The sequence below is a fragment of the Thermobia domestica genome, chromosome 4 (genome assembly GCF_964235325.1).
Source record: "Thermobia domestica chromosome 4, izTheDome1.hap1.1, whole genome shotgun sequence".
In the NCBI taxonomy this organism is placed as follows: domain Eukaryota; kingdom Metazoa; phylum Arthropoda; class Insecta; order Zygentoma; family Lepismatidae; genus Thermobia; species Thermobia domestica.
The window spans coordinates 294,827,824-294,895,268 of NC_137457.1; the positions used below are offsets into that span (position 1 = coordinate 294,827,824).

Below are 67,445 nucleotides of genomic sequence, written 5' to 3' on the forward strand. Positions count from 1 at the left end.
ATTTGAAGGTCTATAGGGTGGTGAACATAACAAGAATATGAATTTTTGCGTTTGATGGCGTCAGCTGATGATCCACATACGGGGACCTTGGTTCTTAAGTCGTGCTAAAACTGCTTATGTGATATTATATGTTTAATTTATTATGTTTTCATTTAATACGATAAGTAGGGGAGAGGGGGGTATTGAACAGGGGGTACCTTTGAACATTTAAGATAACAGGCTAGAAATAGTAGCATATCTGGTGGTTTCAAAATTTTTAGTTTGGCAAAACTGCGTTGCGTGACGGTCAACTGTTATCTGCCATTTTACTGTAACTGTTGATGAACAGCAGTATTTTGTTACATTTGTGGGGTGGAAAGTTGGAATTTTTGTGAAGTTTTGTAAGATTTTTGACAGAAGCCTGTGTTTTGATATTATCTGCCATTCATTGCAGAAGCAAGTACATTAATTTACTTATCTAATGTTGCCCTTTGTATTTCACAATAGTTTGTACTATCTGGGTATTACCAAATTCCGCTTGGTCATGCCGGTTGGGGCAGTTTTGAACAAAAATTAGGGGGCACATTTGAACATTGTTCTACCTCTACTTTTCTGAAACTTATTAGTACCACCAACATGTTTGTGTTCTCAGACAAAAAAGAGAAATGTTCAGTGCAAACTACTGATATTGTGTGTAGACTTTCTAATCCCACAACTTCTGGAGAGACAAAGCGTACTGCAAAAATTCTGACATTTCATATTGATTTGCAGAATTTTAGGGTAGAATAAATTTTGTGTCCAGTACCCGGTTAGTGGTGAAAAAAAAAAATGTAATTTCTTAGATCTCTTAGATTGCTAGTAGTAATAGGTTTTCCATTAAGCCTATCAGGTATGACGAGCTAAATTAAAAAGTGAATCATAATCATATTTTCACAGATATGCTACGATGATCGTATTCTTTTAAATTTTTCTTCAGATCACATCTACGCCTATAGATATGTTGTCCACATATCCTTTTGTGTGTGTGTGTGTGTGTAACGTATAAGTACAGCATATATGCAGGCCCGTATTTAGGTAACTACTATTCTGTGCTCGAACACAGGACGTCACAATTTAGGGGGCGGCAAAATTTTGGATTTTTTTTTTTAAAAAGATTCACAATAAAATTATATTTAATACTATCACACTCAGAGTCCCGCGCAAGAGCGAGAAAATGTTTAATTCTTTCTAGTTACAGTAGTTATTAATTAGCTAGCTTATCTGATTATTTTTAAAAAAGTCATTCTCTCCTACTCCCACCCCAAGGGGTGAGGATGAACTTGAACATCATGAAAACTGATACCCTTAAACTCAGCGACCTCGAAAACAATGAATTCAACACTAATATCTGTCGTTTTCGATTACTTTTAAACTCTCGCCCGCCTCACTCGGGAGTTGAGTATGACCTTGAAGTTGAATTGGATTAAAACTGTCACTATTCATCTCAGTGACCCCAAAAACTATGAATTCAACTCAATTCAGATGTGTTTCCGAAGGGGAGGCAAATTATTTAGAGCACAGAGGCGCACAATATACAAATACGGGCCTGCATATATGTTTCAGCAATTATTACTATTATTATTATTTCCTTGCCATACGCGATTGGTTAATTCTTGTGCCTTAAACCATTACATTAGCCTTGTTGTTCGTAAACGAATTCATCCTGAAAATAACGATTATTCTAGTAAAATAATGGTTTGTTCAAAACTGCCCCACGTATGTTCAAATCTACCCCATGCTTGTTTAAATCTACCCCCCAAGGGGGTACATTTGAACGACACCCCCTGCGCCCTTGCACAGAATGACAAGATCAAACAAAGTACTCTATTTTATGGCAAATATAATGTATATTATATTTAGTTTTTGCTACAGTTCTAGGAGGAAATTTACTGAGTGTTTGGAAGCAAAAACGAATATTCGAAAACAGATGTTCAAATGTATCCCCCTCTCCCCTACATGCTGGTGAATGTAATGAAAACTCAGCCCATGCAAATACAAATTGGTTTTGTCAATTGAAAGGAAAAAAACGGTTATTGCAGTAAAATAAAAGTACATCGGTGTTCCCAAACTATTACTTGGGGCCCAGAAAATATAGTGTTGATTTACTCTACATACATGAAGAAGCGCGTTGTCATAGTTAGTACTGGAAAACTCTTTTGCATTTGACATAAAACCGATTAGGTCACTGTTTGTACTTTCAGAAGGTTCTTTATTTCACGATCACCGAGCAGCTTCACAACTGAAATAAGAAACAATAGAATTTATTCATATAACTAGAAAGAAATACTAATGATTGTTATTGCAACACTGACAGCCAGAAGCGGTACGGGGCAGGGGGTGTTGAGGCTGAAGTCCCCAAATTCCCGGTGTTTCTAAAATAATAATAATAATAATAATAATAATAATAATAATAATAATAATTATATAGTCATGACTATCATAATAAGCCTCAAGCGCTAAGTTTAAAAAATTTCGGAATTTCTGAGAAAAAGGAAGTATTCCTACGCAAAGACCCTTCCAAAAATATTTTCTAAATGTGCCACTGTTAGAAATTACACACAACTCAGAAATCGAGGAGAACAATTACGGTAAGATAGAAATTCTGATTTAGTCTAATGCAACATATTTAAGCGACGACATGATTTTAAAAATCTAAATTGAAATATAGCACAATATGACCCCAACTGGTTTGTTTGTAACCAGCTAGCTAAACAGGAAACGGAAATGACATTTTCTTCACCAGCGTGTTAGCTTGTTTAGCTTATACGTAAATGCGGCACTGCACATGAACGAGCAAATTATCCATTTCTTCCCAGTAAATTGTCAAATTTTTTGCTAGAAACGGACAACCAACTTTGGAACTTAAACCCTATTGTGGTTGGCTCTTCCTTTAATACAGCTAAATTAATTTTATCACATAATTTATTAATTCTATCATATTAATTGGGCACTCAACGAACTCGGAAAAAACTGAAGAAAACGGGAAAATTTTGTGTTAATCGAGGGAAATTTTCTTAAAGAAATCTTTGATCACTGTAAGTGATGAAGAAGAAGAAGTTCTGGCTATTGTCATAATTGTATACAGTGCTTAGAAGAAGAAGAAGACGTGACAACAAGATAGATAAGTGCAAAGGTAACATGGAGTATGCAGGTAATATTATGTTCAACTTGGAAAGGGTAATATAAACGGAAGTGTATTGCGCAGTACTGTCTTATGGACCAATTCAAAACAACTCTGAGAAATTTATAGTTTACAGAGATTAGTGAATAAGTTTGTTCATTGGCTTAGAATGATCTGTGTGTAGGGAATGTTCAGTGCAAGGGTAAAGCTGTTTTACGAAAGTTACTTTGATATCTCTAAAATTAAGTTTACAAGACCAACTTCTCATCTTCTGTGCACATGGATATTTCTTACTGTTGCACTACGTACAGAAATAATTCTATACCATGTAAAAGTTGTAATGGTACACACAACAAACCCAGATCATGAGCTGTTCACACTTCTAACATGGAGTGTGAATACAGCGTTATATGCGTTTGTTGTGTTCTATCACTACTTGTACATCAAATAGAATCATTTTTGTAGGTAGTACAACAGTAAGAAGTATCCACGTGCACGGAACATGCGATATGCGTTCAATTCCCCCCCACACAGTCATAAATTAAGTAAAGGGCACTAGAGAGAGACGCATTAAGTACAAGGGCAAATTTCAGGAATGAAACGAAAAAGAGAATAAGGACCAGGAAGCATTCATTTTCACATACCTCAAATGGTTGAAGGAAATATTCGAGCTACTTCCAAGAGAAAGTTGTGAAACTGCGTTGTGAGGGGATACTTTTTTTTGAAAAGAAAGGAGGCTAGATGTCCGACGAAATGGTGTCTTCTTTCCATATCTCGGAATGCTATCCTTTGCGTCTTGCCACAACCGCTCGATAGTTTGCGTATGAGCGCCAGTAACGGGATCTACGAAATTCAGGCTATGATTCACTGTGAAGTGCTGAAATCCCACCTCAGCCAACCTATCATATAACTTCAGCAGTCGCAATGAATGGTTGTACCAGGTTCCACCCACTGTTCAAGAACGCCTAACAGCTCTTCAGCACTTCTGTTCTTCACGACACACATGAATACATTGCCAGAACCAACCTCGTAACCTCCAAAAACCCACGTGATCCTACGACCGCAGTGATTTTTCCGTTTCCCGAACTTGGATTCATCTGTCTGAACTGTTATCCCTGGACCCTCAAGTTTAGTAGAGGAATCCATAGCCCAGCAGACGAAAACCTCACGATAAAAACTAAACCAATCGACACATGTTTTTTCTGTAAATATTCAGATTCATAGTAGCATTACTGATGTTTGCACGACTATTCAAAAACCAGCAACCCATAAGGTGTATCACCGTTAAGAAATCGAGTTTAGCTCTAGAAAAAAACGTTCCCTTGAAAAGCGACGAGGTAAAACAGCACTTCGTCTTCCTCCTCGAATTTCCAACGAAACGTGTTTTCTGGCAGCGAAACACATTCCTACAAAAAACCGCGTCCCTACAACAATTGGAACACAACTTACCCAATAGAAGCACACCATGTTCCTGAAAAACGTATACTCTCTTCTTTTCTTGCGTTTATCATTAATTCCACTACACCACATTCAGATATGCTGCATTCGTTACAGGGCGGCATAACCATTACCACCCCACCCGCCATGTTGTGTATCTTCTTCTTTTCCTTCTTCCTGAGTACCCACTCGCCACCTACATTAATCTGCGCAGACGTAGTTGCATTCACTGACGTGGCGTCAAACATTTGATAAGCCCCACTCGTCAAAACAAACAAACGGGCGAAAACAAACACGAGAGCTGAATACAGGTGCGTTTTGTTTTCTTGTTCAATGACTCATTAACAAAATCAAAGTCGCTTTGTTACCTACTTTTTAACATCCTAGATAGTCAATGAATAATTCCTAAAAAGTATGGCGTTCTGTGATTAGGTTTCTGTTGGCAAGTTGAAACACTGAGAAAGTTAAGGCGCGCGATTCAAAACAAGCGCCGGGAAAAACTTAGCGCGAAGGTATTGTTTTATATAAATATATATATATAACAACGCACGTCCACACACGGCCAAGCGTACCCGAGAGCTCTTGGATGGTTTTGGATGGGAGGTGTTCGATCGCCTATCATACAGCCTGGATTTGACGCCGAGAGAGACTACCACTTCTCCCTAGCAATGAAGACCTGGCTCGCTACACAACGCTTTGATACTGACTCCCAACTGCATGCCGATGTAATGCCAGTGGTTGCAATCGCAGGCGGCAGATTTCTACCACGACGGTATTGAACTTTGTACCACGGTATGATAAATGCGTTAATTTGCATAGCGATTATGTGGAAAAATAGCTTAAGAGTGTACCTTTCAAATGTATATAATACAATTTGGTTTGTTCATTATGTTACTTTTTTTTTTTTTTTATTTTATTTCCGAACGTCTGTAACTGTCTGGACAGCCCACCTATCCCATAGACATGTTACAGGAATGTCGATTTAGTTAAAATTACCTACTTTCGTTCCATGTAGAGAAAAATATATTGACTAGTGTAACTGAAACTTTTATATCCCTTTAAAAATTACATTGTACTTTTTTATAATCTCCTGTTTCATAGAGTATACAACTTTTTTGTTCGATATGCTCTCTGTATGTGTTGACCTGATGCTTTATATTTTATTCTTATAGCAGAAAGCGTCCAGTGTACGAAGTCGTAGAAATTACATGAATACAACTTTCGAATTTTGCACACGTCGTGATGGGGAGTAAAGAAACAGACATTTGTGACGAATCTCACGATTCGACGGATGAAATAGACGTTGATGGTGTGTGTGAAAATGATGAGAATCCAAAATCTTCTGAAGATGGAGAACAAGGGAACAGAGAATCACAGAAGAACGAATCACAGAATTCTGATAATGGAGAATTAAGCACTGAATCGGAAAGACCATTCCAGACGATTCTTGGTCAATGCAATACCAGGGACGAACGTAGTGAAGAGTCGTCAGAATTTTATTTTGAATCGGATCATTTAGCTCTCAAAGGCAATAAAGAGTACAGAAGTATGTTAAGGGCGATTGTGATGCTAGAATCGCAACGCATGAAAGCAGTCCAGGTAATAATTTCGCTTATAATTACTTATCTATATTATAAAAGAGAACGTACAAATCCTTTGTTCCCTCATCACGCTAATACGGCTGAACCAATTTCTTTTATTTTTGGGGGGTTATTAGGATTTGGACCCTAGATGGTTTTTATCATATCACTTTAATTTTTAATTACCAGTGTCTTGAGATAATTGACCATTCAAGTGTCCATAACGTACAAATCCTTTGTTAGTTCATCATAGGTATAAAAATAAACGTATTTATATGCAACCCGCATGACCGTGTCACTCGGCGGGTTAACATAAATGACAGGCGCTATAATGTTAACATTTACTGCAATTTGAAAGCGAAAAAGTAAAAATTATCTAAGTAACAAAGTTTATTGCGTTCCGGGGTGACCGCAGCGAAGCGGGGTGAACGCTGCTAGTACGACATAGTTAGTTTATTTAAATTAACTTCACTTACCTCCTTTTCATGTAGTAGTTGAATATTTAGAAGCTACCAATTATTTAGAAGCAACTATAAGGAAGATGTAGATGAGTAAAGTTAATTTAAATAATTTGATAACGCACAAAGAGTGAAAAAGTGGCCGACTGGACGGAGACTCGAACCCGGGACCTCCGGCATGCCGTGCGGATGCATTAACCATTACGCCATCCAGTCCACTTCCCAAAACAGCCTCTCACTTTCGATATCGGTGCTCTCCTCTCAGACCACGTGCGTTGTACCGCAGACCCTTGCTGTGATTGGACAATCCCTGTGTCCGTATATTGAGCAGCTATGACCGAGAGTAAGTGGCTGTTTTGGGAAGTGGACTGGATGGCGTAGTGGTTAACAAATCGACGCGGTATGCTGGAGGTCCCGGGTTCGAGTCCTGGTTCAGTCGGTTACACTCTCACTCTGTGCGTTATTGAATTCACATCTAAAAAAAAAAAAACGGTTGTTTCTTCTTTCATTAATATCTATATTAAATGATTTGGCTTACTAACACTCACTTGGCTCTTTGTGCATTACATTTTATATCCAATTTTCGAGATTTTTCTAAATTCTTCTCTTTTCTTACTTAAATTTTAACGAGTAGGATTGAATTTACTGGTAAACAGTTTAAATATGAAAAAAAAATTACAAATTTACTCCGAAATAGAGTTAGTGGAATTTTGAGTCATATTTTATAAAGAAGTGTTTTCTTTTTAAAAATTTATTTAAGGATATGAACTTATGTATATATATATACTGCGTCTAATATTTAGTGTACTACGAGGTGCGTACCAAAAGTAAATACCATTGATGTATTCCGGTCATATTCAATATCTAATGAAACCTTTGTTTCGCGTTTCAACGTAATCTTCATCCATCTCACAGTGTCACAATCTGTGTATCTACTTTTCAAACGCTTCTGCGGAGACTAGTTTGGGATGTATGTTTGAGACATCGGTGTACTGGAACTTATGGATGAAAAATGTGAGACCTGCACTGCCGTGTCGTGACAAAACGCTGTAACTTTGGCGGAGCAGTTTTGCGAAAAAGAGCCGTAAAGATTTCATCCGAAAATGTGATCTGTATCGTGTAGAACCAGTGTATCTTGACTTTGGAAACACGTGGTTACATGTAATGTTACGTAAATGCATGTTGTGTGATTAAATTTGGTGAAAATTGATTGGTTGACCACTATTGCCTAGTTACACTGGTTCTTCACGATACAGATCACATTTTCGGATGAAATCTTTACGGCTTTTTTTCGCAAAACTGCTGCGCCAAAGTTACAGCGTTTTGTCACGACACGGCAGTGCAAGAAAGTCTTGAGCTTGAGAAACGGCCAAAAGTTACTGGGAACAAGAGCTGGGGAATAGATAAGATGTGGGAGAGATTTGACATTTTTGTGCTGCAAGAAGTTAAGGACAATGCTAGCTCTATAAGACGATGCACTGTCCTAATACAGGAGAAACCCTGAACTTGCGAGTTGTTGATTTTCTTGAAGTGCAGGAAGCGATCTCTTTTCTAAAAGTTGCACACAGTTACTGCCCACTGATAATATGTCCTTTTGGTATAGGATCAGGAAGAATCACTCTTTTATCCCAGAATATAGTGTAGCGAATGTTACAGACTTTGTTTTACGCAAATTTTACTATATAAATAAAATTTAAATTATTAGCTTTTATTTTAACCGAATTTTCGACCACTATACCTCTCTTGTGGTCTTCCTCAGAGTATGTACTTTTTACGAAGGGAGAGCGAATCTTTCAGATATTCCTAATTCATCTTCTTTCATGTTACGCTAATGAGTAATTTGTGTGCATAACATCAAAGAACTAAAAACCCACGTCGTTTCATTTGCTAGTCCATTATTATGTTAGAAGAAAATAAAACTCCTCTCCACCTTATATCTATATTTTCAAAATGTCACGAAGTTAAAACAATTTTTAAAGTAACGAAAAACTTTACTTATTTCTCTTAAGAAAGGAGACACCGCGGAAAGAAAGAAAGTTACCATTCTAGCAGTGCGGTTCGTGACATTGATAAAGTTGTCAGAGAGCAGCAAAACCACATATTGGATAAACCCTGGTTACTTATCCCAGTGGAATTTATTCACAATGAAACTCTGCCACTGGGAAATGAGATGGTTGATCAGTTTACGCCTGGTTCCCCCTCCCTGATTTAATGTATAGTAAGACAGATCGGATGGAACTATTGCCATCATCCCGCCGAACGGGCGGTCACGTGTGAATGATGGTAATCCTTATTACAAGCAAGCATGATAATGGAATACGCCCATCACACAACCAGATGGAGTCCTGGGTGTCACTAAGTTATATCTACTGATCAGCAGAAGTCCTCAAGCGAACAAGGAATCTAGCGTCATAAGCAGTGTTAACTCTTAGCATTATAAGGTAAGCTAACCTCCCCCTTGGAATAATCTCCAAGTGTCCGAATTCTACGGTCTGACCAGGCCGTCAGAGACCAACCCAACCTGGGAACCTCTGGAAACCAGAGGGGTCTTACGTTCCAGCCTTGCCTACCTTATGACTTTCAACCTTGTGAAAAGGTCTTGCGGAGATGTTGAAACACTCTTATGCCTTTTCGCGAACCCAATAACATGTGTCAAATCACCATTTGGGATTGAGACCGCTTCATCGTTGCCTAGTGATGACAGATCATCACTAGAGTCTCATGAGTTAGGGATCAAGAAATTATTCACATAACAAATTCGCATTTATTCTACAAGATGTTTACAATACTATAAAGATGTATATTATTGGCAATTCAAAACAAACTAGAAATCTTGTATGTTGATTAATGGAAACCATTAAGTTTTCCGGAATATCCAGAAAAAAACAAATCATACGTCTGGAATACCCTGAAGCACAGAGATAAGTAAGTTTCATTTAAATAAGTGTTCCTTGCGTTAAGTAAATTTAAAATTATGTGTACTACAGCTGAAATATGGTGGAAAATAATGTATACTACTATTTTCTTTTCTTTTGCATAGGATGTTGACAAAATATTATCTATTCAAAAAGAAGCCTTGTCAGACCCAATAGCATTTGTTGAAAAGTTGCAGCGAAATGAAGACCTAGAAATACCTCCTCCACAGACTATATACGAGGTAAAAATTGTGGTTCTTATCATATGTTAGGTATTTAAATAAGTTATTCATCCATTGCTTGTATCTAGAAAACATGATGAGACAAAAAGTAACTTAGAGAGTAAGTAAACTGCAATAGCCGCATTTTATATAAACAATTAAAACTTGCCTCTTCTGATAATTAATTTGAATTGAGTTGATTTTGAGTTTAACGTGCCTTTCAGCAGTAAGGCTATATGAGACGTGGACCTACTGATTAACGTGAAATCCAAGCCACATGAGCTCCCGCCGGGAATCGAACCCGGATCTCCCACGCCAAAGATAATTAGTTTCGTAGGCCAAATTGTTACTTTCTACAAAATGTAGTAGCTGTTAACTAAGGTATCCTATAAAATCTGTCACAACTAGTTTAGTTATAAATTCGTTTATTGATAAAAAATTTATTGAAAATCTAAATGATAACCTATTATTACCCATTTGTATCCTAGACTCTTTAAGTTAATATCTGCCAGTTTTAACCGGAAATATTTAAGTGAACTCAGTAGTATAAACATAAGTCATATTTACTGTGTAATAGAGTGAGATTTATTTCTATTAGTATTATTATTTGACGTTCAATAGATTCAGTAATAAGTTTGAACCAAAAATTTATACGAAACCAGCGTCCAGCGATTATTACATACATAAAAAATCGATACAACCCAATATTTTCATATCTAGTAAATGATTGAGCTTCTTTTTAGAAACCAGAAATTGGTGTTTTCAGTACCAGATCTCAAGAATGAAATGAATTGAATGATATATATATATATATATATATACAGAGTAAAATAAAATGAACGACTGGGTCGAGAATCGAACCTGTGTCTTGAGCTTACCGTACCAGTGCGTTAATCCTTACGCTTTACAGTCTGTTCCTTGAATATATCCGTATATTCATCACTCTTGTGCAGGTCCTCATCCGATGTCTTGTTTTCTTCATTGCTAGAAGCTATTTCGGAATCAGAATATTCAAATGGATCATGGTGACGTGTACTGATCACTCATAACTCAACTGAAAGAAATCATGTGAGTCATAGCCCTTGGTAGCCTGAACACCAGTGAGTTTTAGTTTAAAATATCAGTTAACCTATTTCTAAAGTACATTATTTCATTTGATTCACAGAAGACAATTTCTGAGAAGAATTGTAAGAAGCGCTTCAAAAATTAGTCGGATTAATTGTTCTGCGAGAGAAATTAGTTTGGCATTGAAACCTCATTATAGAGTTCTACAGTGTTTCCAAATAGAAAGCGACTTCCTGGTGTAAACTGCTTATTTGTGCTTTCAGAATCTCTGTAATAATTCCTTTACTTGGTTTCAATCTACCTACGAGAGTCATTTGAAAAGTTTTCGGAATAACATAGAAAATTTCGATTTTTTCTCGAAAACTGTGTATTTTTCAACCTAGTTTCCCTTCGCACTAATACGTTTTCTGCAACGATGTTTCAAGTCTTTACGCCATCACGAAAACCATATTGTTGCAGGTCGAAAATGTACTCCTCCACTGATGTTTTTAAGCCGAAAGAAAATCGAAGTGTTCCAAGATATATTTTCTGCTTGGGAAAGTTGTGAACGTCTTATGCAGTCAAATCTTGTGAATAAGGTGGATATGACAACAAATCATACCCCAACGTATTGATTTTGGCTGTTGGAACGACACCCTGTATGGGGACGAGCATGATTATGATGCAAAAGAAGGTTCTTATTCAACAAATCTGGCCTTTCTATTCGTTATTTTTTCTTGTAGTGGTTTCAATAGTTTTAATTTGTTTAGCGGTGACTGTTTTATCAGGTGGAAGATAGTTAATTGGAAGGATACCTGTCGAAAAACCTGAAGCCAAATCTTTCCGACAGATTACACACACTAGGACTTCTTTGAAGGTGAATAATTAGTGTGTTCCCACTATTATGATTGCTGTTTCGTTTCTAGAGTGGAGCAGTGTACCCATATTTCATCAGTGGATATGAATGGACGTATTAAATCACTTGAATTTTTCATAAAACGGGCTGAGTTGTCTTTAGGGATTTGCATTCTCATTCGGTTTTGGTTAAATATGAACATCTGAGATCTTGTGAACATTTTGCAAGAAGTTTGATTTGCCAAGAAGAAGAAGAAAAAAAGGCTTATACAGGGTGTTAATGAACTATACCGACAAACTGAAGGAGGTGATCCCTCACATCAAAATAAGAAAAAAAGTTCATATGGACCTATGGCGAAAAGTGCATAGTTTCAGAGCTAGAGCTGTCCAAACTCGCGAAAAAGCCAAATTTCCAGACGCCCTACTTCGAATTTCATAAGCTGTAGATGGTGGTCTTTATCAGCGTAAAGGAAGTCACGCATACACAATCCAAAAGTGTATATTTCATCCATTTCCAATAGGTATATAGGGTATTCCCCATAAGATGTAATTCTCAGATATGCTGTCAATAGAGTTTTCAGATATAGCCATAGCCTGATTTCAGGGAGGGTCCAAAGTAGGCAGGAGGTAAGCCTTAACAACAATGGACATCAGTTCTTCGGAGGGAAGTCGGAACTGTTAGGAACCGTCAGCTCCATGTATTTTCGTATTCGAAGTAATGTGTGCTACCATGAATTTCATCACGATATGTTTCACGTTTTCTTCACTAATAAGCGTGAAAGAAAACATTCCATCATGCGTTTTCCCGAGTACAAGGCACCGTGCTGCTGATGATCCTTAATACTTCCGACATCCCGCCAAAGGATTCCGTGTTCATTGCTGTCAAGGCTTATTATTGGCATACTTTGGGCCAATCATAAAGTCAGAGCATATCTCAAATTTAGGTTGATGTCATGTCTAGAAATTTCACCCTTTAGAGAATACTCTGTACACCCATTGAACATTAATGAAATATGCATTTTTGGATTGGGCATGCGTGACTTCCTGTACGCAGATAAGGACCACCATCCATAGTTTCTGTGAATTCGAACTAGGTCCTCTTGAAATTTGGCTTTTTCGCGATTTTGGACAGCCCTAGCTCTGAAACTATGCAGTTTTAGCCACAGATCCATATGAACTTTTTTCCTTATTTTGATGTGAGGAATCATCTCTTACAGCTTGTCGGTATAGTACATTAACACCCTGTATATATACAGGGTGGCCCTAAAGTAGGTATACAGTCCCGTGTTGATCAACTCATTGCTTTTTATATCATTTCTTATTGTTATCCACCAGGTAGACTTAGTTTCTTTATTATTTGTTCTTAATGTCTTTTTACTTATATCTTAAGCTCGGAACAGCCGAAGCAAATAAACCTATAAGCTAGAATGTTATACATGATCAATGCAGGGATGTATACCTACTTTTGGGCCACTCTGTGTATTTGCCCTGTCTGTCGGTGTATCCATTCGTCCGAAAAAAAAAAAAAAGTTTGTTCGTGTCTGTTCGCCCGAAAAAAAAAATGAAGAGCTACTTGATGGACCACCATCAATTTTGGCCAGGATAGAAGATTATTAGCTAGGAATCGAGTTCGTTCTTCGCGGTGATCCATCAACCGGAAGTCATATATCTATATCTATCTATCTATCTATCTATCTATCTATCTATCTATATATATATATATATATATATATATATATATATATATATATATATATATATATATATATATATATATATATATATATATATATATATATATATATAATTACATTACCTGGACAAGAAATAGTGTATTTAACGTCTTCTGTAATTTAAAGTTTCTTTTACAATATATATTTTAAATGTATGTATATATTTATTTACTTTTAATTTCTTTTCAGCTGCCCAAAATTGATTGGTCGAAGTACGACATCTCCTTTTCATCAGTCCCGACTCGTCCGACTACAAGAACTAGTGCTTTTAAGACAACTACAACAAGTGGTGGTGAGAGTAGTGAGTCCGAACAAAACATAAAGAAGACAGACGGCAAGATTTTAGTGAGAGGTCGTGTGTATGATGAAAGTAAACCAGAAACCTTTAATCAGGTAAAAAATACAATACAATAGCATTTTTCTTTTTCTTTTTTTTTCGATTGTAATGTCTGTACGTAGAAGTGCTTATTTGTAATTTATTTTTAATTAAATACCTTGAAGATGAACAGTATCACAGCTTTCACTTAGGATTTTTTTTTCTTAATAATAATAAACACAGTTTGTTGTATTATTTATTGCCTTCTATAAATCGTACAAAACTATGGTTGCCAGATATCTAAAATCAAAGAGAAAGTGTCTGTATTTATTTACAGTAACTATATTGTGAAGTTCTGCTTGTGTAGGTATAGGTAGAGCAAATTACAGTCCGGAATCGTTTTCCCATTACTGCGTTTTATTACAAAATTCACTATAACCAGTATATCAGAAATGTTACTATAAAGTAAATTCTCTAATACTGGATAAAGAGAGGTGACCCAAGGTCCAAATAGCCTAGGACAGGATATTCACAGAGCTCCGAAGCAAGCTGGGTGACTGAGATTAGGAGTCCCAACAAAGCTCCGAGCAAGCTGAGTGGGAAGAAGGAAGCCTAGAATTCCGAAACAAACTAGAGGCTTTGGGTTAGATATCTCCTAGAGCTCCAGAGCAAGCCAAAGGATGAGTGACTAGTCGCAGACTGATGCTTCTCATTGAAACCTCTCGGTTACATAGGTACTTCAGGTAAGGCGGTGGTGCTGTTGTTCCAACGTTATACATGACCACTGGTGTCGGTGCTGTCCCTATCTTCTGCAGCCATAGTAATCGATAGTAAGACACACATGATTGCTGTTTGTAAATAGAAGCACATGTTGGGTGTTTGTAAACACAACCACGCGCGATATTACAATTGTATTATAAAAAAGAAACTTTTCTTTTTAAGAATATTAAAATTAATACAAAGAAAAATCTGAATATACTTATAACTAATAGAAGGAATCAGGTTTTGTGGTACTTCTTATCACCTTGAACTGCTTTGATTTGAGTCTTACGGCTTAAAAACTTGTTATACATTGTAGCATTTGAGATTCACTAGCACCATTTTCTGTAATTTAAGCAACCCTGCTTTCAGTGTATCAACGTTGGTTCTATTTCTAGTATCTCTCCAGAAAGATTTCATTTTTGAAGACACACTTTCACATTCAGCATTGCAGTTGAATGTGGAGAAAATGTAAGAGTTTATTACAGTAAAACCTGTCTTTAGCGGAATTAAACAGGACTTACAAAGAAGTCCGTTAGAGACAGGATTCCGTTTGACAGAGGTAAACCTATGCAAAAAAAAAAAAAAAAAAAAAAAAAAAAAGTGCATGCATATAATGAAAATGTAAAACAAAATACTATACGGCCCTTATTAAATTTACAATATTTATTTTTACTACGAATTAATACACGTAAAAAAAATCTACACACATTAATTTATGTTTTCTAATAGTCAAGGAGGAGTTTCTGTACACGTCTCTTGTTGGCTGCTCAACTTTCCACAAACACTTTAGCCTGAGAAACTACATTAAGCATTAAGTGTCATTTCGACGTAAGGCAAATTGTTGCAGTTCTTTACACTTTTGACAGCATCCTGATAAATCTTAGGCTACTGTTTTTTCAATTAAATGCCATAGTTCTCTTCTCCCTCTCTACTTCTCCTTTTCGACTTTCTGTGTAATTCTCTTTTAAAGCACGTGTATCCGTTGTATCTGTTTCGGTTTGCATATTACTGTGTTTTGCTGACAACGTAGTGTATATTATACTTACATCTAACCTTTCATAGGATCTCTAAAATTTTTCTAAATGCTGCTCTGTGGAACTGTAAATTTTCCGTTAAGAGGCTTACTTTGATTCCTGGTGTCCGCATAATACTGTTTCCGTTTAATCAAGGCCGTTTAACACAAGTTTCCGTTTAATAAAGGGTCCGTTGAAGACAGATTTTACTATATTTTGTAGTTTTTCAAGTTTGTAGAACATTCCTTGTAAATGAGTCTATACTTTTCTTCGTCTGATGTAACTACCTTTAGCTTCTCGAAGGACAAAACCAAACAGTATTCTTCATAGAATTGATCCATGTTAAGATTCTCATTTTTTAACCAGAATTTTATTCAAATTATAAAAAGGAGTCAAAACGCTACCGGCTTACCAACGAAGAGGCATGAATTTTGCTTCTTCAGAACTGAACGGTTCGGCTAAAACTTATACAAAACTACTTAGTACAAATGTATTGATGTTATTTAACAATTACAGAGGGTTCAGTAGCCACATAAGCTAATAGTCAACTTTGTCTCGTTTTTATCTTTCTTCGTCTCCCCACGCTCAGTATGTATTGGAAGGTTAGCACATCTTTTTTACAACTTCCAGTATGTGCATTTTGCTAGATAATTATGTAATTCCAGCTAGTTTGATTACATAAATTTTAAACGAAATACATAGGAAACTTAAGTGCCACATTGGTTACACTGGCGCAAATCCCGGGGAGTGAGGAGAACATGTCACCCTAATCTTGGAACTGGGGGGTTTGCCCCCCCCCCTAATTATCCGATTTGAAATGTGTTCTTTGGGGAGAAATGTGATGATTTATGTGTGACTGCCACAAAGGAAGGTGAGATGAAATTGATGTCCCTTGGCTTGTTTCATTTAAAAAAAATCATATTCTTTAATATTTCAAACTGAACTTTATGCCCTGTCGCATTTAGGTCACTGGGGTCCCTGGTTCGATCCCAGCTCGAGTCGTGTGGACTATGTGGTGGGGAAACACCGTGCTCGTGGGTTTTCTCGGGGTTCTCCCGTTTCCTCCCACTTTCTTCATTCCACCATTTCACTCATCTCTCATCATCACCGTCTTCTTTAGCCTAACCGGCATAACCGTGGGACGTAAAACTTAAAAGATTTCATTTCATTTTCATTTAGGTGACATCAATCTGTATTGGTTCCGCTTCCGCTACTTGGACACAAATTGCAATAAGTGGCACAGAAGGGTATATCCCTCTCCTCATGCTGGAAAATTTTCTCAGCTGTAGATACGGGCACGTATCCCCGGAAAATAGGGAGACATTTCCCCCCAATATTGGAACTGAGGGACTCTCTCCAATAATCCGATTTTAAAAGTTTTTTTTTTTTTTTTTTTTTGTATTAATATGTACCACTACTTCATCTACATCGCCTGATATATAATATATAACAGGTTTACCTCAGAAATTAGATTCATCTACCGGAATATAAATCTTCACCCCCCCCCCACCCCCCACCCATCCTGCCCAGAATAATCCTCAAATCTGTCCGCCTCCCAATGTTGATGACAACTCTGCTCCCCTGATCCTCCACAGCATTGTTTTTCAACTTCATAAATATGTTAAACATATCTTTAAAAAAGAAAAAAAGAAAAAGCACGGTCCTTCTCCCCGCCAATGTAGAGGACCGATTTGCACCGCTAATTGGTTATGAACTTTACTAGTATTTTTAATATAGGGCTTCCCAAAATATAAGTATGCTTTTATCATAATTGAAGAGCAAGAAAGGAGTCAATATGAGAGAAACTTCGCCAGTTTTTAATAGATAAATTTCTCTTTCAGTCATAGAAGTTGTCAATAAAAAAAAAAAAAAAAAAAAAGTGCTCAAATCATAGTGAATATACCTCTGTATCTTGGGTGCAAAAATAAAATTTTGGTGTCTTCTAATTTTAAACTTTTTTTAAATAACATATATCTTTTCTATAATTAAACTTGTGATTTATTCGCCATCAGATCTCCGAACACAGTTAGTCCTAGAATTTTGATATTTTGTACAGATATTTTCTCTGATCCTATGCTGTGGGTAAGACGGCTTTTGCGAAATTTGCCTCTGTGAGTTGGGGGAATGGTGTTTAAGTTGTTTTTTTTTTCACTAGATTTCAGAAATTGTTTAGAAACTTGATTTATCTTTTATTTTATTTATTTATTTATTTAACTGGCTGGTATTGTTAAACAATCTGTCGTTACACTAGTAGTCTTGTGACTTGTCTGTCGTATCGTACTCAGGGCATAGATCTTATGCATTATCCAAAAGAAGAAACGTAGAACGCAATACTCAAATCGAGAATACCTAGAAGTGTTCTCCTTCAATGGTCTTAAATGAGAAGTGGGATAAAACTTCTTATGTTCAAAATCACACCTTATATCTTATATTTCAGGTCTTCATTTTGTTATTTTTTTTTATTAGAGCTAAGTTCCAATTATTATGAAAAATCAATTATTCTACTTGTGCCTTTCCATTTGTGGAGAGGGTTACTGTGGCTGAGTGGTAGAGCGCTTACTTCTGGCGCGTTGGGTCCCTGGTTCGATCTCCGGCCAAGTAATTTTGTGGTGGACGTCGTGTCTGTTGGTTTTCTCGGTATACTCTCACATTCTCATTCCACCAAGTTGAGTTGATTTTAGTTTAGCGTCCCATCCAGCAGCGAGGCTATATGAGACGTGGACCTACTGATTAACGTACAATCCGAACCACATGAGCTCCCACCGGGAATCGAACCCGAGCCTCCCACGCCAAAGGCACGTACGCTAACCGCTTAGCCACGAAGGAGCTCTGCTTATTCCACCAAATCTTCCAGTATCGTTCACTTGTGTTAATCATCCATCTCCTTAGCCTACAGAGCATAACCGTGGTACGTTAAACTGAAAGATTTCATTTCTTTTTTTTTTTTCAGTTGTGGACAGTAGAAGAACAAAGACGATTAGAAGAGCTGTTACTGGAATATCCTCCAGAAGAAGTTGAGATGTCCAGGTGGAAGAAGATCGCTAAAGCTTTAGGTAAACTATTCAGTGATAAAATAGAACTATACAGAGCAGAGAAGAAATTAAAAATATGTTTTTATCCCTCAGCGAAATTTAAAGCCTTTATTATTTTAATTATTCTGTTACAGTGTTAGTTGCTTAATTCCAGCAACGTTTTGATAATCCTTCAAAATTGCTTTTGGTCTTTGTAGTTGAATGGATGAAAGGTATATACTTTAATTTGACTATTGCAGGTGAAGAAATAAGACGGAGAGATAATTCTGAGTGTTGTTACTGGATTGATGCATAGCTTCGTGTTAATTTCTTTCTACAATAATATAAGGGTTACATCGTTAACTGAATCTATTTATAGATTTCATTGTGTACAGTTAATAGTTATCCCTTTAGATCGGTGAAGCGCAATTTATAATACACTGTGGACCAGGTCAAAATAAGAACCAAACGTGGGAACTAGGGAAAATTAAAAATTAAACTATAACGATTGGAACTTAAGTGTTAGGAATTAAATTCTTGGGCTTTCGGCATCTATGGCCATGTTAGCTCGCCACGTAGAGGGGTGACGTTCCTTGGCGATTACACTACTCGGTGAATTTGGGAGAAAAGAAGTAAACCGCCTAGGACCATTATGTTAGAGATACCACCTCGGCATTTGCCCGATGGGAATGAGGAATACTGTAGTCAGGATAGCTAACTAAAAAAAAAAAAAAAATCTGTAACACTTTTTTCAACCGAGTGTCCCAACCGGGAACCGAATTCGGGACCGCTTGCATCAAAGGCAAGAACGTTAGCGACTACGCCTACGCAAGGTCACGATTGCAATTGAAGAACCTATTATATTCGTATTTTGTTCTGTGGGTGTTTGTTCTATTCTCCGTATCCTGTTTCTTGTTTTATGTGCCCAAACTAGGCCAATTAGGCCCGAGCTACGAACATTTGAAAGTAACTATATGAAATATGCATTTCTCTAAAAATCGTCTCGATATCAACCACCAATGTTTGTGCGTTACCCTTTTAAACTACCTTGTAGAGTAAGCTAGGTAATTAAAAGGTTAAGGAAAATATTTACGTCCAGGTCTCGATTCAGGTATATTTTGATGGACACCTACACCCTTCCAGTTACTCACGGAGTTTTAAAAAACGAATAATTCGTACATTTTTATTCGCAAGCCGGATAAATATACTTGCGTGCGCCATTTTGTAATCATAACTTTAGATGGTAGCATAGGTATCGAAACTCGCAAGCTCAGCACTCGCCCTCAACTAGGCTCTGGCTCAGTGAGCCCGAATCCAACTGAAGAAAGTGAGCGCGAGCCCACTTGAGATTAATGAGCGCGAACTCCAATGAAATAAGTCAGCGCGAGCCCAACTGAGGGAAGTCAACGCGAGCACAAGTGAGTGCGAGCTTAACTGAGGGGACTGAGCCCGAGCAAGCCTGAACCTAAAGCGAATAATCACTTTAGCCCTAATTCGTTTATATATATTTAAATCACCAGGTTATTATAATAAACATATCAACTAATAACTACTGACCATTTTTTAGTCCTTCGAAATCACCTGAATCGTGTCAGATATCGTTAATTTATTCTTCTGTTTATACATACATTATAGATCAACAGCCATCCATTTCGTGTATCATGTCGATAATAATGTTTACCATGACAACATGTCAATAATAATGTTTTCTCTTTTAACTACAGATGGTGATCAGAAAAATGGAAACACCTGAACGAAATTGCAACTTACCAGATTAATATGGTGTCGGGCCACCTTTCGCTTTCAGAACAGCCTTGATGCGACGTGGGATGGAGGCATAGAGGTCGTGAATGGTAGCAAGTGGAATTTTACACCATTCCTCGTGCAGGGCATCTGCCAGTTCTGTGAGAGAGGATGGAGGTGGAAATCGTCGCCGGAATCGTGTTTCCAAGACGGTCCACAGATGTTCAATTATGTTGAGATCTGGGGATTGGGCGGGCCAGGGGAGGTGTTGAACTTCATCCCGATGTTCCTCAAACCACGCTGCAACAACGCCAGCTGTGTGAATGGGTGCATTATCATCCTGGAAGATGGCGTCATTGTCCGGGAACAACATCCGGACCATAGGATGCAAGTGGTCTCCTAAAATTGCGACATAATCGTTGGCAGTGATTCGTCCGCTAAGTGTGACCACAGGACCCAATGAAAACCATGATATGGCGGGTCACAGCATCACCAAGACGCCGCCATGTTTCACAGTTGGGCGGAGACACTGCAGATCATAAGCTTCTTTGGGCGTTCTCCACACATAAACACGGCCCATGGTTGGGAATAGGGTGAAGGATGACTCATCCGACCATATCACACGTTTCCAGTCCTCAACGGTCCAAGTTGCATGGTCGCGGCACCATTTGCGGCGTGCGAAAGCGTTATGGTCCCTGATGAGCGGTTTGGTCCGTGCAACACGACCCCGTAAGTTCATGTCATGTAATTCGCGGCGGACTGTGATTGTCGAAACAGGGTGGGAGAGGTGCTGATTGAGTTCCTCCGTCACTTGCTCCGCAGTGGCAAGACGGTTCTGCGTGACAATGCGCTTTAATACCCGGCGTGACCTGTCACTCATGATTTTCTTCCGCCCACTGTTCCGCTTCCCCGATGTGGTTTTTCCGTGTGTTGTGTAGGCCGTCATCACCTTCGACACTGTCCCACGCGACACACCTAACACAGTAGCCACTGTCGTCACACTCACTCCACATAACCGCGCACCAACAATTTGCCCTCTTTGACAATCTGACAGGTCTCCCAGTTTTACACTACTTCCGTCTGCTGCAGCCACTGGACACTGCTGTTCCACTGCGCCTGACATAGCATGGAGACCGACCTAACACACCACCACCAGCGGTCCGGCGCTGCGGGTGCCACGATACCACTGCCAACCCATACATCTGACGTGTTGCCAACTACAGGTGTTTCCATTTTTCTGATCACCATCTGTATATATATATATGTTTGATTATTGCGCCTCTGATCATGTATTGACAAAACAGGTACAGATTGATTATAATAAGAATATATCGTTGTATAAAATGTCGCCCAGAACGGGAATTCCGTAACAGTATTACAGTGAAGGAAAGAACCCTGGATATTTTCAAAACATTCACTTTTTGAATAGTCCTCGTATTAATTATTATTACATCACCCCTCGTATTAATTATTATTACATCAATATAAGTAGTCTTCTCTTTTCTTCCTTCTCCATATATATATTAATTCATTCATAACAACATTTTATTTTATTACAAATCACATATCAGAAAAGCGTAGATTCATTAAAAATATTCTTTATGGGTCTATTCAAAATTATATCTAACTGATGACTTACGCAGAGTTACTGGTTAATTGTTCCTTTTTACATCGAGCGATAACATCCATATACAAATGATATTATTTACAATTAAGATCGTCATCATATCACACGTCAACAAGATCAGAAGGCAACAATTACGTTTAGAAACTTTCAATTTAAGATCAATGTCATGGATTTCAATTTAACACAATCAGATCTCTTTTGAACACGTAAGATAAAATGAAAATGAACACAGCACTACAAGTTACCACAAAGACAGAATAAACCAACAACATAAAATATTTCAAATGACAAGCATATCATAATCATATCACAACATATTGCACAATTATAAAGTTCAAATGAAGTACTCATATTATAATTCGCAACATCTGAGAGAATAGATTAAGAATTGTTATCCAAGTTTAATTTAGTTAACACATCAGGGTTGACTAAAGTTTCAACTAGTTTTAGCCATTTCCAACTTTAATCTGATACTTATTTTCCTCTTCTTGCTCTACCTTTTCATTACGTCGCTGAAACTTCTGATGAAGTCCAACTCTAGGTGGATCTACAATAACAAGTATCTTCTTTCCAGCTACTTTCTCCACTACGGTGGGCAAAATATCTTCAGTCCGTCCGACAAAATATTCGCTGTTTGTGATGACATTCTTTACAGCATTGGCTCATATCTTCAACTGCCTGGCTCGACATTTCTATGCCAAGAATTTGAGTACATTTCTTAGCAAGAGTAAATCCAATTCCTCCAGTGGCACAACACACATCTATCAAGGAAATTTCTTCGTCAACTTCAACCATTTCCGCGATGGAAGTATAAAGCTGCTTGGCTCCCGAAGTATTCACTTGAAAATAAGAATCTGGAGATATTCGGAAACTCATGTCACAGATAATTCTTCTCCGAACAACAGCCGCAGTGGTGGAGGTTTCTTACCTTCTTCCTTTTCAGTGGAGATCTGGAAATAGAGCGATGTTACATTCAAGCTGTTTCCTTCTCCGTTCTGGAAGTAATCTTTCAAATCATCCTTAATCTTCCCTATAGGCAAATGCCTCAGAAAGTCTGCAAGTCCTTCTCTTTTCTTTCTTCTGTCTTCTTCTTCAACCGTTCTCCATAAGTAACATCCCACAAAGGTATTGTAGCCTGTTTTATTCTATTTTCTACAGGTAACTCAACTTTCGCCTTTTTAGAATCCTTATCATCAAACTTTTCCAATTTTCGCTTACGTTGATCAGTTTCCGCAACTTCGGCTGAAAGAACTCGCTTCTTCCAACTGTATCCATTCAAGGTCTTTACTGCCTTCTGTTGATCTTCAGTTTTGAAGATCAAATAAATCCAAGGACTTGCTCTTTTCGGTGACCTAATAGTATGGCTTCCCAACTTCAAATCGTCTGTCAACAATTTCTTCAATTCCCCTAGCCTGTAGAATCTCGGCAGACCTTTCACTTCAATTTTGAATACGCCTGTGGTAGTAGTAGTGGTAGTCTCCTTGGCCGGAGATGATGGTTCTTCGTTAATTGTAGCATCCTCCGCATCACCATTCACCACAGGTTCAGTTGTTTCGTTTTCATCCTGTTCTTCAATATTTTCATTTCGTCCATCGACCTTCTTCTGACCTTCTTCCGGTTCTACTTTCATATTCACACCAGTACCATTCACCTTTTCAACCAATACTTGCAAGTTCTCTTTCAAATTATGCTGTAACCGATCGAAAACATCATTAATTTGTTGTATCAAGTTGTCATCCCTCGATTGCATGGATTGACTTAATTGTCGAGTCATATCTAAGATCTGGTTAGTATTTACTGTTTCAGACATAGATTCTTCTGAATTACCAATTACGGACATATTTTCCCTGTGTATATTAGTCATACTTGACTGACGTATAATTTTTCTCCCACTACGCAAAACAGTACATTCAATATTCATACGTCCCTTTTTATAAAAGTTAAGACCCTATCTTTACTTTACTTCAAGATTTGTACAGGGTCCCGGATTACGTTGCACCAGATAAAGCGAATAATCACTTTAGCCCTAATTCGTTTATATATATTTAAATCACCAGGTTATTATAATAAACATATCAACTAATAACTACTGACCATTTATTAGTCCTTCGAAATCATCTGAATCGTGTCAGATATCGTTAATTTATTCTTCTGTTTATACATACAAAAACAAATGTCGCAATGCATTGTCCTTTTCTTGCTTCAGAACTTCTTAAGCAAGAAAAGGACAAAGCATTGCGACATTTGTTTTTGTGGAACTATCATCAAGTAAACTCTGTAACTTTGCGCTTTCAAATCCATGAAAATAATTTGGATCAAAGTTGGGAGGCGGACATTTTGATCGATACTCCATGTTCAGAATCTTCGTTGCTCAATGTTCTTGAAAAAGATCGCTGCAAATAGGAAACCGAGTACAAGCTGTTTGATATTAGCTTTGTTGATAAGGTGTCTGCTTGCCATAATCGGATTTTTTTTTTTTTTTTTTTGGGGGGGGGGGTTTACAGCCTCTGTCAAATGTGTACTTGTGAAAAGCAAGAAATAAAAGCTGCACGAGTGTAATACTGACCACTTATCTCTTCTACAAACCAAGAAAAGTCATGGAAGGGTTGAGTCTTCAACCTTCACACCACTCATAAGTGACATGGCATGTCCCGAAGAAACGAGGTGGAGGATACCTTGTCTTTTCGCATATGTTATTCACCTAAATTAGTTCTACCAAATGTAATAAATAGCTTCATTATCCTTCGTTCAACTCCGTGTGGACCACTCTTGTGAATATTTAAACTTTCAGCTTGTTATTATCTTTATACTAGCAGAATACCCGTTTCTCGCACGGGGAGAATACGTTTCATTTTGGACATAAAGAGCTCAATTTGCATTTAAACTACATCGGCAGTGTCACTGTTCGTCTCAGTGACCTCGAAAACTATGGATTCGGCACTGATATCGGTCGTTTTCGATCATTTTTAAATATCTCTCCCTCTCCTCCCCAATGTTGCATCTTCAAAGTGAAATTATAAAAACTATCCCAGGCCCGAACCTCATCTATGTTGAAAATTTGATCGAAATCGGTTGGGTGGTTCAAGAGTTATTAAGTCATAAACACAGTCACTTTCATTTACATATATATTAGATATAGATATAGATTCATCGTAATTTACTTTTTTAAACTTGGAATCGTCTAAATTATTTTTAGAAGGAAATCACTGTACTGGATTTAGTACTACATTGTGTTTTTGGTATGTATTTCAATTCATATTCCTGCATATAAAATAGTCATAGATTTGTAATGTAGTCAGATGTAAACTTTATTTATTGAAAATACCCTTAAACGTAGTATTACGGATATAAAGGCATAAAACCTGCATCAAACATGGAGGCCCGTATCAGATTCATCCTCAATTTCACTCAGTTTCAATGCAAATATATTACGATAAAGGGTCATTAAGTTGTATGGAAATTAATAACTCACTCACCGAATGTGATTAGAGAGTGAATACTGTGAATACATTTTAATTAGTTATTTTTATAAGTATCCTATAAAACTGTAAGCCGGCAAGACAATTGCAGATTTCCAAGTCACTGTTTTAGTTTGGAATAAAATTGTTACAATAAGGTTGGAGCATAGATATAGTACTTGTCATCTTACAGTCGGTAGGCAATATATAAAAATAACGTAGAATAAGGAGCAATATTTTCGAGTAGATTAATACGACATGAGTATTTGTCGATATTTCCGGAGTAAATGATAAGATGTGGAAATAATGGTTTCTAACAAGGAATTTTAATAATACCAATTCAAGGTAAATTCAACATTTTCTCTTCAATCGGAGGATATTGAAAGAAAATATGTAGTTATACAAGTAGCATAATTTTAAAAAAGAACACACATGATGAAGAGGACAAGAGGACATTCAAACGCACCGTCACTGTACCGTTTTAACATTTGGATGCTTCAGTAAATATAATTTTAACTTCTATTATTCTTAAATCGTTACCAAAAATATTGATTGAATCATTTTTCATATTCAACCCTTGATTGAAAAAGTAGGATTTAGTCAAACTGTAGTTGATAGTTGAGTTTCCAAAATTCAATATATTTTGTGTTATTTCAGGAAACCGAACACCAAAACAAGTCCAAAGCAGAGTTCAAAAATATTTTATTAAACTGCAAAAGGCTGGTTTACCTGTACCTGGGAGGATTCCTCGGTTAGAAAACCAAGTGAAAAAGGTATGTACGACAATTTCTTTAACGGATACCATCTGGCACATCTTGTTAAGATTAACTAACACTTAGCTGTAATGTGCACTGGGAATCCTAAAAGGATATTTATATTCCTTGTATAATTTCGGCACCTACCTTGGTTTGTACGGCTAGTCAGCTTCACAAATATATTTACATTTTATTCATATACATTTTTCTACACAAAACATCAAAATAAATATCAAGTTACTAAAGAAAGAATTGAATTTTTCCTGGTGACGTGGTTTTAGTAAGTCTTCTCGGACTATCAGCCAGGTGAATGACTTGACATCCGAATAGTAAAGATACTTTTGCTGTGCCTCCCCCTGGTATGTCGTAGGGGCGATAAAAACTAATATTTTATTTTCAGATACCAGAGTGAAGCAGCAATTTCTACTCACACTCTTCTGTGAATAGTTACTTTAATCAGCCTAACCCCATTTCGGTTCGCTGTGTACGTGTTCAAATAGAACAGAGATTTTAATGTGTGAGAAATGTTTAATGTAGACGTAATGTTAATGATGATGTGTGTGTGTTTCAAGTCATCCTTGCAGAATACACGAATCACATATTGAGCAAAATTAACCTGTTATAATCCAAACTGGTACTGGAACACCTCACAACCATTCCTGGTATCAGCGGCGCGTTGAACCTCACAACTCCTGGTGATTCTGTGGCGTTCAACTCGATGAATTTCTACATGTTGGAGGTTGTTGTGGTTGCAGCTTCTCGTCTTTCGTCGAGGTGATATTTGAATCAGATGTACACTCATGTCCAAAATGATTGTCGCATATCTATAACTGTCTTCTTGTAAGAATATAATTTGATAATGATTTTGCAGGGTACTTTTAATACTGATACTATGTGTATAATAGGGAAATGTCTATTTGTGGGAAATTTCATAGAAAAACAATTATAAATACGAAAATTATAATGAGTAAAATAAAATATTGCTAAATGGACAAGAAAATTTTATTATGGTTTTATTGTTCTTATTTACTGCTCTTTTGACATGAAATTTGCCACATATATGTCTTTGCCGATTATAGACATACTAACATTACAAGAAATACCGTTCGAATTCGTTATCAAATTATATTCCTACAACAACCTATTTATAGACATGCGACAATAATTTTGTACATGAGTGTACATTGACCTGACCAATATTAGTCTCGGATAATACCTAACTTCTAAGCCCACAGACGAAAAATGATAAAAGGATTGCAAGATTCCAAGATAACTGACTGATAACTTCTGGACCGAACTTAGTTCATTCCCAAGATGAAGGTTGACTTTTTTGACGGGCGATAGAACCTGACTGGCCTGGAGATGAGTGAGCTGAACGACTGTACCCTGACTGAACTGAACTCTTACTGACCACAAAGCATCCAAATCTTAATATTTTATATGAATTAAACACTTCCTTTATTCATTGTTCTTATTCTTGAATTTGTTTCTTTCTTTATTATTTTGACATTGGATGGTTTATCACCTCATGGCTTGCTCAAATATGTGTGAATCAGATGAAATTATGACAACTCGTGGTTCTACTAACATGTAAGCGTTCTTTGAAAAACACCCAGGAAATTACAATGCCAGTTGTTGCTTAACATGTTTTGCGTTACAACATATTCATGTACTTGTATTTACATTCTCTTTGAGTATAATGTCTTTGCTTTGGTTCTTCTATTAAGTTTTCTTCCTTGTTCCTGGTGCATTGGCATATGTCCTGTGATTTGGACATAGAACTTTATAATTTAAAATATTTAACAAATACAGAAAAATCAAAGTGATGCTACAACACTACTAATACTAGTAATACTATCCCTATAGATGAATACATTGTCTGCATGCGAAACGTCGGATGTAAATACATTCACCTGGTTGATAGACCGAGAAGACTTCACAAAAACAAACAAACAAACCAAAAAGAAAAAAAGAAAGAAAGAAAGAAAAAGAAAAGTAAACTTTTTGTGATTATTAAATCACTGACTCACAGCTAGGAGTACCAACGTAAACCGAATCCACAATGTACTCTTAACACATTTCACTTAACTTCCTTAATAATTTCTTGTTGAGTTTAGTGTTTAGAAAAACATCCTTTTAGGATTTCCAGGGCACAGTATAGATGAGTATTAATTACTCATTGCCGAGTATTTAAAGTATGTAATTATTTAATCATTCACTTAGCTCAGTGGTTAACACAGGTATTTCTCTTATATATCATGCAATATTAAAGAACCTAACGATGTTATGTATATTAGATTTTAGTAATGCATACATCCTGTAACAATAATTTGTAGCTGATAATGTTTTTAAAATCTCATCTTGAGGCGATTCTATACAGGAAAAAATGAGGTGTTAAAACAACACAAAATGACTACTACTATACGTTGTATTTGTGTGTTAATTTAACACCAAGGACGTCACCTTCCGAGCAGATCAGAATTAACAAGTAATTGTCAGAATTTACATTGGATTTTATTGTTTGGCATAAGCAAACCTTTACGCAGTATATTTGGCGTTTATGCCAAGTAACGAGTAGCGTACTATGTTTTCTGTAATCGGTCACTAAAATAGTTTTTTAAGCCTATGAATTGTCTGACAAGTTACACGAGTAGCAGTGCTGCCATTTGTTGTTCCTCAGATGGTAGCACTGCTACTCATGTAACTGTTGTCACACAGTTCATAAGCTTACAAAACTATTTGCGTGACCGCTTATAGCAAAACATATATTGTGTTATTCGTGACTTGGCATAAATATCAAATATACTGCGTAAAGGTCTGCTCATTACAAGCAATAAAATCTAATTCAAATTCTCACTGACAGTTAATAGTTATTTCTGATATGCTCGGAAGGCGATATCTGTAGTGTTAAATTAACATACAAGTAACACGCTAAAGTGATAGTCATTTTGTGTTAACACCCCATTTTTTGCTGTGTACTTTCTCAAGCATTCAGCAAATAAAAATGCTTAACATTGACTGAGTTACATAGGTCTAGACGCTCATGAATACACTTTCCCTTGAAATACTTTGTAACTCACAACAGCAGTGTTCAAAGTTATGTTTTAAACGTTTGCTCAAAGATAAAGAGAAAAATAGGTAATTTGGATATTTGTCTTCGTTTTGTTCGTACCTACTAAACTGATTGTTTGTTGTCCTTCATTTTCCTTTCATCTGCAGAAACAGTCATGTACTTCCTTTCCTTATCGGAAGGAAGAAAGGATTTTCTGTCATGAAAAACAACCATTATACATTCCAGGTGATCTAGTTGCAGAGTTGCTATACTGAAAAATTATGTTATGGCTTTTTCTGTTATATATATTGTTTCATCACTATACACTATTAAAATAAATATGCATAATTTGATTTCAGTTTTGTGCTCATGCTTATATTGTGTTTTTGGTTGTTTTATCCTTTATCAAGCGCTCTGGCACAGATGAATTTGGCACTACAACCCTGGTTTTATATCAAGGTTGATTTTAAACATGTATTTGTTATCAAACATCACAGATTATGGATGTACTTGTTTCATATGTTAATTGAATGAAATAACCTGTAAGACATTTTGAATATTTGACTTAACAACTAGGTATGCAATAATTGCAATTTGGAAGCGAAACGATCAACTTTCATTGATTATTCATAGGATTTTTAGAGCATCAATTGAAATGAAAATGAAATGAAATCTTCAGTTTTACGTCCCACGGTTATGCCGGTTAGGCTAAAGGAGACGGTGATGATGAGAAATGAATGAAATGGTGGAATGAAGAAAGTGGGAGGAAACGGGAGAACCCCGAGAAAACCCACGAGCACGGTGTTTGTCCACCACAAAGTTCACACGACGCGAACTGGGATCGAAGCAGGGACCCCAAGCACCGGAGGTGAACGCTCTACCACTGAGTCACCGCGCGGCCCTTAGTGCATCAATTTTTTTCGTGAACGAATACGACATGCAAATAGTTGAATTTGGCAATCAGCAGAAAGCACAATGGCTTTGAAAAATTGAGTTCGCTATTTCTCAAGTAAAAGCCTATTTCTAATGCTAAAAAATCAGTTTTACCTCATTTGCAATGAGAAATCGCCCGCCATGTGCTCTTCCAATGTTAAGTCTATAGGAATCCCGTTTTTTCGGTGATTATTCCTGAATGGTATGTCCGATCGAGACATTCTTCTTACGTCACTCAGCGCACGCTCTCGAATCACCATGTCAAATATGGTGAAGAACGGTTTAGGCATGTCGGACATCTAGTTTTTCGGTGATTATTCCTCAATGGTATGTCCGATCGAGACATTCTTCTTACGACACTCAGCGCACGCTCTCGAATCACCATGTCAAATATGGTGAAGAACGGTTTAGGCATGTCGGACATCTAGTTTTTCGGTGATTATTCCTCAATGGTATGTCCGATCGAGACATTCTTCTTACGACACTCAGCGCACGCTCTCGAATCATCATGTCAAATATAGTGAAGAACGGTTTAGGCATGTCGGAGATTCAGTTTTTCGGTGATTATTCCTCAATGGTATGTCCGATCGAGACATGCGTCTTCTTACGACACTCAGCGCACGCTCTCGAATCACCGTGTCAAATTAGGTTAAGAGCGGTTCAGGCATCTCGGAAAAGAAGAGAAAATAAATAATTCAAAGACTAGAAATATGAAAGATTGAGAAAGGAAATAATTTAAATCAGGGTGTCTAGAGGACAAGAAAGGCAAGGAAAAATCAAGAAATCAAAACACTAGGTCAAGAATGTCAAGAAAAGTCAAGAAATGGCACGGTAGGTCAAGAATTTGTGTTTTATGTCCCTTTGAAAAGTACAAGAATTTCTGCGGGATCAGCTTCTAGTTGCAAAGCTTGAGTTTCTTCAGACAGTTGCACTTGACTTGGAGCCTTTTCTTGCCACATCTCAATCTAATGATTCACTTGTGCCAGTGCAGAACACTCTGCTGTACAGTATCGCAACCAGATTCATTCGCAAAAATGTCATGATTGGAATCAACAACACCAGAAAGCTCACTACCCTTGACTTTACAAATTCGTCCAATATCAAGATGGCTCAGATAAGAATGTAGATGTTGGTTTTGGTGCTTCTGCTGCTCGCAAAGGTTTAAAAAATCTGGAGATATTGTCATTTAGAAACCAATGCAGAGAATTTTTGATCACTCTGTTCAAGAAATTGTTGGAAAGTGCCCATTGGCCTGCAGGATTGTTAGAGGGGACCCGTGTCTTTCTCCAGATGTAGTGGCGAATAGCTCATTACGAGTGTCTCATGTAACTCTGCCCTTGAATGGTTTGTGTCTGAGAAGCATTTATCTCCATCTATGGCCGATTGTGTGAAACGGGACTACCTTCAACTTTCCGATTCCTCGTGTTTGAAGGAAGCAGTTAAATCATTTGATTGGAAGACAGACAAACTGGACGTATTTCTTTCTAACGTTCTCCGTGACATAGATGTGAATAGTGTTTCGATAACTAGTGTTTCTTTCACCTTGTTTTACGGCAGTGTGGCTGTGGAAAGAGGTTTCTCAGTTACTAAAGAGTTTGGTAGAAAACTTGACAGAAGAGTCGCTTGTTGCTCAACGAGCAGGGTACGGAGTAGTTACTAGCTGCAGGAATGATTTCTAACGTTGAGCTAACTACAGCAATGATTTTGGCGGTAAGAATTTCATCTTGAAGACAGGAAGCTATAAAGGATAAGAAGAGCAAAGAGAACGAAGTGGCTAACAGTAAAAGAAAAGCTGCACAAGAATTAAATTTGTTGGGGATGAAGAAGAAGAGACTTATGCAGCAAATACATGAGAAAGTTGATTCTTTGCACAGAAAAATTACAAAACTAAAAAAGAAAATTAATATGTAAGTGTGTTGCGTAGTAATGTGTATTTTTCATTACTTAAGAAGATATATATGAAGATAAATGTTTTATGCACGTACAAATGTGCAAGTTATCATATGCGTTGCACAATGGTAAGTATTTGTACTTATTAGAATGATGATATGAAATCTCTGTCATTTAGTAGTAGTGTATTCACAGAGAAAGTGTGAGTTATGACACAACAGTAAATGATGCCATACCCCATCCAGGATGAAAGTTGTAAAGTGTATTCTAAGAGTTAACATTGAGATGATAAGATTAGGTAAATTAGCTAATAAAACTCCAACTGACCAAAGCAGTATATACAGGGTAGCCCAAAAGTATGTATACAGTCCCGTACTGATCGGCTCATGGCATTTTATATCATTTACTTTGTTGGTAATTTCTTTTAACTTACAACTTAAGCTCGGAACAGACCAAAGTAAATAAATTAATTATCTTTATAAATTAAAATGTCATACTTGATCGATGCTGGTCTGTATACCTACTTTTGGACCACTCTGTATATTTTAAGAGTATATATCTGTGTTACAGTTTCGGCTATGTAACATAGCCTTCCTCAGATAGCTTTCGACGATGTTACATAGCCGAAACTGTAACACATACAGTATATACATACCCTTAAAATATATAAACTGTTTTGGTCAGTTGGAGTTCTATTAGCAGTCGTGAATGTTCCAAAGTTGCAATGATAATTTACTAGGTAAATTAGATGTATAGTCTTTACTAATTACAATTTGCTAAGACAAAAGTGTAAAATACTTTTAGCTTTCATCTTAACCGGCCATTGGTAGGGAATTAAAAGAATACCCTAAAATACTGTAGTACATGGTCAAGAAAATTTGTAAAATCGTCAAGAAATTTGGTTTCTCCAAACCTGTAGACACCCTGTAAATGCATCATTGTACTTTTTTTTTTTTTTTTTTAATATGCTGTTTAGTTATATTTTACGCAATTTTGTTTTACAGGTGTTATTTTCAAAGAATGAGAGAAAATAACTTCTTATGTATGTGTCTGTTTTGTTGCAGTCTGCTCATCGACACCAAAGAAACAACAGGTTTTTATTCCCTCCTACCACCTTCTTCCCCTCTCAAAATCCGCCAGTATTTATGTCCGAATACGATGATGCAGGGACCAGTGTGTCAGCCGCCCAGGAAATGGAAGGAATACAAGACGACGAAAACTCCGTAAGTAGCTTGCATAAACACCTCAGTTACTGTCATGTGACTATGGAAGTAGATATATCATATTATTCTTTCAATAAAATGTACTTAGTATGGATATTTTACTCTGTTTCTCTTCACTTTGTACCTCCCATTTTGACGCAACATAAAAACAAAATTCTGTGCATAGCATGAAACCATAGCGTTGCGGTTATGCTATGGGTTATATATGATTAACGTAGAACTGGATACGCGTGAGGTACCGTAGTCATAACAAAACCAGTTTTCTTCTTTTTTTTTTTTTTTTTTTTTATCTAGATATCGATAATTTTTACACCAAAACTCATGAACATTTTGTTTATGATGAGATTAAAATTATCGAGTTTTGGAGAGGCTGCTATGGGTCAATGGTAGAGCAGTCACCTTTGGTGCTTGGGGTTCTTGATTCGATCCCAGCTCGCGCCAAGTGAGCTTTGTGATGGACAAACACCATGTGTTTGCGTTTTCTTGGGGTTCTCCCGTTTCCTCCCACTTTCTTCATTCCACCATTTCACTCATTTCTCATCACCGTCTCCTGTAGCCTAGCCTACATAACTGTGGGAAGTAAAACTTATGGATTTCATTTCATTTTAGATTTTAATGCGTCTAAGTTATGTTAATTCTTGTCTGTTGAAGTGTTTTAAGTATCATATCATGACTAGGGATTGACATATATGAAGTGAGTACATACTTCAGACTAATGCTGGAAGAATACAGATATCTAAATAATATAAGTCCTGTAGATGAATCAGGTCAGCTCCCAGGTTAGATACGACGTTCCCTTCTTGCTGTTAATCGTCACAGTCCCACGACTTGCGGAATCCAAATTGTTTTGTTCGTTGATTAATGCTGAAGTCATGCACCTACTGTATTCGTGGTGAAATAGTAGGTACGTATACCTTCAGAAATATAATTTTCTCATCATGTTCGTCAATGCATAAACTTACACAATGAGTTCCTGTAAAGTAGTTGATTTTGGTACGTGAAAACAAATTCAAAGACAGAAGTACAAAGCAGTTTAACAGATAAAGAATTTATCAGTTAATCACAATTAAGTTTTGAAATATTCAAAGTTTTTTTTCTTTTTTAAAAATTTTTTATACCATCCTTTGTAAGTCATTTTGAAGAGTAATAGACTAAAAGTACAATCACGGACAAAAGTTTGCAAAATAAGTTGCTACAAATTTCTGATTGAATTTTCCTACAGCCAAACTTCATCTAAGCTCACGAAATTTGTAACACAGCTAAATATGACAATCCTAGAGTTATCATCAGATAATTTCTATGGTTTTAGAAACGAAATAATTATTATAGATGTATTTGAAATTAATTTAGACGTCGCACCACAGACTGATAGGATTCTAATTATTTTGCCTAAAAATGTCTTTTTGATAGTAATGGCACAAAGTCTTAATCATTATATATATCCTAATACAAATGTAAAGTACTCACTGATATTTACTGCGATGAATCTCAGTTTTTTCTCGTTAGCCGCATCAACCCCATGCTGACAATTCCAACTTCCGATTCCCAGAGCGAACTTTTCTCTTTCTAGAAGATCAATGATTTTCCTTGATTCATGAATTTACTTGTTGCTGCGTAGCATTAAGGTCAGATCTTGTTATGGAACTCTATATGTTTTCTTGTATAGAAATAGTTCCTGTACATGTGGTGTGATGCCCATGTTGTATCTTCTATTTCCTTAAAGTAAGAGGTTGTTTAATGCTTTTACTACGTACAAAATCCCCAAGATAAATTTACGAAAATTATGATTTAATGTGGGTTACTTTACACTGTTCCATTCGATCGTTATTTTAAAATTTATTTTATTCGATGGTTAAAGAATTGAAACACTATTGAAAACACCATTAAGATAGTCATCTTCCTTGTAGAAATATATATTCCTGCAAAAAGTATATTCCTGCTGTCAGTAGCATTGGAATTGAAACATTTTATGACAATTTTTCCATTCGATAAGCATCTTTTTACTATTTCTGATTGGAGGTAGCTCCAAATGGAAGATGGCTCACCCCTCGGCTGCTTTATTATATCGTAAATCTTTTCCATAAATTTCAATAATTTCCAAATAGGTTAGACTTAGTAATACTTAAATAATAGAATTGCCTAAAGGTTTGAGGAGATGTTTCTAAATGCCGGTTATCCCATAGATCAGTGGTTCTCAACCTATTTTTTGGTCACAGCACAGCTTCCTTGTTTGGAGCACGCGCGGCACATTAGAATATGAGTTAGCAACACGAGCTCAACTTTTTCATGGATTAGTAGTGTCCATTCGTGAATATTTCAGGAAAATAAATATTTTTAAACTTTTGGAATATATTTCTTGTTCCTTTTTTTTCAAATTTATGTTGAATTATATTATTTTTATGTATTTTTCATTTTCGTGACATCGGTTTAGAACCATTCCAATAGATTCACAGTCTTTAAAAATTGGGAAGTAATGTGCTCCTTAATGACTTAGGATGGGTATGCAATATATACAGGGTGCGGCAGCGTTCATAGTAGGATATTAAAAACACACCATCAGGCGGTAACTGTAATTTATTTATTATCTCTTATGTCAATCAATAGTTAAAGGTATGCCATTTACTAATGTGTAAGTCATTGTCCATTGCGTGGATTACTTTTTGAATATGACTCCTGTCAAATGATGCCCCCTCTACACAACACATTCATCTAGGCGGCGTTGGAAGCTTCCCATAACTCAGCGTAACGTATTCCCTGGGACATTGCCGACGGCAGTTCTGATGCGATCCTTCAACTCAGGAATGTTGGCACAACGTGTTCGGAACACTTCTTGCTTCAGGTAGTCCCAAAGGAAAAAGTCTGCACATGAAAGATCAGGTGAGTGAGGCGGCCAGGAAATGTCACCAAAACGGGAAATTACTCTACCTGAAAATGTCTGTCGCAAGAAATCCATGCAAATTCTGGCTGTATGCGAGGTCGCTCCGTCTTGTTGAAACCATAATTGTTCCACATCCACATCGACCATACCTAATTGGGGAAGAACGAAGTCTTGCAGCATCTTTAGGTAGCGTTCACTGGTGACAGTTACAGCCACACCGCTGTCATCCTCAAAGAAGTAAGGGCCAATAATCCCAAAGGAAGCAACTCCACACCACACTGTGGCGCAAGAACTGTGCAAGGGCTTGATGTGCAGTTCATGCGGGTCTACATCACTCCAATAACGCACATTCTGTTTATTCACTGAACTACATAACTCGAAATGAGCTTCATCTGACATCAGGATGGTGTGCAACAGTTGTGGATTTTGGCGAAGGAGATCATGCATGGTTAAGCAGAATGTTTCTCGTGAAACTCAATCGCGAAGCCTAATTTCCTGAACAATCTGCGTCTTATATGGGTGAAAATGGAGATTTTCGTGCAATATTCTCCTGAATGAGCGATCAGACATATGCACAGTTTGCGAATGACGACGAGCAGATCTTTTTGGGCTACGCAATAACGCAGCACGAACATTTTCCACGGTTTCTGGTGTCCGCACAGTTCTTTCACTTCTTCCCGGTTTGCCATTGCAAACAGAACCTGTTGTTCGAAATGCACATATCCACCTCACAATGGTCCGTCTATCTGTAACTTTCACATGACGTCCCAAGTTGAAATGTTGCCGAAATAGACGCTGGGTAGCAATAACAGAGTCGTTATTCTTGAAATAACTTTCAACAGCAAAGGCACGATGCTGTGCACTACACTGCTCCATATCACTGTCACACTCGAAATGGCAGCTCATTACTACACGAATGCGGCGCAAGCTGGCGCGCATTCATGCAGTACGTCATTGTACTACGCAAGTCAAATTACGCTATGAACGCTGCCGCACCCTAGTAGCTCACACGGTACTAACCTTAGGGACCGCGGTGGCTCAGTGGTAGAGCGTTTACCTCTGGTGAGTGGGATCCCTGGTTCGATCCCAGCTCGCGCCAGGTGAGCTCTGGTGGATATCTCAGGGTTCTCCCGTTTCCTCCCACTTTCTTCATTCTACCATTTCATTCATTTCTCATCATCACCGTTTCCTTTTAGCCTAACCGGTATAACCGTGGGACGTAAAACTGATAGATTTCATTTCATTTTTCAATACTAACTCAGGGTGTCTATCGGTCACGAAAGTCATGAAAAAGTCACGAAATCAGAAAACGGTCATGAAAGTCAAGAAAAAGGCACGAAATTTAGCTTTTGGGTCACGATTTTTTTATCTGTACAAATATAAGTACAGACTGGAAAATTTTGTTCTATAAAACGTCAAAATTCACCACCAAAAATGTCTGTGGTTGGCTTTAGACGCTACCAAATCGTAAGCAAAGCACGCTTCTATCGCGTGCATGAAAATTCAGTCCAAGTCGCACCCAAATTCGCTCTTGAGAATGTTACTAAATTTAATGGTTTGGTAAAGAAAAGGTAACGAAAAAGTCACGAAATTTCATTTTGGAATTTTAGTAGACACCCTGTAACTCTATGTGGTAAGCAGTGATGATAATTGTAAATTTTAAACTTCCCATCAATATTTCTGGTGTAAATTTCGAAACGCCCGAATGTTTTAAGTTAAAATTTTAACTATATTGGTTATTCACATTTTACAACTAGACTTCGGTGGCAGTAATTAATTTAAATTTAATCTATTCCAATTCTTCAAATGATAACAAGACAGTCTGTAGCAATGTAATGTCACTGCTGAAGACACAAAGTTAGTATTGTATTAAATGTATAATGTGTTCTATCTATATATAAAAATAAAAGTGACTATGTTTGTGACTTCATACTTCCTGAACCACCCGGCCGAGCTCGATCAAATTTTCAGCATAGATGAGGTTCGGGCCTAGAATAGTTTTTATCGTTTCATTTTGGCAGTGCAAGTTAGGGGAGGGGGAGACATTTAAAAATGATCGAAAATAACCAATATTAGTGTCGAATCCATAGTTTACGGAGTCACTGAGATGAACAATGACACTTCCGATGCCGTTTAAATTCAAATTCAGCCCTTTATGACTAAAATGAAACGTATTCTCCCCGTGTGAAAAACGGGTATTCTGCGAATACGTTCAGTTAGCCGTTATAGCGAAGCGCTTTAATTTAAATTTTAAATTTGTATGATAGTAAATTCGCAAAAAAAAATTACTTACTTAGACGTTTAATTAGAAAAATCTTTCACATCCTGAGTCACCTTTTATTTAGGTTTAGGAGATAGTATGTAGCGTTACGTTAGGCACCACCACCCAATGGCTGAGTAAAGTTAAGGAACTAAATTTGACTTCGGATCAAAGTTAACCACGATCAGTGTGTATCAGGTGAAATGAGTTTTAGAGACAGTGCACATCTCTTGCCCAACTACTGTAGAGAAGTGAAATTGGGAGTATAATTATTTTATCTATTATATTCTAGAATGATGATGACTCGAATTCGCAATCTGTTCCTCCGCCAATCAAGATTCTGAGGAAGGTGAGAAAGATAAAGGAATGGGAAGAGAAAGGACACTACATTGAGCACACCGGCTTCAAGGTAATGTAATTCTGTTTTTAATAACTAGAACATAATTTACGGTTAGAATATATTAGATTTATTTATATTATTATTTCGATTTTTATCTTGACTGTTACTCTATATGCTCTCGTGTACACAAATGGTTCACACGGATAGGTGGTTGTTGGTCACAACAGAGGACGATCGCTACATTATGAAACAGGCAAGGAGAGACCGATGTCAAATAGCGGATGCAATCGCGAACACATCTAAGAGGACTGCAAATCACCCAGTTTCATAATCCACAGTGGCACATCGACTGCATGCCGGTGATCTTTTTTCCCGATGGCCATTACGTTGTATATCTGTTGACACGCGTACATCGGCGGCGCCGTTTGCAATGTTGCCAAGAACATCAGAACTGGACCGAGGAGGAGTGGGGCGATGAGAACAGATTTAGTCAGTAGTGGCTCTAAACGTGCACTCATCTCCAGAGGTGTGAGCACGCAATGAACCCAGGAACATTGTTAAACATGAACATTTTGGTGGGCTAGTGTTCTTGTTTAGGGAAGCATGATGTTTCAGTGGGCATACCGACCTCCCAATTGTTCAACACGATACACTCACCGGTCAGCCTTATTGTGATACTACTCCTTGTCCACATGCGTCTATTCAGAAGTGTAGTCGGTCCCAACTCCTTCTTTATCGATGATAATGCGCGACCACATCTAACAGCGCAAGTGGCGTAGCTCTTGGAATGAGAAAATATTCGGCGAATAGACTGGTCTGCCTTTTCCCCCGATTTAAATCCCATCGAGCACATTTGAGGCTGTGTGAAGACATATTGTAGCACGCCCTTTCACACACCCTTTCACTTCATTTCATTTCTGACAATTTCACTCGTATTATAATGTCAGGGGGTAGAGCACCACAAGTCGCAGTGCTTTCAGTGTACGATATTACCTCTGTATAGAAGTGCCATTTTTGTTCTAATCACGTGTTCCTTTCTTTGTTTCCTGTACAGTAGCACTACTTTCTATATATGGCTCAAGTTTCACCAATCTATGCCACTTAGAAGTGGCACAGCATCCATAACTTACTTTTGTCCTTAAGTTTTGCACGCCAGTGTATATTGTTAAGAACCTGACATGCTAAAAATGATATACAAAATTTACCATTTTTCTTTTGCTTGTGTTTCATAAATAAAAGGAGATAATGAAATGTAACTTACCATAATCATAGGTAATGTTATTCTACAACAGAAAATATGAATCAGAAGAATTTTCAGTGTTGCCATCCATAGAAATTACAGTGTTGCCAGAATAACATTTCTCCCATAATCTAAGTTAAGACAACGACTAGAGGAACGAACTCAACCGCATTTGATTACATATCATGTTGTTTTGGATTGTTTATTATAAATTAAATATAACTATTATTTAAAAAGTAGTTCACAGGATACCAAAACAACATGATACGTAATCATAATGCGGTTGAGTTCCTTCCTTTAGTCGTTGCCTTAACTTAGATTTTGGGGGAAATATTATTCTGGCAACACTGTAATTTCTATGGATGGTAACACTGAGAATTCTTCAGATTCATATTTTCTGTTGTAGAATAACATTACCTATGATCGTGGTAAGTTGCATTTCGTTATCTCCTTTCACTTATGAAAAACAAGCAAAAGAAAAATGGTAAATTTTTGTATTATTTTTAGTATCGTGTTCTTAAATAGCAAATTGGATCTGTTGTTTGATTTCTCCTAATAAGGACATGTAAACTGCTTATAAAATACTAAATATTGTAGGCGAATGGGGTACAGTTATTTTCTTCATTATTAAAGTTGGTATTTATTTTTTTTCAACATAACTGTATGAATAATAAAGTGTGTTCTTTGTTTCAGTGTGACATGTGCGAAGAAGAACCAATAGTGGGTGCACGATGGCATTGTGAAGATTGTCATGAATCGGTGGATTTTTGCAGTGACTGTGTCGTGTCTCAGCTAGACACTCCTGAACCACATTGCTTGGTACATAATCTTAGACCAATCAGGAGAGCAGAAGAGTCAAGTATTTGGGATCAGGATTACCGGGTGTCTTCGTATACTTTCGGAACTTATAATTATTTAGATCCGAATTTCATGCCGGCATAAGTTGATTTTCTACTGGTGCTGTTAAAATTCTAATGTTCGAACAGTGGATTCGGATAGCGAATAACTCGAACAATTACTCGGACAACGAATAATTATAAGAATACTCGGAAAACGAATAATTATTCTAACAGTTACTCGGATAACAAATAATTAGTCGAACAGTTACTCGAATAACGAATAATTATTCGAACAATACTCGGATAACGAATAATTGTTCGAACAGTTACTCGGATAACGAATAATTATTCGAGCAGTTATTCGGATAATGAATGATTATTCGAACAGTTAGTCGGATAAAGAATAATTATTCGAACGACAACTCGGATAACGAATAATTAATCGAAAATTATTCGGATATCTAATAATTATTTGAATTGTCACTCAGATAACAAATAATTAATCAGTTACTCGGATAACGAATAATTATTTGGACAATTACTCGGGTAACGAATAATTATTCGAACAATTAGCACGGATAACAAATAATTGTTCAGACAGTTACTCTGATAACGAATAATTGTTCGAATATTCGGGTATTCAAATCCTAGCAGAAAAATACTCAAATCGAATAATTTAAACCACACTATTTTCTACTATTAAAAAGACTGCTGTAAATTGTCATGTTGTTAAGTTAAATGTATATTTATTTATTTTTGTGTATAAATGATTCTTTCTCAAATGTCTTCTTTATATATTTTATCTATCTTCTTTATAGGTATATACTTATACCTATAAAATTCATAATTTTGTTGCAGTATGCAGATTTTGAGTTGTAAGTTGAAACAGAAATTTGGAAAGCTGAAGAAGTTTTGTCGATGACCTGAAAAAGAATGAGTTTGATCAGATTTCAAATTCACGAATATTTCAGTCAAATCTTGAGTGTCCTCAAAGTGTTTGCCACTTGAAATGAAATTAGAATGGGCGCTGTATGTAACTGTTCTAATGTGTAACAACTAATTGAGTGAACGTATGGAACACGTGTCAAAACATAACACAACACTAATCTGTGTATATTCCTGTAATTATCAATTTTCCTTTAAATATTCATGTATATTTCTGGCAAAATTCTTCATTGCCTTTCTTCAGGTGTTCCTAAGCTTAAATTGTGTAGATGTTTGGCTAATCATACACTGCGGTATATCCCTTCTAGTTGCATTGCCACTGAAGAAAGATAATCTAGAATGGTGCTAGAAATATACAGTGTGTTTCAAAACAACACTGTCAACGTTTGGGAGGTGATTCCTGACGCCAAGGTAAGACAAAAAGTATCCTGGGTGCACAAATGCTTCCTTTCGGAGCTATAAGCTGCCGAAAACACGAAAAAATTAACTTTAAAGGTCCATAGCTCCAAAACTATGGGACCTACTGTAGTCGGGTCAAGACCTCACTTAGGAACTAGCATGTGTTCTATCCAAATATCCAAGCTTCAGAATCCTCCGGGACTTCCACAACAATTTTTGTAGAGCTAGTTGGAGAGTACTTCAATTGCTTTGTAAGTACCTTAGGATTCTGAAACATGCATTTTTGGATAGTGTATATATATCTTAGTTCCTAAGTGAAGTTTTGATCCGACTACGGTAGGTCCCATAGTATTGGAGTTATGGACCTTGAAAGTTCATTTTTTCATGTTTTCGGCAGCCTGTGACTCCGAAAGGAAGCATTTGTGCACCCAGGTTGGTCTATACTTTTTGTCTTGTTTTGGTGTCAGGAGTCACCTCCCAAACGTTATCGGTGTTATTTTGAAACCCTCTGTAGGTAAATATTGAAAGGGAATTTGATAATCACAGGAACACATCCAGGTTAGTGTAGTTGAGACGTTCTATTGGTCCCCAACCAGCTTCTTTGTACTCAAGCAGAAAATTTACCCCAACCGCCCTCATAAATAACACTCCAAATAAGCCATAAACGGTACGTGTTTGGTGTCGAGGTGATATGTTGTTGCCATCGTTAAACTCATATTATCATTGGATACATTATGTAATAATCAATAATATCACTAACACAACAATCATTAAAGGAATTCAGTATAATAGTATGGACAGGGGTGTTCAGATTGTATTTTTTTCTCATCGGGCTTTTGCGGCACTGATGCCTTACGTGGGAAAGGGAGGAAAGAGGCAAACCACTTAACATGTTTGGTTCGTACAATCGTTATCACTATGGAAGTTACACAATATTAACAATATGCTATATTTAAGAATATAATAAGCACATATCATGAAACTGATTGATTTCTTTTTTTCTCTTCATTACATCATATCCAAATTGAATTCAAATTAAATGAAATATTTCAGTTTAACGTTCTATAACTATGCCCTTCAAGCTAAGGAAGACGAAAGGAGGATGCAACGAAAACAAAAGTAACTTAAAAACTAGATAAAACTGTCTTTCTGCGAAGACTACTAAAGACTCAGTAAGCAAAAGAGTGAAAATTGCAACATCGCTTTCTTTTTCAGCAGGTCAACTGGAAGGACTTGTTGAATTATCCCTCTCATGAAACAAAGAAACATGTGGTTTCCTTCAATAGTGTTTTGCTTCATTTGAAGCCGCCTGAGGACGGTTTGAGCGATTTTACTTTATTGTACTACATTTTTATAATGAGCTGTTGAAACATATGAAGTGTTTTCAGAACCTTGAAAGAGATGATGACAAATTCTGATGCCAAAACCAAAAAGGGCCTGCTTTTTTATTTATTTATTTATTTATATATGATACTTATAACCTTGTCTGCATGTTTGAGTTTAGGCAATCAGTAAAATACGTATGAAGATGTATAAGTTTCAGACACTTTGTAAGATGGTTAGGCAACTATCGTGACCATTCTGGTATATTGGGTTGCATAACTTCCACTTGCTGAACATCAATGAATTGCCAGATCGAGGCACGTTTTAAATTGTAGAATCCACTACAGGAAAACAAAGGTGGTATTTGAATAAGATGATCATAAAACGAAAATTTCCGGGATTTTATGATCTTCCCGGGATTTATGAAAACATATATAATTTTTTTTCACCAAATAATCGGGATATTTATGTGAAAACTTCACATGACAATACATCAAGATAAAATATTTTAGATTTGACAATAGTTGTAGAGGATCAAAACAAGGAATTTTATAATATAACGTTCGAATTTGAAAGTTCTGTTCTATTCTTCAAATTATTGGGAAATATATTAATTATGGTCGCCGCACTATGGTTTTATCGACCACATTACTAGAACTTGTTAAGTAATATTTGTTTTAATATATTAAAATTTTACAGAAGGTGCAGTTCTACTGCATCGCAAAATGACATAGCCGAACCTGAAATTGCATGTTTCTATATAAAATTTTCCATTAATAAATAATGGTTAGAACACTACTATTTTGGCGCTGAATATCATGATATAAAAGCACATCTAAAATAAAATCACATTAAAGATAAATGAATCAAACTGTAAAAAATTTTTCAGGTAAAAATTCATGCCTAAAACGGAGTTGTTTCGATATGTGTTGATGCACTGCCATGTTGTCGTAGTCCTAGCTTCCCTGATTTGAAAGTTTCTCACATTTTATTTAAAGTAGGTGATCAGGTGTTTGGTTTTTAACGGGTTTTTCCAGTTTTACAGAAAAATGTCCCTATAGTTACATAGTACAATCACAAAGTGCCATTTTAAACATCTTTCTATTATGAACTGAGACAGTTCTTTTGAAGAAAAGATCAACCTTCCCACAAGAAATTCAGTCATAAATAAAGTACATTCAAGTCGCAATTAATACTCCGGTAACTGTTTAGTAGACGGGGTCCAGAAGTACGTAAAAAAAATACAAAATTTACGGAAGAAATGGAAGATGCAAGTACTTTGACCTTACATAACCTAAACTAACTTATACTAACCTGGACTGACCTAAACTAACCTAATATTAATAGAAATAAGCGAAATTCTATCATTTTTTCGGAAATTATGCTGGATCCCTACACTAATATAATCTAACATAGTAACAACCTAAACTAACCTAATGTAAACAGAAAGTACCGAAATTGTAACATTTGTTAGAAAAATAGTTGGACCCCTTCTGCTAAACATTGTCTAATACTCCTACTCCTGCTCAAGGGTGCCGATTTCTCTGTAAATTTGAGGGGGGGGGGGGGCATTCAGATGCAGAAGATATATATATATATGAGAATTTTAAGACAAATTGCATTCAAATTATGGCAAATATTGTATATTCATAAATACAATAGGGGGCCCACATCAGCTTTGGGGGGGGGGGCAGGTTCGGCACCCTTGCTCCTGCTTTCTGTTGAAGCAAGTACTGTAGTCTTGAAAGATACTGTAAAAATTAAGTAAGGGAGCGTAAAATTCGGGAGAAAAATAAAAAGGAAAGAAAAAAGAGAGAAAAATGTTACTCATACGTATTGGATAAATGCATGTGCACATATATAAAATGTAAGGAAAAATGGATTATGGAATCAAGGAAATCAAGGAAAAGTAGGGTTTACTTTTGAATTTTTTTTACGCTTCGCATCAATCATGGAGGCTCTTCGCAGCTGGTCTGTCGACCTCACTCGTATGTACGGGGCCGCCGTCGTATACTCCTGTCCCGGAACCTGATTTTCCACTGCACGGCACTGAATAATGTAACATTTATGAGTCGTGGGTGAAAATTCACCCATGTTTCCATTGGAGTATGTAAAATAAGATGTTTCCTTTTAAAGGTTAAGCAAGAACTTATTATTCACTTCCTTCTAATACTGGAAGTTTTTGAAGCGAATAGAAATGTGGAACTGCTTGACTTATACAGTAGAGTCCCGATTATCCGTGCTAATCTGTACCGGATCTAACTCGGATAAGGAAAAACTCGGTTAAAACGAATGTATTAATTTTAAAAACGTAAAATATTTATTATTATTGTTTATTGATTATTTCTCTTTATTATTAATGTATTTATTATTATTATTGGACATATAGTACAGTACCTACATACGTACATATGAAATTAGCCGTTTCCTCCCTCCAGTCACCAACGGTGACTTTATCAATCACTTGCCACCTTTCTGATAATTTCACCACGCTCTAATCGTTTAATAGCTGTAAGCTTATCTTCTAATGATAACACGTTTTCTTTTTCCAACCATTCCTACAAATAATCACGAGAACTAGAAGAAACACCCACCGCCGCTCACACTGTTTTGTTGTTAGACGAAATGGGCCTTATCCAGTCGTTTTGACGTTTGATTAGCGTTATACTAAAGGCCTGACTACTGCAGGAAACATATTAGTCGAACTCTACAGTATAGCACTAATCACGCGTCAGAACGATTCTGCATAAGGCCTAACATGTTTTATATGACTTCGGCCCAATAACTAGTACTCAAGACGTGCAACAATTAAAGCTCGCTGGCTTAAATGTTGCAACGTCGGGCGGGGTCGTTATCTTTACGCTAGCTTCAATTTCGCGTTGTTGCTGAAACAAAAGCCTGCAGACTACTTATTGTTGTAACCAGACTAGTTTTTAAAAGATTTTTTTTTTTTTTGATTAATATAAACTCGGATAACACGGAAACTCAGTTATCGAAACTCGGATAATCGGTACTCTACTGTGCAATAAAGAACTGACTTCGTGAAACAAAAGCTATCAAAAACTTGTCCTCACAGCATTACCTTCAATAAAACTCAAATCTACTCTAAAATAAATGTGTGAGATTTTTTTTTTTTTTTTAATAGGAGAATGTTTATAATTCCTAATAGCACTTACAATAAAACTGAATACAAGGGAGTATATTTCTTTAATAACAGGCACTGTAAGTAAAGTAAATAAAATGTTATAAATAATAACCGGATTTTAAGGTGCAAAAATGTGGTAGGAAAAAGGGAATAAAAGATGCATGCTGAATAATCATTCAAAAAGGTGCTAACAGGATATATTTATTAACTGCTATAGTATACAGTTACGTGAACATTCTTTATTCATTACACCAGCAAATATTGTTAAAAACTTGGCTTTAAACACTTGACATAAATTGCAAAATTGTTTTAACTAACTAACTAACTCTATGGCCTATGGAACCCGGAGGTTCAGTGCCGCGTTCACAAAAGCTCTCCACTGACTTCTATCCTTAGCTAATTGGATCCAGTTTCTACTTTGTATTCCTATCTCTGCGAGATCCATCTTAATATTATCCTCCCATCTGCGCCTAGGTCTTCCTAATGGTCGTTCTCCTATGGGTCTACCAGTCAAGACTTTGAAAGCGTTTCTACTTTCTTCCATTCTAGCTACATGACCTGCCCACCTAAGCCTCCTAGACTTGACGACCCTAACAATGTTGGGTAAACCGTATAAACTATGTAGTTCCTCGTTATGAAGTTTCCGCCATTCCCCATTCTCGTTCCTCTTGGGTCCGAATATTCTTCTCAGGATCCTGTTCTCAAATACTTTCAGTCTATGTTCTTCCCTCAGAGTAAGCGACCATGTTTCGCAACCATACAGAACAACAGGCATGATTATCGTTTTATATATTTTAAGCTTCAAATTCCTCGACAGAATTCGCGACGACAAGATATTTTGAACCGAATAGTAACACGAATTCCCTGCTTTTAGTCGACATTTAATTTCTTCGTGAATATGATTTTCGTCTGTTAATATTGATCCTAAATATTTGAAAGTATCCACTTTATCAAAAGTATTATTTAATATTTTAACGCATCCACAATTTGCCGTATTACGGTCCCGACGCACTTCCATGTATTTAGTTTTCTCTGCATTTACTTGTAAACCCATGTCCCTGCAAGCGTTTAATAATATCTCTGCATTTATTTCTACTGTTCTCCTATCATCCCCTATTAAATTTACATCATCAGCATATGCCATAACCTGGTGAATGCCGTTCAACTCTAGGCCCTGGTTGCTATCTTTGATTTTCCTTATGGCGTATTCCAGCACAAAGTTAAATAATAATGGCGACAACGCATCTCCTTGTTTCAGGCCATTTTCGACGTGGAAGCTCGTGGACAAAAATTTTCCTACCCGGACTTTACTTTGGGATTCACTTAAACATATCTTAATTAATCTAATTAGCTTTCTCGGTATTCCAAGCTCTGTAAGAACGTTGTATAATGTTTCTCTCCTAACCGAGTCGTAAGCCTTTCTAAAATCAATAAATAGTTGATGTACCGGGGTATTGTATTCCCACTTCTTTTCGAGTATTTGGCGAATGGTAAATATTTGGTCGATAGTTGATCGATTTCGTCTAAATCCGCACTGATAATCGCCAATAATTTCATCTGCGTATGGGGTCAATCTTGCTAACAGAATATTTGAAAGGATTTTATAGGATGTTGACAGAAGAGAAATGCCTCGATAATTATTACAGTCAGTTTTGTCTGGACAATGATTGACCCTTCCACTCTTGTGGCAATTCTTCCTTGTTCCAGATAAGGAGAATGAGTTTGTGTATCTTGTTCCACAATTTTTCGCCTCCAGCTAAAATTAACTCAGCCGGAATTTCATCTACACCCGGAGATTTGTGTTTCTTTAATTTCTTTATAGCGGCTTCCACTTCTATTCGATTGGGTTCTGGAATATACGGTTCTGCGGTGTGTATCTCCTTTTCTCCACGCACATTAGTTTTTGGCTGCGTGTTCAGCAAATCGTCAAAGAAATCTTTCCATCTATTTAAGAGGCTGTTTTATTTATTCTTATAAACTTGTACAACATTCAACATTCTTGTAATAAAATTGTGGTTAAAACTAACTTGGTATTTAAAAAAAACACTAATTTAGCAATATTGTGGCTTCAGAAACCGTTCCATACTACTGGGTTTTCAGAAACTGGTAATACTTAATAATGCACAACATTTCTATGTTGTCAAATGTTAGTTTCTGTCGCTTGGAGCTCAGGAAATCCTTTTGTGTGGAGAAACTTCGCTTGACATCAACGGAAATTAGTGGTGCATATCTTGTAAGCACATGGACAGGAAGTTCAGTTGACGTTGCAAAGGTTTCTACGACCGGATTTTTCACAAATTCAGTTCAAATTTGTCAAGATTATGTCTAAATTTATGGAATATTATGTGCAAACCAGATTGAAAATAAACCATATTGTTCTGTCCAATTAAAAAAAAAATAGAAAAAAGGGTCAATAAAAGTGCTTAAGTATAAAAAAAAAGTTAAAAAAGGAGAAATTTTATTAATTTATCAAGAAAGGTGCAACAAAGTGCCTTCATTTCAGTTCGTTTTATGCTCGGAAATACATATTTTCAACTTTGGTTGTTTAACAACTACACTTTTAGTGTTACGATACTACACGTTGGAGGTCCTTGGTTCGATTCCATCGACGGACTTTTGAATTCACGACATCTACTTCTCTGGATTATTTTTATTTTTTTCTTTCTTCGGAAATTTCAATTATGTTGTCTCAAGCTTCCTAGAAGCATTTTTGTATACCTTTTTGTTTTATTAAAAGTAAGTGCAATAGCAGATTCCTATAACCTTATAACAAGTCAATATCCTTGTTTGTTTCCTTACCTTTGTGCAATCTGTCAACTTCCTACTTGTGTCTGGCTACGTTTTCATTTCTTGCCAGTGTCACTAGACCGCGTTTGAGGACACTGCTCACATTCAACTAAATTTCGAGTACCCAGTTAGCTCTTCTCTAGCTGATTCAATGGATTGCCTCAGCTATAAGATATAGTCTGGTAACTACGTCGGCGATTATTGTCAAGTGTATATTTTGTGTTTACTCCTTTTTGCTGAGGTTCAGCTTCGCACTTGGATTTCCTCAGAAAGTACAACTCAGGACTATGAGGTGAATTCCCCCAGCTTGTGTCTTCGAGTTTCAAACGTTTTGATATATGTCACGTCACGAACACGGTGTTATGAGGAGGTGAGTTATGGATTGACCATATTTGGTATTGAGGAAATCAGGAGGTGTGGTTTTAGGCCTCAGTCCGGGAAACAAAACTGGATGGTTGGTTTTTTTCGGGATACTTCGTTTAGAGTTGTGAAAAGAGCAAGCAACTAGGGAGAGAGGAGAGAATGGAGTGTCAACCAGTGATGAAGGTACAGTAAATACGTCGAAACATCTAGTGACTACGCCAGACTTTCTGTTATTAATCTAACTTTACCTTTCCTCATCTGCTGCACTTTTGAAAATACAAATTTGTGTTCGAGTTATAATTTCAAAATACTTTTGAACTACAATCCCCTTATGCCTTATTTGTTGAGTTATCTTTCAGATGAAATTTACCTTCATAGTCCAGCGTAGGTTGCTGGTGGTGGAGAAACATCCCCAAAATTAGTCGTCTACCGGTCTCTTAATGACCAAAGGGATAGATGAAATTAAGCTAAACATAACTGCCATTTAGGCATGTTTCATTAGAAAAGGTGCTGCACCTTAAAATCCGCTCTCTCGTTATAAACATAGTTAATACCGGCATGCAAAATGCTTATTAATTTTTTGATCGTAAGTTCTTTCAGCGATGCAGAAATATCTCGGAAGTACACATTGTTCTTCAATCATATTTAACAGTGAACTCTTTGTTAATTGCGTTCGCTTTCTTTTCCTCACCGACGTAGTCTGCTTTGTCTGCGATTCTGCTGGTGAAGTATTATGTGGTGATATACGATCTACCTACTCCACTGTATCCATAATACTTGCTATCAGTGGCGGCGGTTGGACGTTAAAAGTGGGGGGCAAGACATGATCTGAACATTTGTATTCAGTGTTAGTTTTCCTAGTTGCTTCTAATACTTTGACGAAATGTTGTATAACTATTAGGATACTGTCTTTTTCAGCTAAAATACCGTATATCGTGTTTCATATTTTATTAAGTAAATTGACAAGAGCAACGCAAGTAGATGCTAGCCCTTTGTACTTTTAAACAACGAAGGGGTAAGAAGAGATTTGATTCCTTGCTCATGAACATATTAAAATTCTGTCTGGAAAATTGTGGGATCAGATTATTGATGAATATTGATGAATAATGAGGCTTGTTTTGCAAAAGTTATATTGAAACTGGAAATTAATGAACAACTTATATTTTTAATTCCACACATGCTATTACTGTATGTGTTATTACTCCTAGAAAGACAGTCAATACTACAAAATATGCTACGACATTTAAAAAAATACTTTTGTAGCTTCCCGAAACATGTTCGCTGCCATTAGGTACAGTTTTCACTTTCTTGGAATACATCAAAACCCAACAATACTTAGAATTACTCCACACTCTAGTTATGCAAAATAATCCTAAAACCTAGAATTATGTTGAATTCACTGAATTTAATTGTATATACAAAATTGTATATGTACACCCCTAAACTCGTATATTACACTGCAAAACAATAGAAGAGATAGAAGTTGTTTCTTATTACTCCCTTTTTAATTAATATTCTTCACTGAGCTCCTTCGTGGCTAGGTGATTAGCGTACGTGCCTTTGACGTGGGAGACCCGGGTTCAATTCCCGGTGGGAGCTCATGTGGTTCGGATTCCACGTTAATCATTAGATCCACTTCTCATATAGCCTTACTGCTGAACGGGATGTTAAACTCAAAAAATCAAATCAAAATATTCCTTACTACTAGGAAGAAGACATTTTAGAAACTGTCGATTTTTGTGTAATTAAAGAATAACTTGTAAAGGACTTCTTTTCTTGCGAAATGTTATCTCAATTAGTTCCAAAACGGCTGACATATCTAGCCCTTGTAAGAAGAAATGAAAGTACGCTAGAATTGTGGCGCTCCAATAGGTTAAATTTTGAGCCATTTTTTGTGGCAATTAAAACGCAAATCCGGTAGTTTTCTTAACTCCACGGGAAGACAGCCAATACGTACTCACGGAACAGCAAATATTTTATGGCACCATTTTTATTCTATAAATCATTAATACATGCAAAAACTTTATATTTCCAAATGAAACTATATTTATACATTAATGGGTCATTTAAAAAAAAGTGGGGATAACTGCCCCCTTTGCCCCCCTAATCGCCGCCCATGCTTGCTATATCTAGAAAGACAAACATGGAAGCTATTTATCTAATTTTACTTTCATATATTGCTCATTGTCAGTTCGGGCTTAACATTATGAGAAAGAACAAAAAGAATTGACAAAATGTTATACAAAGCGAAAACTTACTCAATATCAACATCGATGTATACGAGCTTAGTTTTAGTACTCTACTTATGAGACATATTTTCTGAAAGCTCAACCACTGGAAGCTTGGTGACCTGGAAATTATAGCTTGAGGAACCTGAAAGTTTATCGTTACCGAAACCAAACCACCAGAAGACGTCATTCTATTCCACGCCAATTCTGCGTGAATTACTTTACTTATCTCCTTCAGATTTTTCCTTTAGCTACATATATCTTTTAAAACTACAGGATTCATTCATTCATTGTTTATTCATCCATGTCGTACATTGTTGGTCAGAGACCAGTACATAGGACTTGTCAAATAATAAGAAAACATTTCAATATAATTGATTTACATTATTTTACAAACTATCACCCAAGTATTCATTAATATGATAATACATTTTGTTGCACAAAAAATTAAATAGTTCATTTTTGAAATTTCGTATGTTTTTGATATCCTTCAAATAACTTGGGAGCTTATTAAACAACTTAGCGGACATAGGAAGAACACTTCTTTTGGTGCACGCATAGTTTTGGTATGCTGTGAATATGTTATTCTTTTGTCGTGTGTTGTATGAATGTACATCGTCAACATCAGGAGCGTAGCGTGCTATGAGACAATGAGACAGTGTCTACCCTTTCAAAATATTAATATACATTTAACATATTTTGCTCTTAGAAGTCAAATATGAATAATATTTTTTAGTGATTTACATTTAAAAAATTGGAAGTTTTAATATTTAAATAATGGCAGTAATATCGTATTAACTTAGTAGGTAACAACTTTTTTTTTTTTTTTTTTTTTTTTTTTTAATGGCGAAGGAAAAGTTGCATATCAGTAACACAGAATCTGCTTGAAACATGTCTCACAGCAAGTGAAAGAAGTCACAGCAGCACCCTCTAGAAAGCGACGCGCGTCTTCCTGTGGGAAGCTTCACGCCCCTTTAAAAAAGCTCTGAAAGAGACACTTGCTCGAATGGGTCAGACAGTGATACCAATTTTGAGCAATAATACCAAATATAACAAAAATATTTTTATTTTTCTTCTAGATATTTTTTTTTCTTATTCAAATGTACATTATTAAGGAATCTAAAAAAATAAAAAAATCTTATATAATTTAGCACCACAATAATCCTTGAAATCCTATCATAATTGTGGTGAAACCTAGCATAAGCGAGGTCCGACTTCTGTCTAATCACAATACTGGAGTAAGAAACATTGGTCCCTCTTTATTTGTGCGGAAGATTTTGTAGGTGGTTGTTTTCGTTTTCGTTGTTTGCGATTATAAGTTTAATTTATGTTGTGTTTGTGTGTGTAGGTTTCGTGTGTATGTATAAACGTTTCCGTGTGTACTTTGAATCATGTGTGAACAAACTAATATAGATTTAGTGGATCATCTGCTAATAAATGGCTTTTCAAAATTTTCATATGAAGATAAGTGTGAAGTGAAAAAACAACGGCCAACTCCAAATTTACTTTTAGTTCAAAAAGATGGCAAGGTGGTGAGGAAATTTCAGTCATCTTGGTATACAAAATACACGTGGTTGACAGGTAGTACTAAAAGAAATAGGCTTTATTGTTTTGTGTGTATTCTCTTTAGGGGAGATTCTGAGTGGAATGAAAGTGGTATTGAAACCGTGAAGAATTTTGAAAGGAAAGCAACTAAGCACCAATCCTCTCAAAAACACTTAAAAAATACGGAGTGCTTTCATATGCTGGGACGAAATCGAATAGAACATGCTCTGTCAGAATCTTCGCGTCTGGCTACCTTACAATATAATGAAAAAGTATCAACGAACAGAAGAGTTTTAGGTCGAATTATTGATGCAATTTGTTACTTAGGAAGACAAGAATTAGCGTTTCGTGCAAATAAAGGTAACTATCTAGAGCTCTTAGACTTACTGGCTCAAGAAGAGCAGGAGCTTACAAGGGAACCTTCCGAAAATGATAGTTGCAGTGAAACATGTGACCTATGACAATTGAAAGAGCTGTAACAGAGATGTTTATTCGCAAAAAATTAGCTGCCCATTGCAATAGGTTCAAGAAATATAAGGGGTGGAAGTTCGGGAAACAGCAAGGTTGGACAAAGGGGGGAAAGTACAAATTCCACAAAAAAAGGGGGGCACGGCAAAATACAATGCTGACAAGTGATGTATAGAAAGAGACTTGCCACAATAGGGAACAAATGAAGGCCACCAGTGGGGTTAACAGTGTTGTCAACTGCAATGAAAAGTACATGTTTTGCAAAGAGCACTATATGAAGTGAGTGCAATATTCAGTGTCAATCTGTCATGTAGAACATAAGATATGACGTGTATAATCAGTGGTACAATCTAACAAAAGAGAATAGAAAAACAGAAGTACGAAAAACATGGAAAGACAAAGTTTGCCATAATGCGCTACATTTGATCACGAGCTGTGCATATTAGAATGAACAAAACAAGAAAGCACCAACTATGCAGGAAACCGACGTACCTAGAGTCGAAAAGAAAAACGAGTTCCAAAGTTGGCACCACTGGCCATGAAAATCCAGACAATTCTAATATAGTTAGGCAACTCGCTTCACAAAAAGAAATTCCGGCAACAGGCATTAGACTTCGCATCATTTGTATACACGACTCCAAAAGTGCATTACCACATGCAATTCTCGTTTTCCTGCAATAGCAGGCAACCCAAAAAGCTCGGCGGTTGGGTTGGTTCCGAATTCGAAAGGCGTTGGACCAAACCTCAATTTTGTTAAAAATATATCAGTGTGGCAAACTGAAAAATAAGGAAATAAAACAAATTGTTAAGAATGACAATTTTATTATCGTGACGGAGTTGGATGACATCAAAAGTTACAAAACGATCTTACTTAAACAGTTCAAAAAAGATGAATGGCAAAAGACACATATCAGAAAAAACATTTCTCTCCTTCTCCCCCCAAAAAAAAAGATTTTTAAAAAAGAAAAAGTTACATAAAGTAAAGGTTTAATATAAAAGATTCACCCAAAATTTTGAAAATTGACACGCGAAAGGCAAGGATAACTGAACCCAAGTGAATAAAATTGTGCACAGATAATGCAGACGTAAAATGTGGGAATACAGGCTTCATATTTTCCTGAAAAAAACGGTAGGGTTGGGCACAGACCCCTCCAAACCCTTGATCACGAGATATCAAAAATGCTTGTAACAGTATGTCAGATGTGTGTAAAGGACATGAAGAATTGTAACGAAACTTTTTCTATGGACAACACGTAAAAAATAAAGGAATACGAGGTTTTAATGTTCTGCAGAAAACAGTTTTAGGGGGCAAAAGCCCCCACGAAAAATTTTGAAATTTGACGTCCGAAAGGTAAGAAGAAGTGAACCGAACTGAATGAAATTCTGCACAGATATTTTAAACGTAAAATGAGGGAATACGGGTTTCTTATTTTCCTTTAAAAAATTTCTGGGTAGGGCGCGGACTCCTCCAAACATTTGATCATGAAATATCAAAAGTACTAGTAACAAATGTCAGATGGGTGTAAAGGACATGAAGAATTACAACGAAACTTTTTGTATGGACAATACGCAGAAAATAAAGGAATACGTTTTTTTTTTTATTTTCTGCGGAAAGACAGTTTTATAGGGTAAAAGAACCCACCCCAAAATGTTAAAGTTGACGCGAGAAAGATAAGAAGAAGTGAACCGAAGTGAGTGAAATATTGCAAAGATGTCGTAGGTTTAAAATGAGGAAATACGGGTTTCGTATTTTCCTGCAAAAAAAGGTTCGGTGAGGCATGGACCCCTCCAAACATTTGATCACGAAATATCAAAAGTGCTAGTAACAGTATGTGAAATGTGTCTAAAGAACATGAAGAATTGCAACGAAACTTAATGTATGGATAATATGCGAAAAGCATACGAATACTGTTTTTATTTATTTTCTGCGTAAAAATGGTTTTACGGGGAAAAGCACCCACCCAAAATTTTGAAAGTTGGCGAACGAAAAGCAAGGACAAGTGAATCGAAATGAATGAACTTGTGCACACATATTGTAAACGTAAAATGAGTGAATACGGGTTTCGTATTTTCCTGGAAAAAAACTGTTGGAAAGGACACGAACCCTTCCAAAGTTTTGATCACGAAATATCAAAAGTACTAGTAACAGTGAGGTGTGTGTAAAGAAAATGAAGAATTGCAACGAAACATTTTGTATGGAAAATAACCATAAAATAAATCAATGCGAGTTTCTTATTTCCTGCGGAAAAACTGTTTTAGGTGTCAAAGGCTCCTAACCAAAATTTTGAAAGTTGACACCCGAAAGACAAGAAGAAATGAGCCGAAGTGAATGAAATTTACACAAGTACTGCAGACGTAAAATGAGGATAAGGGTTTTATATTTTCTTAGAGAAAACAGTTAGGTGGGGCGCCGACCCTCCCAAACGTTTGATAACAAAAAATCAAAAATAATATTAATAGTACGTGAGATGTGTGTAAAGGAAATGAAGACTTTCAACGAAACTATTTGTGTGGGAAATGTGCTGAAAACAAAAAAAGACGGGTTTTTCATTTTTGCGGAAAAATGGTTTTATGGGGCAAAAGGCCCCACCCCAAAATTTTGAAATTGGGCACCGAAATGGAAGAAAAAGTGAATCGAAGTGAATAAAATTTTGCGCAGATATTGTAGACATAAAATGAGGGTATACGGGTTTCGCATTTACCTAAAAAAACCGGTTAAATGTGGCACGGACTCCTCCGAATCTTTGATCACGAAATTTCATAAGCGCTAGTAACAGTATGTCATATGTCTGTAAAGGACATGAAGAATTGCAACGAAACATTGTGTATGGAGAATACGCAAAAAGAAAATGAATACTTGTTTCTTATTTTATGCGGAAAAATTATTTTGTGGGCAAAAGAACCCACCCCAAAATTTTGAAAGTTGATGCCCGAAAGGTAAGAAGAATTGAGCCGAAGTGAACGAAATTGTGCACAGATATTGTAGGCAAAAAATGGGGGAGTATGGGTTTCGTATTTTCCTTGAGAAAACGGAAGCGTGGGGCGCCGACCCCTCCAAACCTTTGATCACGAAATATCGAAAGTACTATTAATAGTATGTCAGATGTGTGTAAAGGACATGAAGAATTCCAAAGAAACATTTCGTATCGACAATACGCAAAAAATAAAGGAATACGGGTATTTTATGTTCTGCGGGAAAACGGTTTTAAAGGCTATAGCCCCACCCAAACTTTTGAAAGTTGAAGCCCGAAAGGCAAGAACAAGTGAGCCGAAGTGAATTAAATTGTGCACAGATACTGCAGACGTAAAATGAGGATATGGGTTTCGTATTGTAATGGGGAAAACGGTTCCGTAGTGCGCCAACCTCTCCAAACCTTTGATCACCAAATATCAAAAGTACTAGTAACAGTATCTGAGATGTGTGTAAAGGACATGAAGAATTGCAACATATCTTTTTGTATGGACAATACGCAGAAGGAATACGGGTTTATTATTTTCTGTGGAAAGACTGTTTTATGGGGCAAAACAACCCACCCCAAAATTTTAAATTTGAAGCTGGAAAGGTCAGAACAAGTGAACCGAAGTGAGTGAAATATTGCACAGATATTGAAGGCTTAAAACGAGGGAATACGGGTTTCGTATTTTCCTGGAAAAGGGGGTTGGGTGAGGCACGGACTCCTTCAAACATTTTGATCACGAAATATCAAAAGTACTAGTAACAGTATTTGAGATATGTGTAAAGGACACGAAGAATTGCAACATAACTTTTTGTATGGACAATACGCAAAAAATAAAGGAATATGAGTTTCTAATGTTCTGCGAGAAACGGTTTTAGGGGCCAAAAGACCCCATCCAAAATTTTAAAAGTTGACGCCCGAAAGGTAAAAAGACATTAGTCGAGCTAAATGAAATTCTGCACAGATATTACAGACGTAAAATGAGGATATGAGTTTCGTATTTTGCTGAAGAAAAAGGTTGGGTGAGGCACCGACCCCTCCAAACCTTTGATCACGAAATATCAAAAGCGCTAGTAGCAGTATGTCAGATGTGTGTAAAGAACATGAAGAATTGCAACGAAACATTGTGTATGCAAAATAACCAAAAAAAAAAGAATACTGGTTTCTTATTTTCTGCGGAAAACTGTTTTAGGGGTCAAAATCTCTCACCCAAAATTTTGAAGTTGACACCCGAAAGAAAAGAAGAAATGAGCCGAAGTAAATGAAATTTGCACAGATATTGCAGACAGCAAATGAGGTTACGGGTTTCGTATTTTTCTAGAGAAAACAGTCGGGTGGAGCGCCGACCCCTCCAAACGTTTGATAACGAAAAATCAAAAGTGCTACTAACAGTATGTCAAATGTGTGTATAGGACATGAAGAATTGCACCGAAACTTTTGTATGGACAATGCACTGAAAACAAAAGAATACGGGTTTTTTATTTTTTGCGGAAAAACGGTTTTATGGGGCAAAAGACCCCATCCCAAAATTTTGAAATTTGACGCCAAAAAGTAAGAAAAAGTAAACGGAAGTGAATGAAATTTTGCACAAATATTGTAGACATAAAACGAGGGAATACGAGTTTCGTATTTACCTAAAAAAAAACGGTTAGTTGGGGCCCGGACTCTTCTGAACCTTTGAAATGAAATGAAATCTTTAAGTTTTACGTCCCACGGTTATGCCGGTTAGGCTAAAGGAGACGGTGATGATGAGAGATGAGTGAAATGGTGGAATGAAGAAAGTGGGAGGAAACGGGAGAACCCCGAGAAAACCCACGAGCGCGGTGTTTGTCCACCACAAAGTTCACTTGGCGGGGGCTGGGATCGAACCCGGGACCCCAAGCACCGGAGGTGAACGCTCTACCACTGAGCCACCGCGACCCCCTCTGAACCTTTGATCACGAAATATCAAGAGTGCTAGTAACAGATTGTCAGGTGTGTGTGAAGCCCACCAAGAATTCGAAAGAAACTTTCTGTATGGACAATACGCAAAAAATAAAGGAATACGTTTTTTTAATTTTCTGCGGAGAAACAGTTGTAAGGGGCAAAAGAACCCACCCAAAGTTTTGAAAGTTGATGCCCGAAAGGCAAAAAGAAGTGAGGCGAAGTGAATTAAATTGTGCACAGATATTGTAGACATAAAATGAGGGAATACGAGTTTCGTATTTTCCTGGGGAAAACGGAAGCGTGGGGCGCCGACCCCTCCAAACCTTTGATCACGAAATATGAAAAGTGCTAGTATGTCAGATGTGTGTAAAGGACATGAAGAATTGCAACACAACCTTTTGTATGGACAATACGCAAAAAATAAAGGAATACGGGTTTTTTATGATCTGCGGCAAAACTGTTTTAGGCGGCAAGAGACCCACCCAAAATTTTAAAAGTTGACGCCCGAAAGACGCGAAGAAGTGAACCAAATTGAATCAAATATTGCACAGATATTGTAGGTTTAAATTGAGGGCAAACGGGTTTCGTATTTTTCTGAGAAAAACGGTTAGGGGGCTCGGACCCCTCCAAACCTTTGATCACGAAATATAAAAAATGCTGGTAACAGTATGTCATATGTGTGTAAAGGCCACGAAGAATTCCAACGAAACTTTTTGTATGGACAAATACGCAAAAAAAATAAAGGAATGCTTTTTTATTTTCTGCAGAAAAACAGTTTTATGGGGCAAAAGAACCCACACCAAACTTTTGAAAGTTGACTCCCGAAAGGTACATGTTGTCACAAAGGTCGAGGGCATTCTTTATTGCTATTTTAAGGAAAAAAATTTCTAAGTCCAGCTTCGGGTATCTTCGGGAAAAAGTAAACCAGGTTCGAACCTCGAAGTCAACCTTTGCAATCGGGAGAAATTTTGCAGATGTGTTTTTCTTCTTTTAAATATAATAAGGCTTGTTATTAATTGTATAAAAAAGCAACATTGATTGAAATACTTAATAATTCAATATTTCGAAACTTTGTATTAATATCAGCACATGCCTGTTTGTCATTTAGCTCTCCATACGTAATGAAACATTTAGATACGTAAACGAATCTTTCCATATGTGAAAGAATGCAGAAAATTAAGACATAGAACACAATTCTCGTCTGAGTACTAAAATAAAAGTCAAAATGGAACAAAAACAGCGTTTGCAGTGGATATGAATCAGAGCCCTGCACCAGAGCCCTGCACGGGCCGGGCGCGCCCGATTCGGCCCGGTGCCCGGCCCGGCCCGACCCGTTTCAAGTAATATCAAACTGGACCTGGCCCTAACCGGGCCGGGCACATTTCGGGCCGAGCCGGGCCGGCCCGGCTCGGCCCGATAGTCTGAAAGACGGTTCGGAAACTAATGTTGTCAGCCTACTTGTTTTTTTAATGTTCTCCACTACCTCTATTTTGCCGTGTTTGTGCGGTCTTACTGTCAGCCTATGTTAATCGTAATGTGTTTGGGAAACTGACTCTTTATTCAAGACTGTAATGTACTGGTAATACTATTACTATTACTACTTCTACTACTACTATTACTACTTCTACTATTACTACTACGACCACTGCTAATACTACTACAAGTGCTACGACTTCGCGTCAGAGTTGACATGTCTGATGGTACCGAATTTACCTTCTAAGTACAGAATAAAATTGAGAAATGCTAGTTATTATGGCCGGTCTCCGTCGTGAATGTGAACCGATGCTTGATCTACGAGGGAGAATAGTGGCTCAATAGAAAAAACACTCACATCTGGTGCTAGAGGTCGTCGGATCAATCCCAGCTCATGCTATGTGAGCTTTGTTGTGGACAAACATCGTGTGCATGGGAGTTTCTGGGGTGGTCCCGCTTCCTCCCACTGTTTTCTTTCCACCAATTCATCCCGTCATCATCCATTCAGCCTGAGCCGTAGTTACCTAAAGAACGTATGGTAAAGTCAAGTACTTGACCTAGTAAGTAGAATTTGGTACGCTACCATTGGACCACGGAGGGCAAAACCATAAACTGGCGTGCTCATAAGATCAGTGCAATTTGTAGTAATGTTCAATTAGCAAGGCAAATATCGAATGGTGTTACATGTTCATGTATTGTTTATAGTATGATGCTACAAATATAACAAAATATAATGATCAAATAAATCACCAAATCGCCAGGGTCGATTAGGTGTTCCTGGAACGGTGGCTCAGCGGTTGAGCGTTCACCTCTGGTGTATGGGGTCCCTGGTTTGATCCGAGCTCCTGCCAAGTGAACTTTGTGGTGGACAAACACCGTGTGGGGGGTTCGCGGCGTTCTCCTGTTTCTTTCCACTTTATTTACTCCACTATTTCATTTATTTCTCACCATCGTCTCCTTTAGGCTAGTTGGCATAACTTGGAACCACCTACCAAGAAGAATAAACTAATGGATTGGGAAGATAGACATTCAGTCTCTGGTGAATTTGATGATGAAGTAGACATCTACCTCAACATGTCATCATGTGTAAGAGAACTAGATATACTGCAGTGGTGGAAGCAACAAGAACAAACATTACCAAAATTGTGTAAATTAACGCGTCAGTATCTCGTCATCCCTGCTTCTAGTGCGTCTACTGAAAGAGATTTTAGTACTCAGGAACGGAGAAATGCTCTAAAGCCTGAAACTGTTGAATTTGTTTCCGTGCTATTCGATGCGTACAAGGACATACAGTAAAGCGATGTTCATTTTGCACTATTGGTTTCTTAGGAAACCTTATATTTTCATTTTCTTAATATCAACTATCCCTTCTATTATATGTGATGTTAAGAGGTATTTTTGATAGCTGATATCTATACATTTTTCATTCAGGGGACTTTTGACGTATTTTTTGATCAACAATGATATGTGTGGATTTTGTTTTGATTTACTGCCTCGCATTCCGTCATATAGCTCTGTTATTTACTTGTTACGCACCGTTCCAGGAATACTTCATCGATCCTGGGGTCTGGGTGATTTATTTGATCATTGTTTTTTGTTATTATTATTGTAGCATCGAATCATAAAGAATACAGGAACATGTAATATGATTTGGAATCTGCCGTGCTAATTGAACATTACTACAAATTGCGCTAATCTTATGAACACGCCAGTTCATGGTTTCGGCCTCCGTGGTCTAATGTAGCGGAACAAATTCTAATTAGTAGGTCAAGGACTTGACTTTCTCATATGTTCTTTAGGCAATTACGGCTCAAGACGTATGAATGATGATGGATGAATTGGTGGAATGAAGACAGTGGACGAAAACGGTCTAATCCAAAAACTCCCACGCTCACGATTTTTGTCCACAACAAAGCTCACATAACACGAGGAGGGATCGATCCGACGACCTCTAGCACCAGATGTGAATGCATTCTACTGGCCAGACTACGCAGACTGGCCATAATAACTAGATCCAAACAACAGTGGCGGCGGTTGGACGTTAAAAGTGAGGGGGCAAGACATGATCTGAATATTTGTATATAAATGTTAGTTTTCCTGGTTGTTTCTAACATTTTGTTTGACGAAAGGTTGTATAACTAATAGGATACTATATTTTCAGTTAAAATACCGTATATCGTATATAATAGTTTATTAAGTAAATTGAGAAGAACAACGCAAGTAGATACTAGCCCTTTGTACTCTTAAACAACGAAAGTGTAAGAAGAGATTTGATTCCTTGCTCATGAACATCTTAAAATTTGTCTGGAAAATTGTGTGATCAGATTATTTAATAAATTTGCAAAACAAATAAATAGAAAGGATAATATTAATCATAGTAATGAATAATGATGCTTGTTTTGCAAAAGTTATATTGAATCTGAGGATTAATGAAAAACTTAATATTTAATTCCAAACATGATATTAAATGTATGTTATTACTCTTAGAAAATGAAAGACAGTAAATACTACAAGCATATGCTACGACATTTAAAGAAATATTTGCTTTTGCAACTTCTTGAAATATGTTCGTTGCCATTAGGTGCAGATTTCACTTTCTTGGAACACATCAAAACACAACAATACTTACAATCCACACTTCAGTTATACAAAATAAACTTAAAACCTAGAATTATGTTCAATTTACTAAATTTTATTGTATATACACCCGTACATCCTTAAACACAACACTTCACTCGTATATTACACTACAAAACAATGGAAAAGGTAGAAGTTGTTTCTTATCACGCTCTTTTTAATCGATATTCCTTACTTTAGAAAGAAGAAAAGACATTTTAGGAACTGTCAATTTTTGTGCAATTAAAGAATAACTTGTGAAATAGGCCCTACTTTTTTGCATAATGTTCTTTCGATTAGCTTCAAAGCGGCTCACTAACATATCGAGTCCTTGTAAGAAGAAATGAAAGTATGCTGAAATTGTGCTCCAATAGGTTATTTTTGGGGTTATTTTCTGTGGCGATTAAAACGCAATTACTGTAGCTTTCTTTACTCCACGGGAAGACAACCAATACATATTCACGCAACAGCAAATATTATATGGCAACATTTTTTCCTATTAATCAGTAACACATACAAAATCATTACATTTCCAAATGAAACTATATACATTAATTGGTTACTTAAAAAAAGTGCGGGGGCCCCTAATCGCCGCCCATGCCAAACACATTACGATTAACACAGGCTGCCAACATTAGTTTCCGATCCGTCTTTCACAGTGTTCGGCCCGATTTGTGCCCGGCCCGTTTCGGCCCGGCTCGGCCCGAAATGTGCCCGGCTCGGTTAGAGCCCGGCTCGAGATTCGGGCCGGGCCGGGCCGGGCCGGGTCGAGCCGGGCACAGAATTCAGATCCATTCGGGTCGGGCCGGGCTATGCCGGGTCGGACACAAATGCTATAGGGCCGAACCGGGCGCACGTATTTCCGGGTTGGAACCGGGCACTCAAGGACGGATTGGAAACTAATGTTGTCATTTTTCCCTTAAATGTCCTCCACTACCCCTGCCTTTGCCGTGTTCGTACGGTCTTACTGTCAGTCTATGTTAATCGTAGTGTGTTTGGGAAACTGACTCTTTATTCAAGACTGCAAAGTACTGTAATACTACTAATATTACTACTACTTCTATTATTACTACTACGACCACAGTTAATACTACTATAACTGCTACGATTTTGCGTCAGAGTTGACATGTCTGGTGGTACAGAATTTACCTTCTAAGTACAGTATTTTATAACAAGACTTGTCAAACAGGGTGAAATATCCCTATTTTCATTTTCCAACCATTTTTGACCATAAATCGACTTTTGCGAGGTGAGAAAGGAAGATACGACAGAAGGAAAACAAAGTTATTGTAGAAGCATTATCATCAATATTTTGCATTCCAAAATACGGAATGTTACTTAAAAAACATAACTTTAAAAGAAATATCTACTAAAATGAAAGAACAATCATGGCATTTTAGGCGTGTGCGTAACAGTAATATACAAAATAAATATTACAATACTTTTGAGGGTCTAGATCATTTAGATTAGATATTGGTATTCCAAAGGTAAACAAATGAAATGTTTTTTTTCTTTTGACTGAAAACGTGATTTTGAATTATATATATATATATATATATATATATATATATATATATATATATATATATATATATATACAGACTGTTATACAATTCGTGTAATTTTCTACAGCACTGGGAGATGAAGAAGTTTTCACACCATTAATATAAAATTTGGCACTCTTATTGAGAAATATCTGAATTTTTCGAATTTCTAAAGGAAATAGAAGAAAATTAATGTTTAGCCCCCCTTTTGGAAGTGTAAACACAGAAGTTCATTTTCCTTATGGGAGGTTCAATGTTAAATTTTGGAAGAAGTTTTCTCCAATAATTATTCGTAAAGATTTTGGGGCAAATGAGTTGTATTTGTTACGAAATGCAAAAACACTCATTCACAAAGCTAGTAAAGCCGTCTCAAACATTATTTTGGGAAGGCCCCCCTTCGGGGGGCAAGGGCCGTAAAAAGCTGGTGGGTGATGTGTTACCAAATCTCAAAATTTATTTTCGGAGTGCCAGTAAACGTCAGATTAATCACGAATGTCACATAATTAATGCTCCAATGCTCCTTACATGTAAGAGTGATTGATAATGGGGCTACAGCCCCCTTTCAAAAGTAAGAAAATCACCAGAAATATCCTTAGTAGGGACATACGAGAAGAAGGTGTTTTTGTTAATTAGTGTGAAATTTGGCGTCATTGTAGCAAAAGAGTATGCATTTTTGAAATATGGAATGCTATTTTGGTAACGCACCGCCTTAGGGGGGCACAGGGGACGAAGCATTCAATGATGTACCTTTATAAAAATTCAAAATTTTGTTCCGGAAATGCCAGTGAGCGTCAGATTTTTCACAAATGTCACAGAATTAATATTCTAATGCTCCCTGCATGTGCCAGTAACTTGTGTGGGGCTATAACCCCCTTTCATAAAATATCCCCATAATTCTTCAATTTATTTGAGGTGACCTTTGTGCTGCCTCTGTACCATATCGGGTTGTGCATTAATGGAAGCCATGGCTAAAAATACTATACATTTCCTTTCCCCCGACTTCGATCCGACATTTTGTTCTCGAGTTACGGCTGTTTTGGGCATTTTTCCGACTGGTTTTTGGCTGGTCATAGCGCCAAAAGGAAGCATTGTGCACCCAGGTTGTCTTATCACGGTGTCAGGAATGAGCTCTCAAACGTTGTAAGTGTTGTTTCGAAACACCCTCTATATTTCTATCCTGTTTCTGATTAGCTTCTCTTTGCCAATCAATTTCCAGTATTCCCAAAATAAACCAAAAGTGAACTAAATTCACTAAATCGCCTTCCCCCTATGCTTTCTTCTTGTATAGTACTTATTATATATTTATATTGTAATTGACAGAGATTGCCAATATTGATTGAAATATCTGGTTAAAATTCTATTAGAGGAATTCCCTCTTCAGTACAGAAATTCCCTCCTTGCATCCTACCGCCATTTTAGGCGAGATGGGATTAAGTAAGATGGAAATTCCCATCTCGCCTAAAATGGTAGACATTCTTATTTTGGAGATATAAGTCGTTACGCTAATAAATCGTTAGGCGAGGTGGGATTAGGCTAGATGGGATGGAATCATCTGAAAAGGTAGGGGTACGGTAGGTAGCGGCATGACGTCACGCCGTCCCCCATGCCTATCTTTGCCCATTGTAATTGCTTAGGAAGTGGGAGGACGCCGTACACAGTTTTTTGGAGGTGGGGATAGGGTCCCCCGCGTTCCCACGCTCTTTAACCCCTGCTGCTAAGTATTAATTGCTGTGAGAACTAACGAAAAATATTATGTGATAATAATAATAATAATAATAATAATAATAATAATAATAATAAAGTATCTGAATGATACAGATATTTTTTCAACTTTTATTACAATTGCTGTGTTTTCCCATGAATCTGGTTATATTGTTTTTGAAAGGAATAAAGAGGCTTCAAACAACAATATGATTTGTATAAAAGAAAAAAAGCCTTATCAGTTGCAAGAACTGACAAGTGGCCTTGTGTCTGTTTTTTTAAACACAATGTTACGAGGCACAGAAGCCACCACGCCTGCGGTGTGCTTGCTTTTTTGCCTCAGGCAGCTTCAGTACTAAAATAAGACTTTGCTTCAGGCAGACAGTACTAAAATTCTGTCAATTTATGTCTAGCTATCAGCAACCACACAGGTTCTTTGAAACGCTGAATTTTACAAGAAAGGTTTTGTTCATCGGATAGGAAGCAAAGCCCATCGTACGTTGTAATCCCTTCCCCCCTTTTTACACAGTGTGTGAAATTTAACTTGTATACTGTAGTAAGTTGCAGAGAAGAGAATGTTTTTTTTAATGATATTATCGAATAAGATTGACCATTATTACAATATATTCAAGATGAAAAATATTCTTTTAACAGTCGTCGTACTTAGTTGTCTGCACTGAAATTCCCATAATGTGCTTTCTTCTTTTCTAATATGAGCTCCGAGCTTCTTCGTGTCTAAGTGGTTAGCGTACGTGCCTTTGGCGTGAGAGACCCGGGTTCGATTCTGGTGAGAGGTCATGTAGTTCGGGTTTGTCAATTAATCAGTAGGTCCCGTCTTATATAGCCTCGCTGCTGAAAGGGACGACAAAATCAACTCAACTCATATTGAGCACCATAGGAGATATAACTCCGTGGTGAATTTTGTCCCTGGAAAACCTCCCAAAATCACCAACGGTACGAAATATGTCTGCAATGCAGCATGCCCATCATTTCCAACTCTATGCTCTGTGATCTAGTATGCTTTTCATGTTTTCAGTAAACTAGACAGACAAAAGGAAGAATAGAGGCTTTCTTCCAGAAAATTGTGTTCGAGGGTGGGGGGTCACACAGGCTCGTATCCACGGGGAGTCTAGAGGGCCGGGCTCACCAAAACTTTTTACATTAGAATGATTTATGAGCATTAAAGTAGTCAGCCATTAGGATTTTTTGTTTTAGGATGATACCAGATTCGACTCCTGGTGTAAGCTCAACTTTCAGTATTGTGTCATTTGCAGGTCTCGTCTCATACAGATTCGTTGAAAAA

The 67,445-nt window shown here is 36.9% G+C and overlaps 1 protein-coding gene across 4 annotated transcripts; it reads left to right on the forward strand.

Moving 5' to 3' along the window:
• The first annotated feature begins 2,999 nt into the window (after positions 1-2,999).
• Positions 3,000-41,504, forward strand: Atac1 (Ada2a-containing complex component 1). 4 transcript variants are annotated; one of them, XM_081756244.1, is made up of 9 exons: positions 3,000-3,151; positions 5,749-6,175; positions 9,655-9,771; positions 13,572-13,775; positions 18,424-18,526; positions 25,970-26,085; positions 33,007-33,165; positions 38,596-38,712; positions 40,577-41,504. In XM_081756244.1, exons 2-9 carry the CDS (start codon positions 5,819-5,821, stop codon positions 40,823-40,825), a joined length of 1,422 nt encoding a protein of 473 aa, XP_081612370.1. In that variant the 5' UTR covers positions 3,000-3,151; positions 5,749-5,818; the 3' UTR covers positions 40,826-41,504. The 4 variants fall into 4 exon arrangements, with proteins under 4 accessions (XP_081612370.1, XP_081612373.1, XP_081612369.1 ...); XM_081756247.1 differs by having other exon boundaries at positions 3,050-3,151; positions 5,752-6,175; XM_081756243.1 differs by having other exon boundaries at positions 3,056-3,169.
• The last annotated feature ends 25,941 nt before the right edge of the window (positions 41,505-67,445 follow it).

Excerpts from the sequence above, each read along its gene's own strand:
- Atac1 (XM_081756244.1), top strand. The coding sequence starts at position 5,819 with ATGGGGAGTAAAGAAACAGACATTTGTGACGAATCTCACGATTCGACG. Across the intron at positions 18,527-25,969 it reads GAAGATCGCTAAAGCTTTAG|GAAACCGAACACCAAAACAA; the intron begins GTAAACTATTCA and ends GTGTTATTTCAG. Across the intron at positions 38,713-40,576 it reads TTGAGCACACCGGCTTCAAG|TGTGACATGTGCGAAGAAGA; the intron begins GTAATGTAATTC and ends TCTTTGTTTCAG.